Below are 72089 nucleotides of genomic sequence, written 5' to 3' on the forward strand. Positions count from 1 at the left end.
ACAACAACCTGACCCTGATTCTCCCGTCCTCTTATCTTCTCCCGTACTCCTCGTGTGATTGTCTCACTAATACATCCAACTCCTCAACTAAAATCCCGATTTTCACCTTCCTCTCTTCTCCCAGCACTCCTCTCCTCCTACTTAACTTCTGCAAAGTCGCCCTGGCACTCCTCTTCTTCTCATTGCGCTTCACATCCTTTCCTCTTCTCTTCCCGTTTTCCCCTGTCTCATTCCCTTTCTCCCTCTTCCCTCCCGCCACACTCCCCTCTCCGGCCGCTCTCTTCCCTACTCTCTGTATATTTTCCCGTTGTCCTTCAATCTTCCTATCCAGCTCTTCCCACCCTGCGGGTTACGTGACCAACTGTTTACCCATCTTTGGACAGCTGGTGGTGCACTGGTGTCCCCAACAGATGACTATCGCGCTAGTGTGCCTGTGGTGGTTCACTGGTGATTTGTTGGTCATGGGTCAGCGACGAACGTGCGAGTCACGTGATTCATCCGAGACCCACGGCGCCCTTCGGGAAGTGGCTGATTGGTCAATGCTGGTGGGCAAACAGTGACGTAATTTCTAGGGAGTTTGGGACCCACTAGCGAGCAGACTTAACAGTAACAATTCTCTGCTTTGCTGTACAGACAGACAGAAAGAGCGAAACACAGACAGACAGACAGACAGACAGACAGACAGACAGACAGACAGACAGACAGACAGACGAACCAAACTTTCGCCCTTACCTATCACCAGAAATACGGTATCTAAAGAGGGCATTGCACCCTCATAGTAGCAAGTAAATTCAAAACAGGCGAAATAAAGGTAAGCAAACGAGAACCCGCCCCCACCTCCCCCCCACCCCCCCCCCCCATATCTACGAGAGCTTTTCTCTACGGACCAAAGAAACTGCATGGTTTGGAGAGAGTGAAAAATATCCTCAACCATGGTGGATTTCCAAAAATGCTCGCCGCACTCCGCACTAGCATAGCCCGAGTTATCGGCGGCGACTGGTGACATGCGAAGCAGCCTTTGGTAATGTTCCAAAGTATTCATGAGTCAGGATTCTGTGGAGTTAAATGGCGTCAACTTTTCGGGCTGCATTCATACGCATTTGTCTGTATGTGCCTTCTGGGCTTTCAGTGGCCGCACGTCAGCAGGAGAGGGGACGACGCAAACGCCCATGCCGTCCCCTCTCTACCTGTCCCGTGTTTTCGTCTGCTCTGGCCGTCATGAGCACTGTATACAAAGTTCGGTTATGTAGGCCTATTTAAAGTACACTAGGGAGGTGGTGTTTTTATGCTTCAAACAGCGCCCAAAACCAGCTTAGAAAAACCGTGCTATGCACCTTAATTCAAATAATAACTTCCTCAATCTCTACAGAGGACCGTGGTTCTCATCATTTAATGGCTGTGTGGAAAGGGCGATGGGAAAGAGAGTGTGGATCCCCACTTTACGACGCCGGGGTGGAGGAAAACCGTCTGTGTTTATTATATACTTTACGCACAAAAATATATATATATTTTTATATATTACGGCAGTCCCACCACAGACGCCGCCACAGTGGCGCCAGAATCCCATTAGCGACACTCGGCACCAGACCCGCCGGCAGACGTTTGCGCACTTTCTCAACCGTGGAAGGACCGCCGGGTATTCGGTAACCATCGGGTATGCCCTAGTAGACAGATTTAGTTGGGCGTTCCGGGCGTTAGCGTATTGCTGGGCGTAAAGCGGAGCGTACGCTCGGCGCGACGCGCCCATGGATAGTTTTAGTACAGCGTTTTTCGTAGCGTGCGCTAACGCTTGTGGCGCCACCTGTTGAACCCAACGCGAAGTACGCAAATTTAACCTTGCGGCGCCACCTGTTGAACCCAACGCGAAGTACCCAAATTTAACTTTTTTACGTGGCTAACCAAGGGAAACTGTAGCTGGACGTTGTTTCTTTTTTTTTTTTTTCAATGCGTTAACGCTGGTTTAGATTGTAAAAATCTTGCAAGTACGATAAAAAATACCATCTTACCTTGATTCAGTATTAGGGAAAAATATGATACACCCGTCGCGATTGTTTTGCTCAACCGCGCGACGCCGAAGTTTTGAAGCAACACGCAGTGCTCGGGATACTCACTTTATTCAGCTCTGAAATATGGCAGGACCATGCGACAAATACAACTGAGCATGGCATGCGACGCTAATGCGACACGCAAAATGAAACAGCGGGTAGGCTGGCACGGCGGTTTAGTGCTACACTTCACCCGGATGTAGCAACTCAATAAGATACACGATGCGTTCCTATTACTCACTTCCTCTTATTCGTGGAGTCCAACTACAAATCCTTCACGTTTCACACGGTAGCGCAACGTTCTCAGCTCGCACCCGAGGGCGCGACGACGGCGCAGGCGAAAATTCTTGAATTCCCTAAATGGAGGCCGCCGATCTGCACCAACACTGCGCGCATTCCCCCGCCGCGACACGCACACAAACACCGCCGCCCGCTTCGGGAGCCATCCAGGTTGTCCTTGGTCGCTCATTTCTGGTCTGCATGCCTGTTGGAACTGAAACGTTGTCGCCTAACGAGAAAAACACGCGACGGTCCGCGTTTTCAGTCGGGGAAACTCCTGCCACGACCGGCCGCCGACATCGCCGAGGCAGCAGCCATTTTGAAAGAAAGGGGCCTCCCAGCAGGTCCGCAGCGCCCCGCAAGCGCCCCGGAGCATACGCTCCCAGCCGTTGCGTGCGTAGCACCGCATCGCCGGGGCGTTTACGTAGCGTACTGCGCATGCGCAGTCGCGAGCCGCCCCGTCGGGGCGTACGCTCGTCCGGAGCGCGCGCCCAACTAAATCTGTCTAGTGTCACCCTCGGAGTGTCACCGCTCCCCGCAGCCGCCCAGGGAACTACCGTAATTAGGCAACCGCGTCGTTCTCCCGTTCGCATTTACTTTACGTTTTATACTTGCCTATAACGTTTTGTGCCTCGCCTCTCATTAGGTAATGTCGTCAGCCGAAATTGTCGTGCGAGGCGAAGTACGGACGCGATTTGACAAGACCCAAAAAAATGCATTTTCATAGGGCTCTATATCAAGGAGGAAGGCACAGATACGATGGGGGGTGTGGAGTGTTACCGTATAAGAAAAGAACAAACAGTTTAACGAGGCGGCGCAATCAAATAGGCACAGCACGCTGCACGCATTCATAGACGATTACGCAACGATGTCGGCACCGGTGGGCCCTTTCTGTGGCGATTTCTCTTCCATCGCAGCAAAGTAGCCGCCTCCTATGTAATCAGCCACTCTCTTGGCCAACACCACGCGCGATCTGCAAAGGCTGGAATTAGAGGACGATACGAAACGCCTCGGCGACGCTCCATTTAGTGTTTACAAATAGGCGCCAAGCATCTACAAAGCCGAGCAAAAGCGGCCCTGGAAGCAGCCTTGGCGTGCCGAAAACTTCACGTCTTCGTGAAGGACCCCTGTTGCCCAGGGGTGTTGCATAAGCACCGCAACGCGATTATAAGCCGCCGTTCTGCGCTATCGGCTATTTGGAGCCTCCTCTCTCTTTTTCTCGTTTTTTTCTCTCTTACTGAAGCGGTTTAGGAACCCGCATTCTGGACGGCCCAGCGCCCAACGCAGTACCTCCTTCTGTGAGGTACCTTCTGTGAGGCATAGACGAACCGTTCAGGTGCTGCTTGTTCTTGCTTCCTCAGCGCCCTCGTTCAACAGAATCGGCCTCTTAAGCGTGGATTGCGTAGTACAAATATTTTACTCTTGCTGCTAACCATGTAGAGAGACATGGTATCGTTTATACATCGGGCTCCTTTGGCCCACAACGTAGTCTGCACTCGCTACGTTCTCGTGTTTTGGCTTCTTTTGACCTGCCCGTTGCAAATATTTGCGCAGAGTGAGGGAGAAATTGCAGCCCCTATTGAACACTCGCTGAATTGCCGTCGGAACTGCTTCGTATCTCCCCTCCCCCCCCTCCCCCCCCGCCCCGTGTGCCCACTAGTCAACCCTCATGTCTTCCCATTTGATGTTTGTTGCTCAACTCGCCTCTATCGCGGATAGGCTTGGAAAATATCCGCCTCTTGTATCCTCACTAATGTAGGTGTTTTGGGATGTGCATTTCCTTCCCCCTATACTAATAGGGGCAATTGCTCTTTGTATCGGAATGTAATGGTGATAAGGGAAGCATCAAGGCTTTCCGTGATTGGGTGCTTCATCTCAATATGCAATCAATGCTACATCAAAGAAACAATTTGCTGGCGTTCTCCGACAGCCTGTGCATATTCCTGGACCTGATTTGATCGTTTGTCGGCGATGCATAAAGCCAGACAGTGCGTGAAAAAGAGTAAGGCCAAGTGATTTGACAGAAGTAAGTTCTGCACTTCCTGCATGTGGATTCGGCATTGTGTTTCGTCTAGTGCGCCTTTCTAATTCTTTCTGCACGGTAAGCCCGTCCGTATCCGGGATAGAGACCTGGCGCACCTTCACTGAAGGAACCACGCGGCTCAGTCATGGTTGGTGAGTAACTGAATGTGCTTCCCTATTCAGAATAACTCTGTCTGCCCGTAAAACACCAAATACTCGACAACACAATTGTGTTTCTTCCCCCCCTCTCCCTCTTAGTGACGGTAATTGGCCTCACTAAATAATGTCAAGACGACTTACTTGCTTCCCTTCAAATTAGAATAATAACAACAAAAAAGATGGTGTTTCTGCCGCTGCTGCGACCTAGCAGCCGCATTCTTTTCTACTGCCAACACTCACGCTCTTTTCCTGCTGCTCACTCCCAACATTCATTTCCCCCCCGTCCATCTTCTCTCCTTGTTTTGCTATGTCTGACTCAAACCTAGCATCCCCCTCCTCCTTTGTTCGTGAGCTTTGTCCTGGCTCTTTTCCTATACTTCCCACCTTTTCCTCCTAACCCCCTTCGACATCTTTCCTCCTTGTGCTCTTCTCCCCTTTTCAATTCCTCTTAGTATTAACTTCCCTTTTGGTCCTGCTTTCCCTCACACAACCTTTCTCATACTCCTTCCCTCCCTTTCCTTAATCTCTCATCTCCCGCTCATATTCTATAGATCCCTTCCCTTTGGTGCTTCACTCTCCCTCTCTTATGCCTCTCGTGCTCTCCGGTTGTTTTTCCTTTTTTTCCTTTGTTGCTCCGGGGCTGAGGAGTACTTTCGTTCAAGGTGCTGCACTCTGGCTTTGCGTCGGCCTGTGTTGTATATGGGATGCATGTGACGTGGAATTGGTACCACCTTGATATTGGTCCGGATATGGGGAGGGAGGGGGTGAAGCTCGTTATGAGGGTTCGGCGTGGGGCGGCCTAATGTGAGGCGGCTTAAAAGTAGGGCGTGAACGAGACGGCAAGTGTCCTGTTCCCTCAGTCCATGTTGGTGTGTGCAGATTCGCCGGATGAGATGGATAAGTTGCGATATCGTGCCCTGCAGTTGTGGGAGGAGTGCTGCTCCAGAACCATCCACATGAAAAGGCACGCCGAGAATTCGCAGGGTTTTCACTTTCGGCACCAGTGCATCTTTGATAGTAACTTGAGGGTCTGGGGTGGTGCTCGGTGGTCGACCACGCGTTCTGGCGCGGAGGACCAAGAGAGCGGACTTTTGGGGAGCACAGGTTAGGCCGCGAGGTGCGAGATACTGGAGGGTGAGGTCGATAGCTTGTTGTAAGGCATCTTGTTGGTAGCCTGGTGAGCCTTTGTTTATCCAAAGTGTCATATCGTCCGCGTAAAAGGCGTGGCGTATATTCGGAATGGTGGAAAGTTGTTTAGGTAGTTCAAAGAGGGCCAGATTGAATAGCAAGGGGGAAATAACCGACCCTTGGGGAGTTCCTTTGGCTGGTGTGTTGAAAGTAGGGGATTTGTATGGGCCAAGGCGGATAGTTGCAGTTCGGTCAGTAAGAAAGGCGCGCACGTAGTCAAAGGTTCGAGGACCGCATTGCGTGTGAAGGAGCCCTTGTAATATGGCGTCGTGCGTCACGTTGTCAAATGCGCCCTGGACGTCTAAGGTGAGGATGGTGCTGGGGTAAGTCTTGCTGAGGTTGTCGATAATTTGTTCTTTTATTTGGATGAGCACATCTTGAGTAGACAGGTGATTTCTGAAGCCAAACATGGTATGGGGGAAGAGGTCTTTAGTTTCGAGGTAGGAAGTAAGCCGGGAATGCACCATGTGTTCGAAAAGTTTTCCCAGGCACGATGTTAGAGAAATGGGTCGCAGATCCTCAGCCCCGGATGCTCGCTATAGCGACATCGCCCAAACCCCATCACACCCCCGCTCGACCCTAGCAGTCACGGACAACGAGGGCACCGTTCTCAACGCCGCTACCTTCTTTCATCTTTCTTCGAACGCTGCTGAAGCCACCGCCATTGCCCTCGCGGCGGCCACCCACACACCCACCACCCACCTAACCATAATCACGGACTCTCAACAAGCCTGCCGATATTACCTCCAGGGAAGAGTACCCCCGGCGGCGCTCAAGCTCCTGAAAGCCATTCGCGACCTACCTACAATAACAATCGTGTGGACCCCGGGACACGCCTCACTCCCTGGGAATGAAGCAGCACATGCTGCAGCCCGCGAGCTTCACTTCCGGGCGTTCCCTACAGGGCCAGGCGGCTCGGACTCTACGACGGCCACTATCCATCCTCTTCCACCCTGCTTCACCGACATCTTATCCCACTACCGCCACACTCGCCGAAAATATCCTCCGCCCCACCCTACCCTGTCCGTCGAAGAATCACGAATCTGGCGCAGACTACAAACTGGCACATACTATAACTCCACCATCCTCTCCCACATCTCCCCCTCACGCTTCGAGTACAACTGCCCGGACTGTCAAGTTCCAGCCACCACTGCCCACCTCGTCTTCCTGTGCCCTCAACACCCTGTTCCTCTCCCTTCCCCTACCCCCGAGCAGTGGGAATGCGCGTTGACCAGCTCGGACCTGCAGGAGCAGCTCAGCCTGATCCAGCGGGCCACGCGAGCAGCGGCGGCGCGCGGCCTCCTGAACTGAGGACGCCACCCACCGTTCTTTTTTTTTTTCTCAATAAACGTTTTGCCTCCTCCTCCTCCTTTGTTGCTCCTCTTATATGATCTAGGTCATGCCGTTCCCTTCACAATGCCGATTCACCTCCATTTTGCACGTCCTCATATCCCCCCCAATCTCCCTCCACAATTCTACTTAACAATTATGTTCTAAGTCATGTCCTCCCTGTGCCCTGCTTGCCACCGTCCTCCCCAGCTACATTCCTTTTCACGTCACAAATCACCTTTTCACACACAAGCATGCGAGGTTCCACAGTAAGATATTTCTGACTGAATCGAATCCCCTATGCACACGTCTGTCTGTCTGTCTGTCTGTCTGTCTGTCTGTCATACACACGCACACACACACACACACACATTCACACGCACACACGAACACGCACTCACACACACACAAACACATCGATATGCAAAACTCATACGGATATCACTCATAAACGGAATCATGGCCGTTGTAACACTCGCCGCAAAAGTTTCTTTCATTGACCACACGTTAAAAATTTGCGCTCTCTGTAAATAAGAGCAAATTATTAAAAACGGGAACAACGCGAAACAGCAGACCTATAGCAGGTTAAAATAAAAAATAAAATAAAAAATAAAATTAGTAAAATAAAAGAAAAGGGAGTCAAGGCTCCAAAATCTTTTACCCTAACCTTTACCATTAAACATGGTCATGCACTCACCTTGCTCTGACCAACTCAGCGCTTCCCATGCCCTGCCGAACCATCTTCCACAACACTGCCAGAGGTCTTGGTAACATCTCGCTGGTCGAAGACAGTTTCCATTTTTGTTTAACAGCGGTATCTATATCGGTGTCTGATCCGCGAATGACGGCCCCTTCTCCCATGTCTCCTGTCGAAGAACTCAAAGTAATGGACACAAACGGGACAGTAGCTATAGTGCCCTCGGTGTGCGTTAGGGGGACTACAGACCTTATTCGAATAAGGTGTATGAGCAATTTGTAAGCTCTTTTGCTCGTATCGCCTCTGTCACTACTCCCCATTTTCCACCTTATTCCTTTTGCCTTTTTTCTATACAAAATCACTCAATCAATCAATCAATCAATCAATCAATCAATCAATCAATCAATCAATCAATCAATCAATCAATCAATCAATCAATCAATCAATCAAGCTGCGCGATGGATTGTCCACATCCAAGCTTTCTTTTGCTGCTTTCCAGCGCCTCCCGACCATCGCTGTCTATCACATTGCCGCGGTTACAGCAAGGCTTTCGCGCACCCGTCACAATAACCACAATTTTAGCCTAACACCTGTCGGTCACGTGAGACAAAAGCCAATATGGTACATGCGAAGCGGCCATCGGGGAGCTAAAAAACACGCTGTAAAGAATTCACGCTATACAAAACTAACCCTCTCCTAAAGCAGCGCCAACGAGATACAACAGGACTAGAAGCCACACTTCGGTAACGACTTTGCGTACATTGTAGGCTGACAGGAACGTAAAAGAAACACCGAGGAATCGGCTTTCTCGCCCTCAGCAGCAGTAGATCGGCATCTCAGAAACCCAAGCGCACTAAATCTTGATGAACGTAAGTGGCTTCGTGCATCAAGGACCATATGCTGATTCCTTGACGTCGCCGTGGCATCGCTGCTTCCTGCTGACTTGAAACAACGCTGGTGAAATGTGTACACTCCGGTTGATTTAGAAGTGCGAGAGGGATACGCTCACAAAAGAAAGCAAACCTGAATCGAAGCCCCACTTCAGTTTCCAGATGCTTAAAAGGAAACAACAAGAAAACTCCCGGCGGGGATAAACAAGCATCCACAGGAGGGTGAGGATCTGTTACATGTCGAAGTATCAGATACAACATGTTATATCCTCGCAGCATGCAAGAAACGGATTTTGTTGCCGCCTGGGGTAATTCCAACGCGGGGGCACGAAGGGCTTTTACAGGGGTGCGGCGGAGTTATTTTCGGGGTTTTGCTCGCCTTCCTGATTAAAGGAGGTTATACGGACATTGATGGTTTCGAAGGAACTGACGAGGGGGAAGCGGCGGGGTGCGGCCAAACTCTAACAATGTCAGAGTGGTACAAAAAGGAGCTTGTGGGTACGCTATTCTTGTATGTCTCTTTTGTTCGTTGTACGACATTCAGCGAAAGGTTAATTGGAGTGGCAGAGGAATGGCAGCAGGAGGGTCCCGCGTGCTTAAGTTTTTCCAGTGTAGGGAATGCGAGCTGATATGCGAGTAGTTTCTATTGGACAGATACACAAACAGCAGTTTCTTTGCATTGGGGGCTACCCGCCGCGGTGGCTCAGTGGCTAAGGTGTTGCGCTGCTGAGCACGAGGTCGCGGGTTCGATTCCCGGCCGCGGCGGCCGCTTTTCTGATAGAGGCGAAAAGCAAAAACGCCCGTGTGTACGAGATTTCGGCGCACGTTAAAGATCCCCAGGTGGTCAAAATTAATCCGGAGCCCTCCACTACGGCGCGCCTCATCGCCTGCGTTGCGTCGGCGCGTTAAACCCTACAATCAATCAGCATTGGGGGCCATGGCGAATGGGGTTTAGAAAACTGAAGCTTTCTTAGCGCACAGGAAGGGGGCATTGATCGTGGCAGTTTCCTCCACTGTGATGGGTTGGCATGCATTCTAAGGAGCTGCTCTGAGACATATTTGTATTGCTTATAACCAGCACCCACTACGTTTGTTCTGTTTCTTCCCTCATTAACTTGTTATGCGCGCCCTTCTTTTGCCTCATATATTTCTAGAGATTTGAAAGCAGATAGAATGGCTATAATAAAAGATCGTCTGGTATGAGTGATAATTATTAACAGCGGTCAGTGGCGAGTCGTCAAAGCAGACCGAGTGTAATATTTTATTTGCAATTTTTCTTTTTCTTTTACAGCCAGGACAATCTTAACGATTATGAAGAAAGTCAGTTTGACGATGTTAAAGGGACCCTGCAAAACTTTCGAGAAGCGCTTTCACTCTTTCCTTTGCGCCTGGCACCACTGTGAAAGCTATAGTTATCGCCAGCACGGAGCGGCACTGAGTGATTTGCTCGTCTCACCAGATACCCCTTCCATTTCTGCTTTGTTTTTGTGGCTTTTTTTTTCAAGTTGCTATCGAAAAGCGTTCATTGCTGCAACTGAAGCAAAACCGGCCAACAGCCGGAACATGGCCTTAGTGACGTAATTCGAGCCGTCGAAGAACGTGAAGACCAGGAAAGGGAGAAAAATATTTGGAGTGAGTTTACAAGTTATCTGACTGGCATAGAGCAGTAACATTTGGCTGAGGTACTTTGCGACCCCCAAAACTAAGTACTGAGTGTGTTGGGTGACTGCGTTCTGCAAGCATTTAAAATTTCAAAAAAAGTTCGAAAAAGTGTTGCAGGCTCCCTTTGAGGTATTTTGAACACAAGGACCACGAAAGCTTAAGGTCAAACAGGGAACGCAGAAGCTCAATCACGAAGCTGATCTAATTACCCCTGAGGTGTAATTATGATGGTTGGAGAAATATCGAACTACTCACAACCAAACTAAATTATGCAGGTAGTCAACAAGAGGAATAATACGCGCGGAATCCTTACTTATACGGACGACTGACACAACTTTCATCTGCGCCTGCTTGATATACAAAACTAATACAACGCGCAACGTGAGATTTGCATATGTGTAATGCTGTAGGTCATGCACGTTTTGTATGACTATAAACAATAATTACACTAAGATCGCAGTTCGGTATCTCACGTAGTTAACATGAAATTCACATTGTTTTAAAGCAAAGCTTTTTACCTCTACCCCCCAAGGGTTCTTTCGGGACCGTTGGTGTCACCAGAAAACTCCAGCTAACAAATAAAAGAATTTACTGGCACCGCCGGGAATCGAACCTGAAACTAATAGACTAACAAAGCGAGAGCCCGTTGTCTTACTGATTTAGCTACGAGCCCACACGATGACTGGGAAGACAGGTGGTGCACTCACCAAGCACATCTACGGGTTTACCCCCTGCATTCTCGCTGAATGCCACTTGAAAGCGTCACGGGACCACTCAAGCCCGTCTAGCGGCCCTGTGCGCACCTTGCTCATGTGCTAAGAGTTACAAAAATTAAAGGAAGCTCACACCCATGCATGGCATCTCACTTCTAGTACGCCAATGTGCTAAGCCTGTGGCCTCCAGTGTTCACGTAAACAATCACAGCTCCGCTTTGTCCGCCCTCACACCAAACCAAGGAATACATTCAAATACTCCTTGATGGCCAGGCCATCAATCCAAGCCCCAGCATCAAGATCCTGGGCCTACATCGCGAGGCTAACACCAAGAGTGACGTCTCCTTGCAGCGCCTCAAAAACAGCATTAATCAAATCATACACATGATCAGGCGAGTTGCCACCAAGAAGCGAGGCCTAAAGGAATCCGGTACCCTTCGATTAATTGAAGATTTTGTCCTCTCAAGAGTCACTTACGTCAACCCCCTGTCTTCTTCTCGACAAGGAAGACATAGAGATGCTTTATATAATGATTAGAAAGGCGGTCGGGCAGGCCATTGGTCTTCTCATGAGTGCGTCCACACAGAGGCTGCTTAGCACGGGGCTCCACAACACGGTGGAAGAGCTGATAGAAGGCCATCTTTCTAACCAGAAGGTCCGACTCAGAACTGCGATGGGTAACCGCATGCTTCACCAGATTGGCTGGGCAGCCCAGAATGTCATTCCGCTTGACGTACTTCCAGACTCTTGGCGACTAAAACTAAAAATGCTCCCTTTGCTTAGAAATATGAACCCCTCACATGACGAGGTTCAGCGAAAAGCACGGGCTCAAGCGCTAAACACCACCCTTGGTGGGGATCATGCAGTTAACTATACACACGCCTCCAAACATCGAGGGCAGCAATACGCCATCATCATGGCTACATCCAGAACCAACCTCCTTGCGTGTACCACGCTTAGGACCCAAGAAATGACGGCGGCAGAAGAGGCAGCCATCACCTTGGCTGTCGCTCAACCAGGGGTTCGGAGGGTTACTGGAATTACCAGTAGGGTTGGGTGTCCTGCCCCGCACTGCGCGTGCTAAAAAACCACTCCCAAAACGGTTCCATTCAGCCCATCTGGACACCCCCTCACGCTTCAATGGAGGGCAACAAATACGCCCTTCCAACAAGCCTGCGGTTTTACCTCCCGTGCTATGGAGCTGCACGATGACAGTCACCCGCTTGTCACGTTCAGGGAGATAACCCAGCATTATCGCCTTCTGAGACAGACCCGTGCCTTTACCTTACCCTGACCTTTCCAGAGAACAACTACCCTATGGCTCATACAATCCTGGCTCCTTCCGCCAGCCTACACGTCTTCCCTTAATGTACCCGAATCGCTACGACGCTGAATGTAAATTTTGCTCAGAAGTAGGAGCACTCCACCCTGTAATCGGGGTGTGCCACTTTATCCCTGAGCACTCTCCTCTCTTTCTGTCAACTACCCAACAAGAGCAATGGGAGATGGTGCTGTCCAGGCCCTCTCAACCTACCCAGCTTCAGCGGGTGGACAGAACACAGGCCGTGCGTACTGCATATGGGCCCCACAGAAGAAGGAATCACTCCCGAGGGCTGCACTCTGGGCCGTTCAGAAATCTGAACAGAAGTATTTCTTCCTCCTGCTCCTTCTCTGCCGCAAATCTCGTCGCCTCCGTCCGCGGCGCAGAGACGGAGAAGAAAGATCGTCTAACACCGGGTTGGAGCTTACTTTAATTTTATAAAAAAAGTGTCCACTCTTGTGCTACACCAATACAACTCAACCAAACACCGTTCATGCTTCATGCATTGCTTTAACCTTACCAAGTATACCTCTTTGAAGTAATAAATGGTGTGGTTAAGTTCATTTCAATTCTCTCTGGATTTGCTAACTGTAGAGCGATGTGAGTGAATTTAAATGACGTCGCAAGGGTAATCGTTATGGGTGCCGTTTACAGCTTTGCTTTCCAACCACATTCACGGAGTGGATTGGCGCGATTTTTTTTATTTCTTGTATAACTTGTCACTGGTGGATTATTGTCATTTGCGATTAGATGTTCTTGTAAGGGGTAAACAGTTTCTTCCTCATAATTTCATTCATGTGTTTGAGTTTATCACGCGTAAATTGCGCTTGCGAGTGCATTTCGAGTGCGGAAGCTTTGCGAGTAGGTAATACGTCGTGGTTGTGCGAAGCGCAGACTAACGTCGGGAAAACAGAAGGAAAGGGAAATGGAGATAAACTGAAGCGTGGGCACGAAGCGCTGTCACACGAGTGTCGTGAAGAGGGTTCCGTTGCCTCGTGGCAGAAGAACCTCCAGTCACGCTAGTGTACCATTGGCGTTGCGTTCCAGTCAATACTCACGTTTAGAGCGTGTCACGTTGGGTACCGTATCTGCGTGGCGCGATATCCTCTTTCCAAGTCAGTGCTGGCGAGGCACTTTCGGTGCAGTGCAGAACTTAAACTAAACATGGTGACAGGTTCCTCTACACACCTAAACCCACATAAAATATATCAAACCACCCTTATTTGCATAAAAACACGCAGGGGAGTGACCGAAGACACCCTTTTTAAGAAAAATCAGAGAAATAAAGAAACTGAGACTGTCAGAGTTATAACCTGGGACTTAGTGTAAAAAGCCGCATTTTACGATAGGCTTCATTGGTCGAACAGCAATCGCGTTTTAGCAGTTGCGCACCAAGACTGCGGCAGTGTATAGGGCAAACCAGTAGGCAGTGCTGGATGTAACCGATAGTACCCGACATGAACTGACTTGGAAACGGAACGTCCACTTCGCGAGCATTGGTCTGGGCCTGCAGCAGTATGTATGTTTTTTGTGTCATTATTTGCAATTGCACCGATATCTGAAAATCACAATGGTTTTTTTTTCTGTCTCTGAAACCTTGAACGAAGCACCAAAACTAGAATACAAATGCTGCCCTAATATTCCGGGCTCGTGCCCGATATGTTATAATCCGCCCAGGAAGGCGACAGGCCTGGAGGTCGTCCCCCAAAACTTGGTCTCCTTAGTAATCAATGCATGTGTCGTGATACAAGTGGCGACATGCTCACACAACGACAAAGTGCTCATCTAGTCTTAAATAAAACTAATCTACCTTTAGACAGCACGGTTGCCGTGATAGACGTTCTCATGTTCAAACACCAACAGTGATCTCCAAGGATTGCTTCCTTGTTACCTTCTGCGCTCGCCTGGCCGGCTTTATTGCCAACCCTGAAAGCCTGGCTTGTTATGAGGGCGGCATCGCCGAGAGAATACTTTCCTAATCCGAACACATATGTGAGAAAAATATTTAATGGTGACTCGGAGAAACATTAGGTTCAAAGTTGCTTCCCGCAATGCGTACCCAAACTTACCAGAATGTATGCGACATCTAATACTGCTGTGTGCACATCTTGAGGCCGCAATATTGCTGCTTTCCGACATCTGCCCCGGCCTTCGATTCGCACTCTTGGAAGAGCTGCTTTTTTTCTGCATCAGGCCCCGCTCTAAGAGTAATTTTGAATTCCTCTCCTGTGCTTACGCAAGAAACGCATACCATTACCTGTTGCCACTCCCCTGCCCTCCCACTTAGCCTTTCGAACGAAGGCCACAATTTAACAGAACGTCGCATATGTAGCGGAGGACGTAAGAAATCGGTCTGTTAACAGCACTCTTTATTTCCCCTCCTGCTGTGGCAACTTGGCCACATCCAGCCCTTTTTAGTTTCGTCCGAACCATGAGCATCGCTCGTTCGAAACCTCACAACCAGACAAGTAGAGAAGAAACCTCAACGTTTTCCAGGCGCACTGAGTGCCCTTTCTTGTAAACTCCGTGCGAATCAGCCCAACCACCAACTGGGGCTATTACTTGCGTGCTGTGCAGAAACAGCATTTTTTGACCGATACGTCGACATGTGCAAGAGCTTTGTTCTCCTGCGTGTGTTTGTTTAGTTTCACGGGAATTTTTTCGTTCTCTCCCTTTAAACGAGCTGGCAAGTGATGGACAGCTCCACTTTACAGTTTTTTTCTTTCCTTGAGGATCTGAACCACGCTTCTAAATCAACCGGAGGGAATACATTCACCGAGATCTATTTCAAGTAAATGGAGAACAGCAATGCGACTGGCCGATTGACAAATCAGCGTGTGGTTCTCCATACAGGAATCCACTACGTTTTCCGTGATTTGGCGTTCCTGTGCTTTTCGAATGCAAATCTCTTCTTGTGCGCCGGAAAGCGGATACCTCCATGTGCGTTTTCCGTTCTTGCCACCATTAAATGTAAAAGTCATTCGACCACTGTTGCACTGTTTGCTATGGTTTACCTTTTTTAGATGCAAAGCATCTGTTGCTCGGGGCTATGTCCGGCGTCCGTCCTTTGTCCGCACCTCTCCCCCTACACTATATCAAAAATAAATAGTTAGCGCCGCGCGGTTTCGATCCCACGACTCTCCGGCCGCAACGGGAGGTGCATGGCGCTCTTCCCACTGCGCTATAAAACCGAGACAGAAGCAAGTGCTACGAACGCGCCTTATGTCCTTGACTCATTTAAACTACGTCAAGAAGCTACCGATACAACAAAGGCTAGTGAAGCTGAACGTCAATAGAAATGATGAACTGAAAACTTTAGAGGAGGATGTTAGCGTCTCTTGCTCGGGGGGATGTCCCGCGTCCGTGCCCCGTCCGCAGCACCTCTGATAATGATTGTGGCAGGATGCCCGTATGGACTGGCCAACCAAAGAATCCATCACGAAATAGCTTCGCGTTCAACCGCCGTCGTCATCTTCCCGTAGGAGAACCGCTGAAGAAGAAGGAGAAGAAGACAAAGCTGCGAAGACGAGGGCGTCTACGTTGCTCTCAGCCGGTGCAGCAACGTCAGCAACCTTTACCTCACCAACGCTGACGGAGACGACCGATTCTACCACAGAGACGACGACATCGACAAGAACATGATGGACGAGTTTCGACGCCTCAAACACCACCGCCTACTCACCGTAAAACAACAGTACTTGCGTGCCTTTGCCACCACTGTGGACCCGGACGTGGAATTCCCTCTGGCGCTACTAAACACCAGATCACTCAACATAACGGCAACACACCAGCTGCGCGATAAGAGCGCATGCGCGTCTCCTATCTCATCTCCTCCTCTACACTCCATCTGCTCTATATAATAAACTCGGTCCGCGCACCGCTTCCTCAGTTGCTGCTTCGGTTGAGACAATCTGCACCGTCAGATGAGCTGAATGGACGCCAACTATTCTGCTTTGCATCACCACATAGTTCCCTTAGGGGAGATGGTGTAATTTTTTACGCTGTCTTACCAGTCAATTCGTTTTTCAGATGCGACACCAAATCTATTTTCCTTACGGCCTGTATTTATTCTTAACTTTGCACGCCTATGGGTTTAATGCTTTACACAAGAGCGGTATCATTTTAGGTGAAGAAAACACTTAACTCTGGGCCTTTACACATGGGAGGTAGGAAGGGGTTACGAGAGATGAATACGTCATCGGTTAATTGCGAACTATATGGTGTTCTTTCCATTTGCCAGAGTTCACGGTACAAAGGAAGTGGCTATCTTCCTTCTTAACAAGTTTTTTTACGGGCGATAATCAACATGGCTTGTCTGCCCTTTTGATTATCATGAAATATCATGAAACGAGATCATCAGTGCTGGCAGACGACACCATCGGTGCGTCGCAAGGATTTACATACTTTTGTACGAAGATTTTGTACTCAATCATGCCAACTAGCTACTTTGGCAGGGCAAAAAGTTCACATTCAACCATCACGAGCGTACGTAAATATATAGGTGCATTTGGTTTGAAACAGGAGCAGCAACAAACGTTGCACACTTATTTTATCTCCTTCTTCTCGTCCTTGATAATGACGCATGCCCGCTCTGCGGGATTGGCCAGGGATTAAGATGCGTAGAAAAACACCATATACTCCCGCGATATTTCGTTTCGAGGTAGGCACAAATCATGCACTTGCGATGCGATGCAAAACGTAAATTAAACGTGTTTACATGCAACGCACCGCATTTAAACCTTCCTAAAAGATACCAAAACACGTTTAGTTACAAAACGAGTGCACAGAATGCAGGTAAGAGAACATTTCACCATCATAGGATTGGGGTTCTAGGAAAAAATATCGGCAAGGGTGGGCATCAAACCCGGCACGTTCGTTCCGAAATGCACGTTTGTACTCCTAGGGTACCACGGCAGATGCTGGGACGTCGTTCAGAAGTTGCATAAAAGAATAGAACGATCGTTTTTAGCGGAGTATGTGGTAGGTGGTGCTGGATGCGCACAGGAAACGCTGCGCTTGTCAGCACAAGCGAAGGGGATCTCGCTCCGTAGAGGCAGTGGAAGTCAAAAGAAAGTACGGATCAGTACAGCAATCCTCCAGTGACCATGGTGAATTAATGGAGCAGGGAGGAGACATCTTTCTTTGTTTTTCCAAGGTTGCTAGCCGTGAATGAAACAAGTACGGAGATTTTAATTCAAGGCCGAGGTGCCGTAATGGGGCAGTTAGGTAAATTTTTCATTTCTCTACAAAGCGGCACCATTAAATTAGTTTGTTAGGGATTTTCTTTGTTTATAAAAGGTGAAAGCACCCCTTAAAAAGTCCACACATGTTCAAGTAAACTTCAATTTTAGGAGGCAACATCTTATGGCTGTGAGCGCCACTTCCCATTGAAAGGTACAACATTAACAGCGTTGTGTTTCTTCCAACGTTCAGGCAGCACTCGCTACCAAAGCCCTGAACGTATGTTAAGACTATGCGAATAACTGTTTTTTTTGTAGTTGTCCGATAGCGATATCACCAACGCAGCACGAAAAAAAAAGACGTCCCCCGTTGCATGCACACTTCATGGGAGATCACCGAAGATTCCACCATTGAATCGCCCTCATGGAAGAGACAGCTGCCATCGCAATCCAGGCAGACTATCTGCCGCAATGTCGCCATTACAAAGTCGCATCAGCTTCACATCCTCGAGAACTGTCCTCTGATAACTAAGTCAGCTAAGCTGAAGAGTTGGTTACGAACCCAGCGCACCACTCTGTTGCGGTGCGATTACCCGGGAACAACGGGCACAGCTTCTGGCTCCCAAGGCAGAACCTGGCCATGGTGGCTGCGCTGTTCCTGGTCCCGCCTCAACGTCCTCTTCACTTTCTCTGGCAGGGGACCGAACTCGAGCGCAGTCGTTGCTGTTGGCAGCTGACACGACTTGGACTCCTTGGCGACTTTCCGGGTGCTCAGGGTGCATGTACCCAGGGCATTCACCAGAAGTCCAGAAGGAATAAATGTTCTTTTAGTTATTTAAATTTATTTGAGTCAACTTGCGCTAGGCAGTAACAGCATAAAAGAACGAACGAGGAAGGAGCTATCAAACGGAGTGGCGTCCACATCCTACGGTTGGCGAATGGAATCCCGCTGGGTTGGGTCAGCCCGCATTATCTTACGCACCAATCATTTGTCCAGCAAACAGGACCGGTTAGGTAAGGCTAGAACAATTTATACTTTTCTAAATCAAACAAGATAGCCGGGTAATGCCCGGAGGACCACATGGACAGCCTTCCTTTCAGTTTGGCATAAGATAACCCAGCGTAGTCAGGCGCTGGCCATAAAAAACAAAACAAAACACAAATCGGAGCTCGCGACAGCGTTGTGATGAAGAAATATGACGCGTCCCGGTTAGGTTGAGCTTGTATAGGAGTTCCTCCGACTTCGACGCACTTTCCTTCGTTAGACATGGCCAAAGGCACTCCAACGCTACCATTGAACACAAGGAAAAGTCACCACTTTGCCTGGCGCTTTCTGAAGCCACGAGTCGCGTTATCCCCTGACCCCAAAACCTAAAACACGTAAACATGGCCGCTTATAGTGGAACTCTATGGAGTCGCAAGCCATGGTATATCTTTCGCCGATGTAGGACTTTTCTTTGCTTTGTTTTAATAGCGGAGCTGTTGTAAAAGCCTTGAGTTCGGGGTTGCAGGAAAAAATGCCAAGAAAATGCGGACCGCTCCTGAGCGCTTGCCTCGCAGGGATGGCCGAGCATTCCGGGCACGCCCAGTATTTTAAAAAAGGTCTAGCAAGAACCACGAAGGGTGAAGTGACGTGTAAGACGCTTGGTAAGCGGCCAATTTATAATACATGCATCGCCAAATACCCCCAACACAAAGAGAAAAAGTGGGCGTAGTTCGACTCAACCGTAAAGCTTATGGAATTGCGGAACAAGGATTCGCCAGTGTGCTCTTTGTGTTATTGTTGTGTGTACCTTGTAACTATCTTGTCTTCATTTGTGTTTTGTTTTGGTTTTATTTTGGGGGGAAGTTGGGGATTCGCTTCCCAACATTTGCATGCAGCTTGCTTATGACCGTTAACCAAATTAGGGTTAGCTTGTGTTTTCCCCTCTTTTGCTTGATCTTTCTCTAAACTTTAACCGCATAATTCGCTCTCCTTCACTGTTGTTGAGCCTTGAGTCCTGCCTGACTAGGTCTTTTCTGCTGCTTTGCTTGAGGTTTCTAAACTTTAAACGCAGGATTCGCTCTCCTTCACTGTTGTTGAGCCTCGAGTCCTGCCTGAATAGGTCTTTTCTGCGGTTTTGCTTCAGCTTTCCAAAACTTTAACCTCAGGATTCGCTCCCTTTCACTGTTGTTGAACCTTGACTCCTGCCTGACTAGGTCTTTTGTGCTGTTTTGCGTAGACTTTCTAAACTTTAACCGCAGGATTCGCTCTCCTTCACTGTTTTTGAGCCTTGATTACTGCCTGACTAGAGCTTTTCTGTTGTTTTACTTAAGCTTTCTAAACTTTAACCTCGGGATTCGCTCTTCTTCGCTGTTGTTAAGCCTTGAGTCCTGCCTGACTAGGTCTTTTCTGCTGCTTTGCTTGAGGTTTCCAAACTTTAAACGCAGGATTCGCTCTCCTTCACTGTTGTTGAGCCTTGAGTCCTGCATGACTAGGTATTTTGTGCTTTTTGCTTAAGGTTTCTAAACTTTAACCGCAGGATTCGCAGTCCTGTCACTGTTGTTCAGCCCTGACTCCTGCCTGACTAGGTCTTTTCTGATGTTTTGCTTGAGGTTTCTAAACTTAACCACAGGATTCGCTTTCCTTCACTGTTGTTGAGCCTTATTCCTGCCTAACTAGGTGTTTTCCGCTGTTTTGCTTGAGCTTTCTGACTTTTAACCGCGGGATTCGCTCTCCTTCACTGTTGTTGAGCCTTGAGTCCTGCCTGACTAGGTCTTTTCGGCGGTTAAAGTTTACAAATATCAAGCAAAACATTACTTGATGTTTCTAAACTTTAACCGCAGAATTCGCTTTCCTTTACTGTTGTTGAGCCTTGAGTCCTGCCCTACTGGGTCTTTTCTGCATTTTTGCTTAAGCTTTCTCAACTTTAACCCCAGGATTCGCTCTCCTTCACTGTTGCTGGGCCTTGAGTCCTGCCTGAGCAGATTTTTCTGCTGTTTTGTTTAAGCTTTCCAAAATTTAACCGCTCTGTTTTACTGTTGTTGATCCTTGAGTCCTGCCCTACTATGTCTTTTCTGCTATTTTGCTTTACTTTCTTAACTTTAACCGCTCTCATTCACTGCTGTTGAGGCTCGACTCCTGCCTGACTAGGTCTTTTCTGCTGTTTTGCTTAAGCTTTCTAAACTTTAACCGCAAGATTCGCTCTCCTTCACTGTTGCTGAGCCTTGAGTCCTGCCTGACTAGGTCTTTTCTGCTGTTTTGCTTAAGCTTTCTAAATTTAACTACAGGATTGGCTCTCCTTCACTGTTGATGAGCCTTTATTCCTGCCCGACTAGTCTGGGAATATTCCTTTCTTTGTCAACGGTTGGATTCTGCTTCGCGTTGTCCCACAGATGAATTGGCCATCCGGCTTCACTGTCTTTTTCTTAGAAGCTCCTGCTGTCCCTCGAACTGTACTAACTGTTCGGCGTCCATGGCGGGAAAGTCCAGCTCTTTGTTCGCAGTGTCTATTCCGTGAAGCTGTGCCGCTATCTCATGGCTAGTTTCCATATCAGGCGGGGAGGGGGGGGGGCTGTAGCAGGCACCTCCTTTTGACAAGTTTTGGTATCAACCTACGTGCTTGACTCCCAACGACATTGGCCGGAGGACATCCCGGGCGCCTGAAGTGATAAGTGATCCCCCTTAACACCGTCTGCATAAACCACTAACAAATTGATGACAAGCTCGGGCGAGTCAATTTATTATAAACATCCTTTATTGCTCGTTTATTTGCAAAATCAGCAAATCAAAATTAGAATGAGGAAAAGTTTACCTCAGTAGAAAAAATGAACAAGGATTCAATGAACTCCTCGTTGCATTGTTTTCTTGCAGCTTCTTGTAACACATAAAAGAAATTGCAGTGTACATTGCATCGCACAACCACATCAACAATATATACATCACCGGACAGGATATTTCTATGAGGGCACCAATGGCCGTTAATCCATAAATGTCCGTTTTCACATAAGGCATGAGCACTTTTCTTTCAGAAGTTCAGCGGTATCCATGGTTCGTGGCAGGGCATGTCAGCCACCACGCTTATTGCTATGTGCCCGGTTCTCAACGATGGTTTTCAGCTTGCGCACATTGTAAAACCCGCGATCATCCACTCATTCGGCGTAACCACCGCTTCATGGGGCATTTGAACAGGTCACTTGCTTCACAGGCACGCATGTATAAAACTAAAAACCGAACTTCGACACCACTCTGGAAATTTGAAAAACAAAAGCACTTTCTTTTTGTTACTCTCAAGGAAGTTAAATGGCTATCTCACTGACGGGCATTGAATACCCTCTGTCACAGTGTTGTATCTGGCCAATGCGGGTGCCTGAAAGTGCTTCCAGACTGCATGACGTTGTTAAGCTGCCAAATGCAGTGATACCGCAGTTTATATCTTTGCGAATTTATGTGCCAAAACGCACTGGCGCATTCGTCTTACATTCCTAAATGCCTGCGAGACAACACAATTTTTGTAAAAATGAAGTACCCCAAGTATTATTTTGCGCTCTGAAGCTACACCCACGTTATTAGGCGCGCCGTATGGGGAAGAGCTACGCATAAATTAAGCCACCTGTGGGCATCTATTACGTCAACTGAAACCATGGAACAGGGGCGCTCCAGTTTTTATCCTGCAACAGAAAAACCGTCTTCCAGTACCGCACCTGTGGTCGGTGTTTCGGGAACTACCTCTTCCATTGTTAAGAATATTGAACCGTAAGGCAAGGTAGGAATTATGCGTGCGAAGTACATGTGGTGAAATTGTCCATATGTGCGAACTGCCCGCGCACCTTTGAACCTGCAGACGACCGTAATACTTCGGTCACTTCGTACACTAAGATGATTCAGGTGCCCATCATTCATTCTATTATTTATTATATGTTTTGCACCGTTGTGCCTCCGTTTGAAATGCGAGAGAAATCAATCCACTTTAGCTGAATGAGTTTACTTTGATTTTGGTCCCACTCAGGCTATGCGGTGCTTTAATCTCAAAATAGGGCCTTCACGTTTGGGCAAAGTGAAAGGCATGCGCCCTCCTCTGCAGGCAGTACCCTAGCACTTTCTGTGTACAGTGTATAATGAAACTCTTACACACACCTTACACACCTTATCGGCCACATTCATTCCGTAATACAAAAAATACATACAATAAAGTGCACAACAGCCTCACTGTTTGAAACCCAGCAAATGGGATAGCAGAACGTCTTGCAAAACGTACTGAATGTCCAAGCAAAGAAGGGAGATACTCGTATAATACACGACCAGCGCGTAATTCACGAGTATGCAGGCCGTCTAGCAACTAATTCGTTGTACGAAAATCTTTAGGTTGTTCAGAAATACGGAGACCATTCCATTCAGTTATCGGTAAAGAAACTCGTTGCGGCTGCAATGCAAGTTTACGTATTCCTGAAATGCTGGCACTCAGATAATGCTGCTGTTTCGGGCATTTAGAGTAAATATGGTGATGAACATCTGAACTATGCGTTGCTGCAATCACTTAACATGGCTTTTCTGGGGCGCTGCCAGATTCGAAGTTTCCAGGCGTGGTTTGGAAAAAAAATAAAATTTAATGGAAGCAAACAAAGCTTTCAGATTTCTGAACAGGATGAGTTATATCATAGTTATAGACCGATAAAAGAGCGCGTAAATGATATCAGTCCCGAAACGTAATATCACGCTGTCGAAGACCACCATCAGCGAAATTCCACCTAGCCTGGCTATTTCGCATTAATATCTGGTTTACTTGTCGTTAACAAGTCCACAGCGTGTAAACATACTTATAGTTATTTGCACTGCTGGAAAAACCTCCTGCCATGTAATTCGCGGTCTGCCAAGACATATTAAATCGTATTTTGGTCTACCCATTATAACTGGACGTGTTTTGCAAACCGCTGCCTTCCGCAAGACTGACCCTTAAGGCTGACTAGAATGCGCTCACAACGTCTATACACTCTTCATGCCACATACGAATCATGGCACATACGAAAACCCCACTCCGCCTCTTGAGCAGTTACCGCGATGGCACAACGCCGTCTCGTTCACTGCGGATAGGTGAAGCAAAAGTTCCGGTAATTTCGCGTACGTTTTACGCGCACCAATAAGCTTTGCACTGACTGCCACTAGCTTAAAAGCAAAGCTACGAGTTTCCTGTCACTGCAAAGGTTTTTGCACCGGTAAACATGCGTACGGAAAACATTTTCTCGCGCATGCAGCACATGGCGCTCTTCGTGCACAAATCATTCTCCAAATTACATAACTTAATCTATCGTTGGGATAAGTACCAAACGTGCTCCAGAAGAAGCCGCTTCTCAAGACGAAGAGTCTCTCCGACGCAATGTCTTCCATTCTACAACGTGGTTTGAAAGTAGGCCAGCGATGTTGGGAATGAACCAAGGCACAAAGTACTGCCGCCCAACCTCAACCGCAGAAGTGCTTACAACACTTTAGGAGACGGCGCTTGTATTAACGACTCGTTTTGTTCCTTTGGCAACCTTGCGCCAGAGCCCAGAGACCACAGGCCAGCATCGCGGAGGCCGCGGTATCAGGTTGCAGCTCGTAGGGAAGTTAAAGGTGTGTACTCGTTCCGGCTTCGCCCGGCTTGTACCAGGCTCACGGCGTGCAAGCGTCGCTGAACTGAAGGCTATCACCGTCGGAATCAAGAATCATACCGACCAGGTCGGAAGGCATCAGAAGAGGGTCATCTCCAAAGTCCAGGCTAGATTCCAATGAGTCGATGCTCTGTACCGAGTCCACTTCGGACTCATTTTCTTCTCGCTCGTCGGCTTCCCTCAACACTTGCGTCAACGCAGATATATAGGTGAGTGCGAGCCTTAGAGTGGTAATTTTTGTAAGCTTGCTCGTGTCGCCAGGTTTCTCGGCCTCGACGACAGTTCCTGGAAGGGCCGGCACGGCCACCCGCAGTTTTTCGAACGCCCGGTTGATGTCTTGCATGCGGCACCGCTCGCGGGCGTTAGCCGTTTTCCTCCGGTACTTCGACAACGGCGGAGGCTTGGGCTTGGGCTTGGGCTCCTTCCTTGAACTCTGATGCTGCTGCTGTTGCCTTCGTCGCTGCTCCGTCTCTATGCGCGCTTGGACGGACCTTGGCCTCAAGTTGTAGTCAGGGTTAAGTCGGCAGGACCGCTGCATACGGCCGCTAGAAGGCCGTGCGACTTGTGAGGTATGCGCGCCGGATGTTGCTGTGCTTGATACTGCGCCTGTAATGTTTACAACAGCGGCTTTCGACGTGGCCTGGAGCTGCGGCATCGTGTTGGAATCAAGAGGGACATTCGTCTGCTGGAACTGGGTGAGTGTGGTAGTCCGCAGTGCTGGTTCTACTGCGTTGAACGTAGGATAGTCGATGGGCGCGGAGAGGTTGAGGTCGTAGGGAAAGTTGAGCTCCAGGAAGGACTCGAGCGCCACATTGTCGACCTCCATGACTGGAACTGGCTTGGGGAGGGTCAGCTCGTCCGGAAGGAACAGGTCTGGACATTCCGAATCTGTGACAGGGGAAGATAAAGGGCGTCAATGTTATCGTTAAATTTATCCCCCTGGTGCTCTATAAAAATCAAAGTGCCAAATTCTCATCATTCTAATAAAATATCTTTACTTCCAAATTCGAGCTACGCATTGCAAATGGCCATTGTAATGATTGCAAAAAGAGGTACTCCTGCTATGCAATTTCCAAATCGGCCCTTCCCATGTGTTTGGAAGGGCATACACTTAGGCGACTGCCAAAAATTGGTTATTGCTCTATCAGTTCCAACACCAATCTTGAAGCAAACATGACAGACATTTTTATCTGTTTACTTTTATTTCTCTCACCACCTTCCTAATTCTAATGTATTTCGTCGAGCGCGCACATGTGCCTGTAGGCGTAGGGGTTCGGTGTACACTACGGATGTCGAAAAGACCACAGCCCAGGTGCTGGGCCAACAAAACCGGGCTGTGAGGAGACATGTCACTGCCGCTTGTAGCCCAAGTCAGCCACATCACCACCGCCTGGGATTGCAATTCCCACCCGCCCTGCCTCATCTCCTCGCGAGACCTTTTGTGTGGAAATTCTCTACCACGTAATTCGTACTTTCCCGCCACGTCTGATGTGCTTCAATTTGTCTCTTTTGACCAATCGTAGGGGTGTGGGATGTCCTTTACCTTCTGACCCACCACGTGTTTCGATCTTCTAACGACTTCCGAGGGTGGATAGCGCACATAATGGTTCAATCTCGCCCTTTTAGGTCGCGTAATGCGGGTGTCCAGCCTTTTCAAGCACTAAATTAAATGACTGCTTGTGGTTAAGCTTTGAACAGAGTTGAGCTCAAATCGTGGCATTTGGAGGCAATTCTAGAAAAAAGACGCGACTGAATTATCATCTAGTATTATGGATGCTGTGGTGGAGAGCTCTGCAACACTTTACAGCGGAGCCTGGAACAAAATTGTCGTTTCTTAGGATTCGAGATTGGCGGGCGCATGCTCCGGCCCTATTGTCGCCTTTCTAATTCTGTCAGTACTCTGACCATCACGTATGGCATGAGACCCTTTTTTCAAATGTACAGTTGTTTATTTTATACGTGTTAAAATGCAACAGTCTCTTTTGCGTGGGTCGAAAAGTGTCCAATAGTCTGTGCGTGTTTTTTCTTCTTTCTAGCAATAGGGATCACGCTCGCTTGGTATCTACTTCCAACTACTTCCACTATTCGTATTGTTATTGACCCTTCATCTAGCACCTGAATATTTCAAACTTGCCAATGTGTCAGAATATTTAACCGAGTCGACAACCCGAAAAAATGAATCCCTGCAAGAGGGAGATGTGCTTCTGCCATTTACGCGAGAAGCACATTGTTGCTGAGATGACGTGGCCGCCATTTCATGGAACTTGGCACCGACCATTTCTTTCCATCTTACGCGCTCTGTCAAGTCTCAGGTCAAGCACGCGGTAGCTACCCTAAAAAAGGCGTAGGATAGACATCATTTCCTCTCTCGCCCCTCTGTCATCTCAGCGTGCAGTAATCATCATAATCCTCAACAGGCTATCTAGGTTCACTGGAGGACGAAGGCCTTTCCCATTGACCTCGAACCACTCCTGTGCTGCGCTGCTCGAATACATTCTTTGCCCCGAATTTCCTTATTCCGTCCCTGCATCGGGCTGCTGACCTTCCCTTTCTTCTTGACTTGTAGCTCGCAATACACTCTGGTAGCATGGTGGTTCACCTAATGTCGATTCGTCTAACTACGTGGGCAGCCCAAGTGCATCTCTTTTTCTTTACTTCAACTATAATTTAACTACTCGAGTTTGCTCTCTGATCAAGGAAGCTCATTTGCTGTCTCTAAGGGTTACTCTAACACGGAGGGCGGGTCGAGCTTTTATATTTCGTATTCTTCATGTGACCTGAGGGCGTGCTCAGTGTTTGCTGGTAAAGGAGAGAACTTTCTTATCGTCTCATGTGTCCTCGTTTCTTCCTTAGTACTTTCCTGTTCCCGTCCTGGGGTGTCCCTTTTGCTGTTGGAAATGTCGCTGTTTGGTGTTTTTAGGGCTTGTTCATCCTTGGTTGTATGTTCTCGATTTCGCAGTACATCGATTTCTCCTGACGCTATATGGGAGTATTTTATACCAGAAAATGAGCCCTGAATTTCAACTTTGTTCTTGATAAATACCTCATATCTGCCGCTAACGACTTCAAGTGAATTTCATCGAACTAACCAACTGAATAACTTATGTTACTTATAACATTGGAAGAAAACGCAAACATGGATGAAAGCCATGTTGACTTCAACATTTCTGGACCTTGTTACATGGGTAGACCTAGGCATGGCGCAGGGACGAACGAGTATTTAATGAACACATTTCCAGCAGTAATTAGTGCATTAGCTGCATGCGTAACGTTCCAGCCGAGCCACCAGTATCAATACATGCCGGCTAAGTCGTGGCTCTTAAGTGCGGCTGGGTGTGCTGGCTGGAACGTTAACCCCCCGTAGGGGCACGCAGAAGCACCATGTGGTTCAACGTGGCGCTATAATAGCTTAATTCTTAGTTCCCCTCTACAAAGAGCCGTCGAGACCCTGTGGAGTTTATCACTAAACCTGGCACTATCACTGCTGCACAGCTAAAGCAGGGATGTTCCGTGCAGGGGGGCGAAATTCCTATTTCTAGGTTCAGAAACTCCCTCTTTTAAGCCCCTTCCCCCCCCCCCCTTATATCAAGAATTACCTTCGAATTTCCCTGCATACAGGTTTTTGCAGCTGATGCATTTTTACGTGGACTCCGGTTCGGATTTGATGATGATGATGATGACGATGATGATGCTTAGTGGCTTCCCCTTTGTAACGGGGTGGCGTTGCACAGCGGCCTTAGTCGCAACGCTACTGTACAATCACTTCGCCAAAAAAAAATACAAACAGAATAAATAAAAAATAATGTCAAAATAAAAAGCAAATACTTTTACGAAATTTTTGTGCTAGTCTGACTTTTTTGTTCGCATGTCTTCCCAGATTTTTCTCTGCTCTTTTCCCACCAACATTCTAACCTTCTTTTACTAACCTCTACTGCTGTCCAGTTCACTTTTCCGCTAACCTTAAAGCCAAGGGCTTCCGGAAGTTGGATGGCTCCATCACTGAGGCCTGGACGGATACTTTTGCACTCCGTTACAATATGTCGCATGGTTTCTGGCTCATTTCCGCAGCCTGCGCATAGCTCTTCCTGTACCGGCTCGGGGATAAGCGTTTTTGTCCGCAAGCAACCCGCTCGGGCTTCGCCAGCAGCGCCACCTATGTCTACTTTGTGTAGCGTTCCGGACGCACACGCCGTCCCGAGAATCAGAGTTTCAGCGTACAATAAATTCTACTACATCTGCCGCCCAGAAGTATTTTACTAGGAATCGCACAAACTGCCCCTCTGACCAGGCATTCGTTTCAAGCGTGCGTCCTTTTTTTCTTTTGCATTGCACTATTCAAGAGTCTATCTTTATTGAAACCGCAGTTTTGAACCAAGTGAGTTTATTGGGAGCAATGCGATGCAGACCAGCTTTCCTTTTTTTTAGCCTCCGGCAGGCTGAGCCAAGAACGATGGTAATAAGCCAGTTCATGCCAACAGCGAATGAGTACTGCACATGCACTTTTTCTCGCAGCGAATAGCCCTAAGCCATTGCCAAAGTGCAGCCGACATTCTTTTTTTCTTCTCTTTTAATCACGGCAATAAACCTACGTCGTGCACTGTATACAACACATCAACAAGACAAATTGCGATATAAGACCGGCTTAACACATTCGGGACCCCGTATACGTGTTGCGTGGTTGCTACTATTTGTGCTGTTTTACTGAGCGTATATCCCCCAACTCACGCAGTTAAGAGCACAAGTCTACAGGCAAATAGTGTCATGCATCTTAATTGAAAGAAGAGACTAACGAACTGATATATACATGGGTTTGAACTTCAAGAGATCTCCTCCGGCTCTTGTACTATAACATGCAGGCTGATCATCTGCCCGTTAACAGAATTTTGTTTTTAAAAAGCCCACCATTCATCTTCCGTTATAATTTGAGTAAGTCTTCAATCCACACGGTATCTTGCCAGGAGGTACCGAATGCAAGAAAAACTAGATATTTTTACGCAGACAATATGTAATAATGTATGTGGTAAAATGTTAAAATAACCATTAAGTTCAGTGTCTATGCGAACTGCCTCTGGGACGTGTTTTTTGAAACTTCAACGGGCAACATACTTATTTTTTAACTTTTGGAGTACCCTGTAAACGTTTAATTGCTCAAGCAAATCGCGCACTTACCAGCCACCCAGCTGTTGGACTGCCACCATGGTGGAGGCTGACGTGCGCTTCCGCCGTCGCCAGTCGCTCCCAATTCCTGCTTTGATCCAGGCCGTCAAGTCCTTCTTCACCACTTCAGTAAACAGTCTTCTACAGCACGTTCACCCTGTCCCCTTATAAACAGCGAAGTCCTCCGGTTGACAACTCCTTGATGTGCGCCGATTATATCCGTCCGAAGGTGCTAGTGGGGGAAGCAGTCGCTCCAGAAGGGGACTACGCGCGTGCGCTTCTCGCGAGCGTTTCCGTGTTTGGGACGTTCGGAGAAGCGAATGCAGCGCTCCCTTACGCGCCCCGTGGCGATGTGGCGCAACGACTCGAACGCACAGCCCCTCCAGGGCAACCACGCGGCGGCGACCGCAACAGGTCTGGGCGACGGACGGCCGTGGCGCGTGCCGCCCGCCTTTCCGCTACGTCATCAGAAGAGGCGGGACGCCAAGTGGGGGGCTGGAACAAAAACGGGGGAGGCAAAGGGCGAGGGGAGAAGAAATGGTGGAACAAGGAAAGAAGAATACGGAGCGCGTCTCGGACTTGCTCGCCTTTTAACCATCGTTTGGTTCTCTCCTTTTTAATATCTTCCCTTTCTTTATTGATCGCTGCCGCCGCCGCCGGCTCCGCTAAAGCTGGTGGGTTCGGAGTTGTAATTTCTTTTTTTTCCCTCGCCACCCTTGATCTTTTTGCGTCTTACCCTTTCCGTGGATGCGAGCGTAACGTCCAGGTGAGTTTAGGTGAGCAGAGCGTTGTGCTTTGGACGTATGCGGCGTGCAGTCGCTCGAACGTTATAGGACGGCTACTGCGCCAGATGAAGGTGGCATCGGCGCTGCTAAGTTATATTTCGAAAGGTTTAATGCGGATAACGGCACTTCTTTTTCGGGATTCGGTTAGACTGGAAGACTAGATGGAATTCCAAAGAGCTTAGAACAGTCCTTGCTTCCGGTAACATGTCTAGCGATCTAAAACTGCTCGCTAAAGGGAAACCTGAGGGTAAATAGTGCGCATATCAGAGCCTATATTGCAAATGGTCATTTATACGTGGTATTCATTGAAAAGTTTAGCTGTCAATTTCTTCGCTTGGCAACACTGAAATGGCCACGGACATGGCCGAAGCGCCACAGTCATGGCGCGGTTTATGCCACTGCGGCAGCACGCCGAAGAATAAAAATAACGCGCGCGTGCGTCGCCTTCTACGTTTCAACCCGATTCTCAACGGTGGTGCCAACAGAGTTGTTATTAACCGCACTCACATTGGATTCAAGGCATTACTTCGCGTTCAGCGTGGTAGAGCTTCTAATGTACAACCACGGCCTTCGCGATCGGCGGAGGCCGTGGTCCAACTCATATCGTGCGCTTAGCACGGACAAGTACCGCCACCCCGCGGAGCCCGACGTAACCAGTGACGGCGCATTCACATGGTTGCCTGGATGCGTGCCTTGCTATTGAATACAGGCTATAGGCATTTGTACATATTTAGGTACAAACGCTAAAATTGGCATCTTTAGACACTGTAAAAACACCATAAAGGCCCTTCTCAACATCCAGTTCATGGTCATGTATCATATTGTAGCGCTAGGAGCGTAAGAAACAAAATAGGAATGTGCCTAAGATATCGTCTATAATGATGCCGTTTGCAACAATTATTTGAAGCCGACAACAGATGTCGCCTTGATTCCTTGTAAACATGCCTCGGAGCTGAGCGGCCGCCTTCAGCCGACACTCTCCATGCGTTCTGTAATATCTGCCCAACACGGAACAGTCGCTGGGAGCAGCGGAATAAACAATACACAGTCAATGTCAGAATTCGTGAGGCGCTGAAATCAAGGAGAGAGCTCAAAGTTAAGAGCTACGACTGGAGTCCGCGGTTGAGAAGAAGTTCAAAAGGCGGAGGCGATAGGCTCTACACGACACAGGCATATGGGGAGTGGGCGCGGTCCGCCTTTCGCTTTTCCGGCGTGGACGCTTGAGGCAGCCGGCGGCAAGCTGCCGTCCCTCCCAAAGAGATAATGTCGGTGACCCGAGCTGAACTGACCCGCGATTGAGATGCGCCACTTGACGCCTCACTGCCTTCCTTGTGGCCCGCTGGTGGCAATAGTCGGGCCTGCTCCATATTTTGTTTCTGTTTTTCGAACGTGTGCTTTTACCTTTGTCGGCTTCTCCCTCGGCACTGAAGCGCGAGAGGCAAAGGTGGAGGCGAGCCGCATCTTCGTATAAGCTCTCACGCGTCCGCGCATTCATTCCCCGCAGGTTTTGTATGCCGTGCTTGAGCGATTACGTCGAACTGCGGACGGTTGGGCCCGGTCTTCGGGTATTTTATTATACCAGAGATGGGAAACTAGTAATTAGACATGAAAAATTCGCAAGCGGTCATTTAAAAGTTGCAGTTACCAAAGAGGATAAACATTTTTGACGAGCATTTCAGGGCTGCTCAAGTAAGCGCAATCGTGATACTGTCAGCTTCGACTTGAGAAAAACATCAGTAAAGTATTTTCCCACGTCATCGCGTGCTAAAGAAAAGGTTACATGAACTGAGCTGAAACTGTTTGCTATTCTTGGTAGGTCATTTCTAAATTTCCATGCGCGCAAAACATCGTTGTTCGGCGCCATTCTTTTCCATAAATCTTCATTTTTATTCTCACCTATTCTTCCGAGAAGTATTTTCTTAAATGGCGCGTGTCCTTGGGGTACCAAGATTAGGATTTCGGATTATCCAGCTGCCACATTAATTCAAGTGCTTGCGAGACACATGTGCATGGTGTGGTATTTGAGAACAAAATCTTCATCCCCATGCGCCTCAATCTCTCTCTTTGTCCCCCCAAAACGTTTCCCCTTGATCAATCGGATTTCTGCAGAGCTTCGCTAGTTTCTCGAAATCGTGAGACGTACGACGCCGGAACAGAGCCCCTCAAAAAAGGCACGCCGTGATACTGAGCGCGACTTCTATAGGAGGCAAACGGCACCAATTAAGCGGCCGCCACAAACGCGGATTCATTAACACGTCACCTTAGGTGCTGTCGAATCGACTAATCCACGAGTCACGCGAGGGTGCTCCTCAGCTGCTCCAAAAGTGGAGAGAACGCAGCCCCAAGCAATTCACGTCGGGAAGGTACAAAGTCAACAGAAAATGCAAAGACTAAAAAACAAGGCAAGACAGAAACGAATAGTTGTTATGTGACCCCCGCTCTGAAGAGCTGCCGCATTCGTAGCTACTTTCCCGTGTAGTCGTGCAACGGAGCTTGCAACCTTTCACGCTGGGATGGAGCGTGAGTGCTTCCACACCTATAGCGTGCGAACCCGCTCGACGACAAGTTGATTCCGACTTCCGGATCGCTGTCCGATTGTGGCTAGGGTCGCTTTCTCGGATCTGAAAGTCTGATAGAAACGGGAAAATTCGTGAAGTTGAAGTGGAGGTTTCTGGTCGGAAAGGTTTGTGGTCAAAGGAACGCATTGGTTTGTATATATACACTCTTAATAAAAAAAGTCGTAAAAAGGTACCGTATAAACCGGAATATAGGTCGAGTTTTTTTCCAAAAATATTCGCACAAAAGTCACCTCTCGTCTTATATAGCGGTCATTGGCAGAATGTAAATCGTTGTCTGGCAACAATGTGAAAGCGTAGTCCGTCGCCATTGCCATTCGTGTCGGACAGCTCTCTCGCACTATCAGGCCTTTATTTGATTTCGCTTTTGTCAAGTTTTTCATCTTTTACTCGTCTATTGGGTGTGCGTGCCTGCGTACATTTCTGTACGTCTCTGTTCCGAGATTAGTGGCGGCAGTCGACGCCATTTCACCGCGGCGTTTTAGCTGACGGCGATTGCGTCACCGAGCAGAATGGGAATATGGCGGTGCAACGCCAGTTAGGCGTTTCGGAGAAAAGTGTGCGGTACTGGCGGAGCCAGAAAGCTAAGCTGTGCGCGTGCAACCCCCGAAACCGATCGTTCTGTGGACGTCAAGTGGTGTACCCCGAGTTGGAGAACGAAGTGGCGGACTTCGTCCGGGAACTTCATCCAGGAACTTCGCTCACGGTCGCTCCGGAGGCCATGCGCGGACCGGCTCCGTGAACTGTACAGTGAGTGGATAGCCGGCGACAGCAAAAAGACATACGGGCGGGTTGCGACCGTGTCAAGCTTGGTGTCCTTCTCTGGGCAGTCGCTTCCAGACGACATGGGTACACTAGCGTTCAGGAAGTGCTCCATCAGCAATGCGCCTGATGGCATGGAAGATGACAGTGCGAAGCAGTCATCCTCGGAAGACTCTGAGAGCTCGGACGGGTGACTTCGGCAGGCATACTTAGTGGCAGTGACGGAGGGACGTCGAAAATTATTATAGACATTGTGAGTGCGCTTCTGTGCCGAATTATTTGTTTTGTCAACTTTTCCCACCTCAAGGTAGGGGTTCGACCTATATACCGCGTCGACCTATAATCCGGTTTATACGGTAGTAACGGCCGTATCTACCAACTCCTTACGAACCTTACTACCCCGTGGTTTTGTACGTAGGCTCTGCCACTAACAACTGCATGATTAGTAAATTAACTGAGTGTATGAAGTAGTGTGCACTAGATTAAGGTCGTGCTGATGAGTAGGTTATGCATGGCCAGTTAGTAAACGCGTGTAGCTCAGAAGAGTGCTATCCCTAGGACTTTACTAGTGGAGGTAGTGGTGCTTACTGCCTGCTTCAGTTAGTAACCCTGACCAGTGCTAAATTTACTAGCTCCAGTTACTAAGTACCTAGTGTATACTGGGACTAGTAACTTGTTAGTATTCCATTAGTGAATGCCCTGACCTTTTTTTTAAGAGTGAGGTTTCTGGAAGGGGGAGTGGTGGGATCATTTTCGGTATCGGTATGTGAATTTGGGTGAGAATGTGCCCCTTGAAGACATTATGGGCAGTCAGAATGCACTTCACCCCATAAGTTTCCGAAGGCGGACCGAGCGCTTTGTGACATGGCTTGCAACCAGGAGAGAGAGAGAAATAGGCTTTATTTTGAAACTGGGAGCTTCATTCGCATTTGGACACACCCCGGCTCCCGGCGTCCGTCTAACCAACACTCGGCGACAATTGGTGGATTGGGGCGATTGGTGAAGCCAGCATGGTGGTGCTGGCACAATGAGTGTTACTTATCAAGTAAAATACTAGCAAAAACGCGTCACGTTCACAGTGACATGTTCGTTTCCTTGTGAATTTTACGGGCAAGATGCCAGATATTTACACATCCTTAATATTGTGATGATGACGATGCAGGAAAATTTAGGGTTCCGTCACATATCCAAACGTGATATCCCATGCACATTGCATCTAACTGTAGCCTTCACAAGAGGAACACCACAGCCTATAGCTGCACCGTAACTGCAGCCGTAGTAGCCATGTTTACGGCGTAGCTTTGACGGTTCTGTAAATTCAAGCACTCGTCGAGGTGCCTTCGTTTCGGGCGTACAGTTTTCTTTCGGTATTAGGTGTTAACCTTATTGTTTGGAAGCTAAAGAACGCATGCACGCATAGTTACCACTAAATACTGTTGGACGCCATAGCAACGATGTCCCGAAGAGGAGCATTTTCGCTTCGGAGGCCGGAAACCTGCAATCGGTACACCGTCGCCTCCAAACGACGCACGCCATATCCTCATTCGGTGCAGTGCAGACACCTATGTCTAAAACAAGGCAATATTACAATTTTTTTCTCGTTTTTGCCTACGTTGTTTTTTAACGTTTGCACAACAAACGGCTCGACTTCCGGTTGCGCCTTCGTTTAAGCTTACTGGCGCATCACAGTTGACGTTATGCGTACCCATGGCGTTAAACACGTTCCTCAGTCGTGCAGCATTAGTGTACTCCGTGCAAGCGAAAACCCGTCTTTCGCTCTCACTTGAAAAAAGGTTGGCAACAAAATGTGGGACGTTCAACTGACTTCATTGCTCGGATTCGTTGTTACAACGCTGCGGGGCTAACGAATCTGAGCCAAGGCCGGGCGAAGGGTGAATTGGTAAATGGATCAGGCCCTGCGATTCCTAAACGGCTCCGAAATGTCCCGCCGAGAGGGAGGACGCCGCCAGAGACTTTACACCTAGCAGGCACCTGGCGTACTCATCGCACTTGAAATTATTGGCATCCCCTGTAAAAAAAAAGCTAAAATTCTAAAAAGAGGAGTCCTAGAGGGAATGCTTCAAGGCTCATTATGCGCTCCGGACTGGCAGGAATTATTCCAATTAATATTTGCTGTAATTTCGCGTCCGCTCTCACGGTAGCGCTTGCTAAGCTGTACAAAGAATGTTAAATAAGTGCTTGCATTCAGCGAGGACACACCCCGGGTGACGATGGGAAACTGAGATACGAAGAGGGTTCAAGCGACCATTTAGCCTTCCCTATGGCACGTCGTCGAGCGTTCCCACGGCGGGGACATCTTTATCGCGTCAAGCTCTACCGCTGAGATATCGCGATACGTAGGACACTAATTGTCGTTGGCGCTTGGTCAGGGCATTTCATTCCTGGACTGCTCAATTATTGACTTTGCAAGCTGCCAGAGGTGACATCCTACAACAGGTCTACAAGTAAGCCCTCGGCGTGTCGAGACGAGGCAACACATGCTAAGACAAGAATAGGGGCTTTCTAGGCCGCGACGTTGCCCTTTATGTTCGGGGTAGGGTCATTGTCGGTTGTATCTTTGCCTTTCTGACGGGGGGGGTATTGGCGAATCTTTTGTAAACACGAATGTAGGCTAGCGCAGCTCGCATTGTTACAGGTACTACGGTACTGAAGTACACAGAAGCAATCAGTGCAACAACAGGATACTTATTTGGAAATCAAGATCTAAATGAAGGTCGGCCACAACAAATCTCTGCCAATGCACACAGGGGAAATGTACCAACCCATATTGCATGCGTGGGTATAGGGCATCGATTCATAACCAGGGTTCCACGCCTATTTCATACGAAATGTAGTGCTTGGCGCGTCTATGCTGTATTTTTGACCGCGTCCATACTTCGGCAAAAAATGTGCATTTGCAAAGGCCTCTGTCAGGCATCCATTAATAAAGAAAAATCAGAACGCCTGCGATAGCATAACTCACACGCAGGTCCTTCACTGTCATAGACCAGAAGGGCGCTGCCAGGCTAGAGATTTTGTGTTCAGATTGTGAGAAACTCGACTACTTGCAGCAGCAATCGATGGCATCCTTCTGCACGTGATCTCCACAATGCGTCCGGAGCAATGCTATCCGAAAAAGTGGTCGTTAAAGATCCCCGTCTGGGATTTGAAACCCTTCCAAGCGTGTACGCATCCCGTCCATCCACTTCGTGGGCCCATGTGCCTTCTGATTATCTCCCCGATTCCGGTGAGCCACGTAGCTCGCTTGGCTCTCTTAGAAGGCTACTCAGAATATGGCTATTGCGTGAGCAATAGAAGGAGCCTTTAGTGAAAGTTTTCGCCTTCGATCCGTCAGTAGAGGGCAACAGAATTGATTGATTGATTGATTGATTGATTGATTGTAGGGTTTAACGCGCCGACGCAGCGCAGGCGATGAGGCGCGCCGTAGTGGAGGGCTCCGGATTAATTTTGACCACCTGGGGATCTTTAACGTGCGCCGAAATCTCGTACACACGGGCGTTTTTGCTTTTCGCCTCCATCAGAAAAGCGGCCGCCGCGGCCGGGAATCGAACCCGCGACCTTGTGCTCAGCAGCGCAACGCCTTAGCCACTGAGCCACCGCGGCGGGTGGAGGGCAACAGAAGACCAGAGAACTAGAGATACAGGTTGGCAACAAAAGAAGTGGCAGTCCACCAATGCCACTGATGAAGGGATAAAACATGACCACTGACATGCGTGCAGCGGAAAGCAAGTATTGCACGGTGTACGAGGGGCTTTTCGAACATGTAAAGCCGGAACAAGCCGTGCACACGGCGTCAAGTATCAAGCTCAGGGCAAGAAACGAGAGCTCACGCACTGGAAAGGACTGACTAATCGATCTCCCAGGAATTCCTTTGTTTCAATTTTTGTTGTTTTAGTTATTAAATGTAACAATGTCGGATTGCAGTCAGCTGCAAGACTGAAATATGGGAACTTTTCAGAATGCACGTTATAATACCCTCATTAAATGGTGGTAGTGGAATTTCCCCTTCCAATATCACAGAAACACCTTTAAAAAATACGCATTGCATTACACAACGCCCGCGCAGAAAGTCAAGAATGTGGCCTTATTTATCACGTCACGTACGTGCATGTGAATGCATTACGCCTTTCTTGCTTAAACTGCTGCATGTCTGCGCCTGCGCTTTCGTCCGTGGAATGTCGACGGAGATCCCTGCAGCAGCTGAGGCAGACGCCGCACGCGCCTAACAGGTCCGCTCTCGTTCGAGCTTGGCACTATGCCCCAGAAACTCATTTGCCCTGTGGACATTTATAATGGCAGCTTGGAAAACTAGCTCTTCCCACCCAATCATTGCCATAGTTGTGCCTGGCAGGCGGGAATAGGCTACATTTGGGAACAGGTCTACAGGAGGCCGCAGCGAACTTCTTCAGATTTCTGATGGAAGCATGTTAATTATACGTAAAATTTAACGCCTGGAATTTATTTTAACATCTGGAGGTTACTAGAACCGCAAAGTTTTGCCTCTCAGACCCTCATTTGTTGAGGTAAATATGGGATAAACATTATTGTGCAGCCCACTCGAGAATCTGACACTATAGAGAGTTTTATATCGTAATTTTGTGCTCGTAACAAACTGTCGTGTCCCCTCATATGATGTAAGACCACATTTAAAGGTTGCAAGCCCTAAATGCGTCACGGCAGCATTCCTAGAGACAATGCCCACGTATAAGTAGTAGATACTGTCACATGCTCGCTGTTGATATAGGCAGGCACTGTTAGTGTTCTGGCGTATCACACAGATAACCGCGCTAAACACTGAAGTATTGAATTCTCATTGAGCGAGTGAATAGATAATTGGAATATTGCCTCAGTAGATAAAGCGTTGTGCTGCTGGCCCAAGGACACGGGTTCGATTCCCGGTCGCCGCGGCCGCCTTTTGAATGGTCGCGAAAACCAAAACGCCCGGTGTGTCGAGATTCCGACGGAGTCCTTGAAGATTCCCAGGTGGTTCAGAGTAAGGCGGTGCTTTTCACTGTGGCGATACCCACAGCTCAGGTGTAGCTTTGGTGCGCGAAACCCCCCAATTTGAGTTTTAGGAGCGAAGCACCTTAGGTCCTCGCTTTGCCCGTGGCTTGTCCCTTGGCGTCTGTGTACACAGTGTTGCGCATGCGGGAGGAGCATTGGATTGGATTAAAGTGGATCAGATTGGATTGAATAGGATTGGGATTGGATTGGATTTGGACTGGATTATATCGGATTGGATTGGATTGGAATTGGATGGACTTTACACACGCGTTGTCACTCATTTAAACCTCCCTCGTAAATTAACTCCATTTGAAACGGGGTAACTAGTGTAAGAACAAGTTTATTTTAGTCCGTCGAAATATCTCGGCTAGTTAATTGGCAGACTCAAAATTTTTGTGGGTGTCGAAAATAATATTACCAGGAATTCGGGCAGAATAAATGCATCAAGGAAACAATTTCTACTTAATATCGCAAGAAAGACGCATTCCAATATCCGCACATCAAACATCAAACCACCCTTTCCACAAAATCTCAATTACTTAGAAATCCACGCCATTTATTCTTTTGCTTCAGTCCGGCAATACCAAAAGAAAGTGCACGAGCAAAACACGCTTTTATTCTTGTTGGACGGTGTAGCATGTTTTTGGATTTGATGTTAATGGAGACGTATAATCCCCAAAACGTAACAACTAATTTGTGTTTCGAAACAAAGAATGCCGATAAAATAAAAAAAATAAAAATTACGGGCATTAGCCTTGACTGAAATTACACGTACTTAAAGGAGGCACAGCGACTGATACCAAATACCTTGCGAATGCTGCGGCTGCCGGAAGGCGTGGGCAGCTTCGTTTTCGACGGTGGCTCCGGAAGACGCCTTTGGGAACGTGGGCGACCCGGCCACAATTAAGCCTAAACACAACCGACTGTCTGCAACCGTGCCAGCTACGCGGGATCTCGGCGTGCAGGAAGAAAAATTGAAGGAAAACATCAGACGCGGCTTGGGTCACGCCGAGGTATGCTCTTATCCATGGCAAACCTCAACGCCACCCCTCTCTTAACCACTGCACAACAGAGTATTCGGCAGGATCATTAAAAACAGCTAGAGCTTCCTTCTCGGCTAATTTGTACATTATTTCTTGCAAAAAAACACTACGATGCAGACTTACGAAAGAGCAACTATCAACTAGCCTTTATTTTCCGACCCTATCGGAAAACATTGGATACATAAACATAGAAACAGAAATGTTCAAAACCCCGCACAAAACCCTATCTGTGTTAAGTTCTTGATAGTTGTTATCGTCACTTCTTTTTTGCGCGGTCTCACTCACAGCTGGCCACGTGCGCTCGGCGTGCCCTCTCTCTGGCTCACTGACACACGGGAAACATCTTTCCGCAGAAGGTGAATTCCCTTGTTTTTTAGAATCGCCGATGGCTGGCTGACGCATGCGCCTTCGCTCTCCGATGCCATACTAAAGGCTTCAATAACCTCCCTGGTCGTCCTTCTGTGGGAGCGTGTCAATACTGTTGTTTAATTGAACAGGGGTTCGCATTTGCATTTTTTCCGTGTGCTTCATAAGCCGTTGTAGTGTGAGGTGCTGAGAAACCGTGTGAGATTCCCAGCCCCACTTCCCGAACCTGCGATCTTCCATTTCATCGTCAGAGGATTTACTGCGTGACTTGATGTGTTCGATTTTTTTATTTTTATCGACACATTACGGTGTGCTCGACGCCTGAGCGAACATGTTTCGTATACTCAAGGCCACGCCCTATGACTCAAGGCCACGCACCCGTTGGAAAGTAGACGAAACGTAATAGCGCCACCCGGCCACCCCTAGCATGATTATCAGGTGGACCGGGCCGCCACGTGCGGAACGGAGGTCGGCGAAGACGCTGGGCACCTGGGTTGTGTGAGAGACGCCAGGCAGCGAGCAACGTTCTTTGCACAGTGTCACGTCACTGCTCCTCGCGCATGCGTAGCACGGCTCTCCAGGAGCTACGTGGGACTGCTGAACCTCGGCCAGTGTAGCTCACGCGACAAAAACGCATTACTAAGGTAGGCTGCCTAGTTCTATTTTAACAAAATAGGGAGATGGCAAGCACTCCACATGTTAGAGACAAAAAAACGTGTTTAGATCCATCTCTTATTTAGGTTTAGGAATTATTAGCTTGCTCCATGCATGTTTGTGGGTATTATCTACTAGTGCTTTTCGCCGACTATAAACGTACTGCGAATGCGGCAAGGGGTGTTCGGAGGCCGAAATTGCGAAGCAAGTACACACCAAAGACGTGCCTTCTTCCTTCATTTGCCTATATTACGGGAAACAGAACCAGAAATGGGTGATGCTTAACACTTGGAAACCTATTTATCATGAGTGAGAAGTCTGTTTTGCGTGGTTTTGCAATGACTATGCCTACAGCGTTTCTTTGAGGTTCCATCACACCGGCCACGCTTGCGCTTTAGCGGAGGAGCGCGCTACAATGCGAGAATGAGCTACCAAGCGCCGGCAAAGCAGCAGTTAATTCCTCTCATGGGAGTGGTACCACAGCGGCGAGGCTACGGTCGAGGGCGCGACGACGCTCGGGAGTGGATCCGGTGCGTGACGTGACTCTTGCCACACTTCCGCACCGACGGCTCAAGGTCATTGCAACGTCACGAATGACCTTGTAAGACATGGCGTAGTAGAGCTTGCGCTCTAAAAAGGACACGTATACTCTACCCGCCGCAAAGGACGCCAATGTGGCGCCACTATCCAGTTAACAGCCAGCGCCTGTTGTCAACACCAGGTTCTCGTCGTTCTAGCGCTTTTTCAACCGCGTAAGGACCGTCCATTCGCTAACCATCGCGGACACCCCGAAGGTGTCACCATTCTGGACAGACACAAAGAATCCCATAATTATTATGTGACTCTACACCAATGTTCGTTGATTCTTTTATTTCTTTAGTTTACGATTTAAATAGCGTTTCGCCTCCAATCCGGTAAAGTTGCGAGTCGACTTTTGTCTAGCGCTCGATAACTGCCTATACATATGACAGGACATCAAGAGAACTCAAGAAGTGGAGATTTGGCGTAGAAGCAAATATTCGGTCTAACGACACGGATAGATAAAATATGGGTTTATAGTCTCGGCGCGAATTGCGAACGAATAGCCAACGATGGGGATCCCGCTCAGGCAATTTGCTTACCCGTTTGAAGTGGTCTGCCGCTCTGTAATCAGCAGCCCCCTCGATCAACGCCACCCGAGCGCTGTAAGAGGTTGCAATTAGGGGAGGATACGAAACGCCTCGGGAAGATACATTTAGCGTGTGCAAATAGTCGTAAGGGCAGCTCGAAAGGCGAAAAAAGTAGCTGATGCAACGTGACGAAAGCGTCACGTTTTTTCGAGAGGGCAGCTCGAAAGGCGAAAAAAGTAGCTGATGCAGCGTGACGAAAGCGTCACGTTTTTTCGAGAGACCCGTCACCAGGGGTGCTGCATAGTCTCCGCAGCGCGATTATCGGGCGCCGTTCTCTCTTCTCAGCTTTTTGGTGCCTCTTCCCTGCCCATTGTAGCTTACTCCCCCTCCCCCCCCCTCTCTCTATCTCTCCACCACTTCAGGAGGCTGCTATCACAGCGGTTTAGCTCCCCACGCCGAACCTTCTAGCGGCAGGCATGAACAGTGCGTTCAGAAGCTGTTCTTCTTACCGCCTCTCGGCAACCCTTGAAGAGGTGCTTTTAATGCCTTGTACTCCGGCTCAATGGTTCTTTCGCGAGCTAACGACGTGGAAAGACGTTTAGGACGAACGAAATCATTTCTAGTCCGCCGCTTCGTTTGTTTTTAACTTGTTCCTGGAGGCTATACCATACCTCACTTCTTCCGCTGTAAATATTTTTTGAGCAAGAAGTGGGATCGGATATTTCGTTGCTGATGTGGTAGTTTGTAATCCGAGATGCCTTTCATCCTTCCCCGATGCCCGCCATAGTTAAATCTCCGTTCTTACCATTTAAGACCCGCCCCTTAGTTTCCTTCTCCCGCTTCTCCTCTTGTAGACTAAACGAAATGTTTGCTTGCATTTGTCCTTGCCGCCATGCTAATAGGACATAATTGCGCTCCCGGCCGGACTATAATGGTGATGGGCAAGTAATTAAAAGTGTACATGATTGGTCACTTGATTGGTCGCTTGAGGAAACAATTTGTTGTGATCGCTCATGGCCTCTGTGTACTGATCGGCATCATTTTGTGGTGTTGATTGATGCACGAATGCCTGTAGCGCGAAATGGAGCAAGTGGTTTGGACGGTGCTCTCGCAGGTTGGCCAGGAGGTGGTGTTTATTCTGGCACGGTTCAGTCACGCGTGATGCGTGGCTTCCCAAAGTCGTGCTTGTCCGTGGTGAATATAGCCAGGGGTGGCTGCCGTAAACAACTTCTGCGAACTCGTCGTTGTTGAGTTATCGAGAATGTTTCCTCCCTTATGCCTACAAGGCCTGTCGCGATCGCCTCAATTATTCTCAGAGGTAATTGCGGTCAATGGTCATTGCTCCTTCTCACTGGCATACATTGGCTGCATCCGAAATTATCTGAAGAATTTGGAGTGCAGCATGCCGACCTTTTACCATCATTTATTACATTGCTTTTTAAAAAGCTGATAGCAGAAAACATGATGAAGGCTCAGATTTACTTGTAACCAGCATGGAACGGGGCCAGGAATCGGGAGCATACGTAAAACTCCACTTTCTCGAATCCCCATATTAAATAATGGTAAATGATGATGATAAATTATTTTATTAGGAAGGGGAGGACCGAAGGTCGCTGGAGGGGGAAGAGGGGTAATAGGGAGGGAGGAAAACGCCCACTGAATCACGCTCGCCAGGCCACTGTCAACGCCAAACTAGGCTAGGGTCACCAGGTGTTGAGAATTTTCGAGAATGTCCCTATGTAATGCTTCTATATCTGAATTTTGAAAAACAACCGCGAGATATTAGAAAGCATCACCCCTCCACAAATCTTTAAGGATTTACCCCTCAGCCGACCACAAGAAATATTTATTAACAAAGTACTTGCCAACACGGCCACTACACCTCATGTCATCCATAAATTGCAGACAATTGCTGCCCGGAAGAAGGGCATTGGCACCGCTGCTCCCTGCACATGTAACTTTTGTCACACTGTGTGTGAAGCAAACATGGACCACCTTGTTCTGCACTGCTCCGCTTTTGATATTCATAGAATAATGGTAAATGAAACCGGTACACTGTTCACCACTGCAACGTTTAACGATGATGTGCGTTTTTTGGGAGCCAGAAAAAGCAGAAAAAAATTTTGAAACCTAACCGCAACGCAGGCGCGCGATTTTAAATTACCGCCACAACCCGGGGAAGAAAACGCAGCTTGGGCGTGTTATATGACACCCTGCTGACCGTAATAACAGAATCAGGAGAAGTCGTGGAAGGAGGAGGGTCGGAAAAAGACACGTGAAGAGCATCTGAGAATATAAAGAACTGAGTGGAAAACACTGGAATATGAAAGCGTCAGGAGTGTTTGATTGAATAGAATGAGCAGAGCTGCTGCCGCAATTGATTACCAGAATCAAAGTTAGTGTTATTCGTACCTACAACACGGCAAATGCAACAGAAAGGTTAAAGAAATAAGGAAGCTTAAGAGCGACTGCCCAGAAACTAGCTACTCGCAAAGACACCGATGCTGCGAACATCAGGGATGAGACAAAACCTTAGTTGAGGATGTATTGGTTGGTTCTCACCTTTAAGGAGTGATGCGTGCAACCCATACGAGTGAGCACTTCCAGAGAGCCGCCAAGTGAGGCGCTGCAATTGACAGTTTTATTAATTCCGTGGTATAATAAGAGGGCGCATGCTGATTTGTCTCTACTACCATACATCAGCAGATAACCCATTTAGTCTTGTGATAACAAAACTCCGCGGGATTCGTCACGGATCAGATTCGTTGCAACATGTTTAATTACGGCGAGGCAATCGCTGCTCGAAACATTGAAAAGTGGTATATCAATGTTCAGCTCTCCGGCTAATGGCCAGTAGTGAGAGCTTTGACCACCACGTGCCGCATGCAGTTTATTTTTTGATATTCCAGGTTTCCGCGTCAGCGTTTGTTTAACAAGCATAAGTGTGAAAAGAAAACCGCCGACGTCTTCCTGGCAACGTTGACGCCCGTTCCCTCATCTGCCGACTACGAATGATAGGACAGTGCATGACTGGCGGACAATAGCTTTTATGCTGAGTTTTGATGCCGAGGTGTGGGTAGACATGAATTGTTGGACGCACAAATAAAATTGACTTGGCGATCGAAGGTTTTGCTTTTTTTTCACAAATTGAAGCATTAAGGTGAACGGGAGCTAGGGACGCTAAGAAAGTGCATAGGAACGCCAAGCAGCCCCAGCTTCTCTGGTATTGGGTTGAGCCTAGTTGAATAGGAATGAACTCTCTTCCTCTCGAAGGGCAGAGCTTGATGTTTGGCACTTTGAGAGCAAAAGGATTTTTATAGACGATAGTCTTTCTTGGGCTAGTTGAAAGCGAAAATTTAATTTGTATGCATGTCTGTCTGTCTGTCTGTCTGCTTGCCTGTCTGTCTCTGTCTGTCTGTCTCACTCGATTCCGCAGTCTGCCCAAAGTGAAAACAGAATCTTCGCAATAGGTTTAAATACCCACCGCCAAAGCTAAACGACAAAGTCCGATGGCAACGTTCATATTTGTCAACATTGTTCAGCCAAAAAAATATTACGCTTACGTGGGGGAGGAGATCAATACATAAGTGATATTCACAGTGTTTTTTATACAGAAATACACGGATGGTTGATTGAATAAAAAGTACTTCCGAAAAATACAACACCGGTCCTCGCGGTTTCCCTAGCAGAATTTTAAGAAATATAACGGCAACAGTAACGAACGGTTGTACTAGATAGTTTTGACGTTCCGCTTGGAACACAAGTGGAGTAGGATGCCTCGATTCACAATCGCCTCTGCCGTACGGCAGCGCTGGTGTCGAGGCGCCCGCCTTTCAGCAGTGGGACGCGGTAACTTTAAATTGACATTAGCAAACCTCTTGCGTGTTATCTTGGGACGAAGAATACGGGAGAGGAAGAGCATGAGAGGTGAGCGGGAAAGTTAAGGCAGGCATTTACTTGCCAGGGCCGCCAGTTTACTATCGTCTTTCGTCAAAATTTGCAACGATTAGAGCGGATACGCGACCATTTTTTTACTAAGTATGTACAAACCAGTAGCCTGACCTGTGAAGCGATTTCCCTTTGGCATAATTCGCAGGGAGCTCCGTTGACAACCTCGGCTATGTTCTAAACTTCCTGTGTGGTCTTGTGCGTCTCTTAAAAAAATGAAGGCAACTGTGCTCAAGGATCCGCCTAGGCAAGGCTAAGTACAAAATGTTCGTACAAAAGTATGCCCATCCTGGCGACGCACAGATGATGTCTTCTGCCTGCACTGATGATCTCGTCTGATGATTATCAAAAGGGCATAAAAGCCCTGTTGATTATCGTCTGGAAAAAAAATTATTAAGAAGAAAAATAGCCACTTCCTTCGTACCGTGAACTCTGGCAAATATAAGGAACACCGTATAGTACGCAAATATGACTTATTAACCTCTAGTAATTCCTTCCTGCCTCCCATGTGTCAATGCCCAGAGTTAAATGTTTCCTGCAGCAAAACTGATACAGCTCCAGTGCAAAGCATTACCCCATAGGCGTGCAAACATAAGAATAAATACAGGGCGTAAGAAAAATGGATTCGGTGTCTCACCTAAAAAAACGAATTGACTGGTAAGAGTGCGGAAACAATGTAGAGCATAGCAAGCAGTGCAAGTGTGGTCAAATGAGTTTTACATTTAATGGTGGCAAGAATGTAGAACACACATGGAGGTATCCGCGTCCCCGCGTGCAACAACAGATTCGCATTCGGAAAGCCCAAGAACGCCGAATCACAGAAAACGTAAGTGGATTCGTGTATCGAGGACCACACGCTGACTTCTCGGTCTGCCGGTGGCATCGCTGTTCTCCGTTTACTTGAAATAGAGCTCGTTGAATGGACTCCCTCCGGTTGATTTAGAAGTGCGGTTCATGTCCTTAAAGAAAGAAAAAAACCGTAAAGTGGATCTCTGCATCACTTGCCAGTTCGTTTAAGGGGAGAGAACGAAAAAATTCACCCTTAAGAGAAACAAACACACGCAGGAGAGCAAAGCTCTTGGAGAAGCCGACGTGTCGGTTACAACATGCCGTTTCTTCACAGCACGCAAGTAATAGCCTCAGTTGGTGGTTGGGCTAATTCGAACGGAGCTTACAGGAAGGAGCACTCAGCGCGCCAGGAAAACGCGTAGTTTTCTTTCTTTTTGTCTGGCTGGGGTGTTTCGAACGAGCGACGCTCATGGTTCGGACGAATCTGAAGAGCGCTGGATGTGGCCAAATTGCCAGAGTGGGAGGGGAAATAAAGAATGCTGTGCGTACTCCGCTAGATAGGCGACGTTCTGTTAAGTTGTGGCCTTCGTTTGAGAGGTTAAGTGGGAGGGCAGAGGAGTGGCAACAGGTAATGGTATGCGTTTCTTGCGTAAGCAGAAAAAAGTAATTGAAAATGAATTTCGCGCAGTGTCTAATGAAGGAAAGAAGCAGCTCTTTAATGAGTGCGAATTGAAAGCAGCGGCGGATATCAGAAAGCATGAAATATTGCGGCCGGAAGATGTGAATAAAATGATGTTGGCTGTTGCATACATTCTGGTAAGTTTGAGTACCCATTGCGGGAAGCAAGTTGGAACCTAGTGTGTTTGTGAGTCAACATTAAATATATTTCTCACTGATGTGTTCGGATTAGGAAAGTATTTTCTCGGCGATGCCGCCCTCATCAACTTGCAGGCGCGCAAGAAGAGCGCCGAGAGCTCAGAGGGTCAGGTACAAAAGGTTCACTTCTACCACATGTGCGTCAGCTTCCCCAGCGCCGCAGACCAGCCCCGCGACCCAAGCGAAACCATCGGGCGCCCGCAAAACAGCCAAAACAAGGGAACGGGGAAAAAAGAAAAAATCGACGTTGCATGAAGTCGCGCACATAGAGGAAGTGACGTCACGGTGCTGCGTCGCTGCTTTGGGGGGAGAGGTAGGGGGGGTAGGCCTGGGCCCCTACGGGATATGGTTTGGGAATACGCAGCCGGGCTGGCGGGCAGGCATGTTAGGGTTAGGTAGAGCCCAAAAGAGGCTGTCCTTCTTAAAATTCGCAAAAGTGAAGCTGCTAGCGGGTGGAAACCTGTCCACATCATAAATGTTTGTGTGTGCGAGTATGTGTGAGGGTGTGTGTGTGAGAGAGAGAGGGAGAGACAGAGAGATGCGTACGTGCGTGCGTGTGTGTGCGTGTGTTCATGCGTGCGTGCGTGCGTGCGTGCGTGCGCGCGCGCGCGCGTGTGTGTGTGTGTGTGTGTGTGTGTGTGTGTGTGTGCGTGCGTGTGTGTGTGTGTGTGCGTGCGTGCGTGCGTGCGTGCGTGCGTGCGTGCGTGCGTGCGTGTGTGTTTTCGGCATCGGATATATTAATCTGGCCCCTCGCTAATTGCCCTTTGGGACGACTTTCGAGGTGTGTTTTGTCTATAGGACTTCTGTAAAAGGGCGGGGTTTTCGTGTTTTTGACTTACCCCTCAACGCGAAGACCCAAAATGACTTTTTACTACAGGGCAGCGGTTATTACCTTATAAATTTGCTCTACCGCCTCGAAGTTCCTTATATAAGAGCCTGGTTTTTATAACAACTCAATAGTCATATTGACTGAAATAGAACGGGCTGATGAACAGCACCTAGATGCTTATTTTAAAAATGCCGGTGATTGTTGTTGCTGTCACCTGGCTCAGTGCCAAGAATGTTTAATGGTCAAGGGGAGCGTTATTTTTCATGTAGACATCATGTAGCCCTTTCGGTTGACATATCAGCATTACTCTTCGGAGCATTACAGAGTAATTAGGGCGGAGTATTATCACGTGGAAACGTATTAAGCGGCATTTCAGATGCGCCATTGACATACGACAGCTGGAGCCTTCCCTAGTCATTGCGACACCGTGAAATGGCTGTCACGGGACCTGGTAGAGAACTGCGAGTAAGTGGGGGGGAGAGCGAGGGAGAAGCAAAACTTTAACTTGGAAATTTTCTTTTCCTACTGTACCGGAGCAGAATGCCAACTTTGCTATCTATTGTCGGCCGTAGTTCCTACCTGTATTTAAACTTCCGGCCTCCTCAGCTTCGATAGTCCTCCACATTCACAAGGTGGAAAGGCTCATTAGTTTATTTTTTAATTTTACCAATCGTGAGCTTGTAGTACATATATTGTTGAGGCTTGCTTGACCATGTAGTGTTCATTGTTCACTTATGATCAGGCTGTTGATTTTGAAAATGTACTGAACGACGTTCACATTTCCTTTTCGATCCGTTGTTTGACTATAATGAAAGTTGGCAGCCCCATACAACCCTCTGCACCATATCGCTTTCCCAAGGGGGCATTGCATGCTGGGTAAAGAGGCATCGCGCCTTATTTTTAGACTCTCTCGTGAGACAGAACTGGCGGGCTCATGATGAGGTGGCCATATTGTTTGAAAAGACACATGTGCTAAACAGATATCAGGAGCGGAGCACCACACAAATCTTCGAGGCACACGTTATCCATGCAGGATATGACAATTCCGTCAGCTTGGCATCAATTGAAATGCATAAAAAAGCGCACGATTGATCGTACAGATTTAAATTGATCGTAGAGGTGTAGGGATTGATCGAAAGGGCGATCGTAGTCTCCTAGAATGAGCATCATTTTATAGACAAAAGCTTTTGCCTTCGCACTTTTGTGATTTTTGTGTTATTCTTGTTTATTGAGTTTCTCAGGTTACGTATTAAGCTGCGGTAAAATAAACTTTTATTTTAAGACAGCGCCCAATCTCGCATTACGTTTTGTTTGTACCATCTTAGCGCTATCATTGATCTTAACGCCATATTCTTGAGTCAATATGTGACGCTTGGACGGAGCATTCGCCAGTCCACCTTGCTCCAGTCTGACACCGTCTGATCCAACAAAATAACCAACCAACAACCTTTTCTAAACCTTCTCTTCACAGCTTTTACCGTTTATTATCTCTTTGTATAATGTCTATGTAGAAACAATTAGGAGTCCCAAAGTTCGACGGTTATACTGATATGAAGAATGCGGAGATGGGAAACAGGCTATCACACAACAGATAATTTACTTATGCTGCAATCGGTTTGTTTACCAGACATAGGAGTTAGAGTAGAGGGGCTGCTTAAGTCCTCTTAAGGATATCAGTTTGTCCTTGAACCTCTCAAGATTTTCCTTCGGTAATTGTTTTAAAGAATTGGCTAATTAAAATAGATGACAAAAAAGTGGGTTCCCTTGCTAATCTATTAGGCCTTACGTGAATGGTAGAACCCTCCGTGGGTTCCTAATTTATGCCCTCGAACGCACAAAGCAGGAATCCCTGCTTCGTAGGTTCCCACGAAAGATCCCCCGGTTTCGCAACACCTTCCAACAGGGCGATCTTGCGCAGGCTGCAGCAGATAAGAAGAAACACTGTATCTTTTCTGGCCCTTCCTTCCTTTCCTCTTTATAGCTTAATTCATAGCGCATATGTCCAATAAACAATAACGGGTGATTGCTGGCGCGTTCTGTATCACCGATTCCTAGCTGGACTACAAGATTCCTCTTACGTTCTGGGGCCAGTTCGGAAAGAACCGTATCTCTCCTTCCTAGCGAGCATGGCTGCCGAAGACGGTTAATGTCACTCAATGCGTAGAGCCCCGTCTATCGTGATGCGTCATCAGAGGCACTCTCCTCTCCCCTTTATCCTCCCTCCAGGTTCCTTGTTGATCTCCCGTTTGTGATTTTGCCAGGGCATTCCCTACGACGCGCTCACAGGCTGTCCTGATTGTTTGAACCCATCTTAGTGGGGATGTAAGTGCAACTTTCCAAACTAGGATATGGACGGCAGCACGTTGCATGTAATTTTCACTCTGGTCTTGTCCTGAAACTCGGCACCGACCCTGGACTCAGAATGAGACTACCAGAGCGGATTCCACGTAAGCTTGAAACCCTTTACCACCGGTTGCGTCTCAACACAGCGCTCACGAAATCTTACCGCAATCGCCTCGGTCTAACTGCAAACCCCTATTGGTATAATTGTGGACTGCCCGAAACAGTAGGGCACGTCCTTCTAGAGTGTCCGGCATACATCCAAGAAAGAAATCACCTCGCAGAAAAGATTGAGTGCCTCAAAAAGGCATCTATATCTTTGAAAGGTCTCCTTGTACCCTGGCCCTCTCCATCGTCCCAGAGAAAAGTGTTGGTTGCTTTATTTGACTATTTACACCGAATCGGCCTCGCAGAGACAATTTAGAACTTTACGTGTGAGATCGTGTGGACTTTTAAGTCACCATGCAAAGCCTCGTGTTCAGTGTTCTTTTAATCTCTTCTTTTCCCCTCTTTCTTCTGCCCTACTTCTTTTAGGGCCTTTACTCCCTTCTCCCCAACCCCGCAGAGTAGCATGTAGGCGGGAACATGCCGACATATCTCTCTGCTTTCATCTAATAAAGAGCTCTCTCTCTCTCTCAGTAGGTTTGGCTTTGTTACAAGTATGAGCCCAAATGTTTTGTATATTACTAGATATGTCTTATACATGGTTATATGTTTTTATACATTTCATATGTGTTATATACGTTTTATGCAACATTCTGATCATTGTGTTTTTATAGCAGCGGCTTTCCCTCCGTCAGTTGTAGAATTCGCATATGCTCTTATCAAAAAGAAAGAAATGAAGATTCATTCGCTTTTCTAATGGTTCCCAGGGAGTGAAGCAGAGAAAATTAAAATCCCTTGAGGTAACAAAACCATAAACCACAATTGGGGGTTATTACTTGGCTAAGCCTTTAAGACAGCATAGCAATGAGTGCGCTCAATTGTTGTGGCATGTTTTAACTCAGTTGGCATGCACGTAACCTTGCAACAGATGAATTCGCTTGCTTTATCATGTTCTAATATGGAGAAGGTTCTAACGTCTACAAATCGTTGCTAACTAGACTTTCCTTGAGCAGAAGTACCTGTGGGTACCTACTAATTGGTGCAATGTTGGTTATGCTGCTTAAAATAAAACAACACTAAAAACAATGGGAATTTTATGTTAACTACTTGAGATATCGAACGGCGCTCTTCTTGTAAATATATTGTATAGTTATACAAAACTTCCATGACCTACTGCTTTACACATATGCATATCTCACGTTGCCCGTTGTATTCATCTTGTATATCAGCGCAGCGAAATAGGCGGCGCAGGTCAAAATTGTGACAGTTGTCCGTATAAGTAAGGATCCCTGCGTACTATTCCGCTTGTTGACTACCGGCACAATTAAGTTTGGTTCTATCTCGATACTTATCAAACCATAATAATTACACCTTAGGGGTAATTAGATGAGCTTCGCGATTTAGCTTTTGCGTTCCCTCTTTGACCTGACGCTTTCGAAGTCCTTGTGTTCAGAATACCATAACATTTTCGGAGTGTTTTTCTTCATAATTGTAAAAATTGCCCTGGCTGTAGTAACAGAAAAAAAATTGCGAATAAAATATTGTACTGTGTCTGCCTTGCCGACCCGACACTGATCGCTGTTAGTAATTGTTACTCATCCCAGACGATCTGTTAGTATAGACATTTTATCAGCTTTCAAATCTCTAGAAAAGCATGGTGAAAAGAAGAACGCGCATATAAAGTAATGATAATATAAAGTAAGAAACAGAGAAAAAACGTTGTAGGTGCTGGTTATAAGAAATTTAAATAAGTCTCAGAGCTTACAATACATGCAAACTTATCGCAGTGGAGGAAACTGCCAAGATCAATGCCACCTTCTTGAGCGCTAAGAAAGCTTCAGTGTTCTAAACCACACCCGCCGTAACCCCCAATGCCAAGAAACTGCTGTTTGTGTATCTGTCGAATAGAAACTACTCGCATATCAGCTCGCATTCCCTGCACTGGAAAAAAAAACTTAAGCGCACAGGAACCTCCGGCTGCCATTCCTCTCACACTCCAATTAACCTTTCGCTGAATGTCGTACAACGAATAAAAGAGGCAAGCAAGAATAGCGTGCCCACAAACTTCCTTTTCTACCTCTGTGACAGTGTGAGAGTTTGGCCGCACCCCGCACCTCCCCCCTCGTCAGTTCCTTCGAAACCATCAATGCCCGTGTAGCCTCCTTTAATCAGGCAGGCCAGCAAAACCCCGAAACGAACTCCACCACACACCTGTAAAAGCCCTTCGTGTCCCCGCGTTTGAATTACCCCAGGCGGCAACAAAGGCCATTTCTTGCATGCTGGAGGAAATAACTTGTTTTAACCGATACTTCGACATGTAACAGATCCTCGCTCTCCCGTGTGTGCTCGTTTATCCCCAGCGGGAGGTTTCTTGTTGTTTCCTTTTAAGCAAGCTGGAAACTGAAGTGGCGCTCCTATTCACCGTTTCTTTCTTTTGTGAGCGTATCATTCTCGCACTTCTAAATCAACCGGAGTGGACACATTTCACAAGCGTTGTTTCAAGTAAGCAGGAAGCCGGGATGCCATGGCGAGGTTAAGGAATCAGCGTGTGGTCCTTGATGACGAAGCCACTTACGTTCATTCAGATTTAGAGCGCTTGGGTTTCGGAGATACCGATCTGCTGCTGCTGCGGGCGAGAAAGCCGATCCCTCAGTGTTTCTTCTACGTTCCTCACGTTACAATGTACTCGAAGTCGTTACCGAAGTGTGGCTTCTAGTCCTGTTGTATTCGTTCACGCTGCCTTACGAGAGGATTAGTTTTGCATAGCGTGAATTGTTTACAGCGTGTTTCCTAGCTCCCCGTTGGCCGCTTCGCATTTACCATTATGACTTGTGTCTGATGTGACCGAACGGAGTTAGGCTAAAATCGTTGTTGTAACGGGTGCACTGAAGCCTTGCTGTAACCGCGGCAACGTGATGGACAGCTATGGTCGGGGGGTGCTGGAAAGCAGTAAAAGGAAGCTTGGGTGTGGACAATCCATTGCACTGCAGTTGCGTTAGACAGGATTGATTGATTGATTGATTGATTGATTGATTAATTGATTGATTTGGTTTAGCAAAAAGGCGAAAGAAATAAGGTGGAAAATTGTGAGAACGGAATGATGTGTACGAACAAAAGAGCTTACAAATTGTTTATACGTCTTCTTTGAATAAGATCTGTAGTGCGCCTAGGGCACACCGAGGACACTATAGCTACTCTCCCGTTAGTGCCCATTACTTCGAGTTCTTCGACAAACGACATCGAAGAAAGGGCCGTTATTCGGAGATCAGACACCCATATAGAACCAAGTTAAATAAAATATAAACTTTCTTCTATCAGCGAGATGTCACCAAGACTTCTGCCAGTGTTGTTGAGATGGTTCGGCCGGGCATGCGAAGCGATGAGTTGATCAGAGGAAGATGAGTGCATGGCCATGCTTAATGGTAAAGGATAGGGGAAAAGATTTTGGAACCTTGGCTCCCTTTTCTTTTATTTTACTAATTGGCTTTAACCTGCTATAGCTCTGCTGAGGTGGGTTGTTCTCGTTTTATTAACTTTGCTCTTATTTTCAGAGAACGCAAATTATTGAACGGGTGGTGAATGAAAGAAACGTCTGCGGGGAGTGTTACAATGGCCATTATTCCGTTTATGAGTGATATCCGTGTGAGTTTGGTATATCGATGTGTGTGTGTGTGTGTGTGTGAGACAGACAGACAGACCGACAGACAGACAGACAGACGTGTGCATAGGTCATTTGATTCAGTAAGAAATATCTTACTGCGGAACGTCGTGTGCTTGTGTGTGAAAAGGTGCTTAGTGACGGGAAAAGGAAAGTAGCTGGGAAGAAGGGTTGCAAGGACGGCACAGGGAGGACCTTACTCCGAAGAGAATTGTTAAGTAGAATTGTGGAGGGAGATTGGGGGGGGGGGGGGATATAGGGACTTGAAAACGGGAGGTGAATCGGCATTCTCATGGGAACGGCATGACGTAGATCATATAATAGGAGCAAGAAAGGGAAAAAGGAAAGACAACCGGAGAGTGCGAGATAATTAACAGAGGGAGAGTGAACCACCAAGGGGAAGGGATCTAGAGAATATGAGCGGGAGAGGAGAGATTGAGAAAGAGGAGGGAAGGAGTACTAGAAAGTTGTTGTGAGGGGACGCAGGACCAAAAGGGAAGTTAATACGAAGGGGAAGAGAGAAGAGGAGGATAGCGCAACGAGGAAAAACGTCGAAAGGGATGAGGGGGGAACAGGTTGGAAAGCATAGGAAAAGAGCCAGGAAAAAGCTGAGTGAGGAACCATGGAGAAGGTGGATGGTATGATTGAGTCAGAGATAACAAAACAAGGAGAGAAGATGGACGGAGGGAAATGAATGTTGGGAGTGAGCAGGAGGAAAAGAGCGTGAGGGGTGCCAGGATAAAAGAACGCGGCTGCTAGGTTGCAGGAGTGGCTGAAACTCCATCGTTTTTTTTGTTGTTGTTGTCATTCTAATTTGAAGGGAAGCAACTAAATCGTCTTGACATTATTTAGTGAGGCCAATTACAGTCACTAAGAGGGAGAGGGAGGGTAGGAACACAAATGCGTCTTCGAATATTTTGTGTTTTACGGATAGACAGAGTTATTATTAAGAGGGTAAGCACAGTCAGTTAATCCCAAACCATGACTGCGCCGCATGGCTGCTTCAGCGGAGCTGCGCCAGGTCCCTATCCTGGAAAAAGACGGGCTTATTGTGTTATCGTGCAGAAAAAATAAGAAAGGCGCACTAGACGAAACACAAGGCTCAAACCACACGCAGGAAGCGGAGAATGCATAGCAGTCAACTCACTTGGCCTCCCCCTGTTTTACGCACTGGCTATCCTATGCATCGCTGTCAAACCATCAAATCGGTCCAAGGAATACGCGCAGGTTATCCGGGAGCGCAAGAAAATTGTTTCTTTCATGCAGTATCGATTACATATTGAGATGAAGCGCCCAATCATGTAAAGCCTTGATGCTTCCCTTATCACCATTACATACCGGTCCAAAGAGCAATTGCCCCTATTAGTATAGGGGGAAGAAAATGCGTACGCCAACGCGCCTCTATTAGTGAGGGTACAAGAGCCGGATATTTTCCAAGCCTATCTGCGATAGAGGCGAGTTGGGCAACAAACATCAAATGGGAAGAGATGAGGGGTGACTAGTGGGCCCACGGGGCGGGGGGGAGGTGGGGGGGAATACGAAGCAGTTCCGACGGCAATTCAGCGAGTAATCAAAAGGGGCTGCAATTTCTCCCTCGCTCTGCGCAAATATGTGCAACGTGCAGGTCAGAAGAAGCCAAAACCCAAGAACGTATCCAGTGCAGACGACGTTGTGGGCCAAAGGAGCCCGATGTAGAAACGATATCATGTCTCTCTGCATCGTTAGGAACAAGAGTAAAATATTTATACTACCCAATCCACACTTATAAAGGCCAATTCCGTACAACGAGGGCGTTAAAGAAGCAAGAACAAGCAGCACCTGAACGGCTGGTCTATGCCCGACAGAAGGAGGTACTGCGTTGGGCGCTGCACCGTCCAGACCGCGGATTCCTAAACCGCTGAGGAGAGAGAGGGAAATAAAGAAACGAGCGAAGGCGGAGAGGAGGCCCCAATTATCCGAGAGCACAAAACGGCGCCTGATAATCGCGTTGCGGTCCCTCTGCAACACCCCTGGGCAACACGGGTCCTTTTAGAGGACGTGAAGTTTTCAGCACGCCGAGGCTGCTTCCAGAGCCGCTTTTTCTCAGCTTTGGAGATGCCTCGCGCGTATTTGTAAACGCTAAGTGGAGCGTCGCCGAGGCGTTTCGTATCCTCCCATTATTCTAGCCTTTGCAGGGCGCGCGCGGTGTTGGCGAAGCGAGTGGCTGATTACATAGGAGCCAGCGACTTTGCTGCGATGGAAGAGAAATCGCTACGGCGAGGGCCCGGTGGTGCCGACATCGTTGCGTAATCGTCTACGCATGCGTGCTGCGTGCTGTGCCTATACGCCGCCTATTTGATTGCACCGCCTCGTTAAACTGTTTGTTCTCTTCTTATACGTTAAGACTCCCCCCCCCTTCCCCATCGTATCTGTGCCTCCCTCCTTGATATAGTGGCCTATGAACGTGCATTTCCTGGGTCTCGTCAAAATCACGTCGCATACTTTGCCTGGCACGACGATTTCGGCTCACCACTTTACCAAATGAGAGGCGAGGCACAAAACATGTTATAAACAAGTTTGAAACGTAAAGTAAACGCAAAGAGGAGAACGACGCGGCTGCCTAATTACGGTAGTTCCTTGGGCGGCTGCCGGCAAGCGGTGACACTCCGAGGGTGACACAAGGGCATACCCGATGGTTACCGAATAGGCGGCTTTCTTTCCGCGGTTGAGAAAGTGCGCAAACGTTGACCGCGCGTCGGGCACCAAGTGTCGCTAATGGGGTGCTGGCGCCACTGTGGCGGCGCCTGCGGTAGGACTGCCGTAGTTTTTTTCATGCGTAAGGTACATAGTAAAGAAAGACGGTTTTTTTTCTCTTGGCTGGATTCGTAACGTGGGACCCTACGCCCTTTCCCTCCGCCTTTTCTACGCAGCCATTGGGTGACGAGAATCACGGTCCTTGGCAGAGATGATTTTGTTTATTGAGGAAGTTATTATTGGAATTAAGGAGCATATCACAGTTTCTAAGCTGGGTTTGGGGGGGGGGATATTTCAATCAACGAAACACCACCGTCCTAGTTTACAATAAACAGTTCTACATAACCGAACTTTGCATAGGGTACTTAAATTGGTCAGCGCAAACGAAAATACAGGACAGGAATAGAGGGGGCAACACGAGCGCTGGTATTGTCCCCTCTCTTCTTGTCCCGGGTTTTTATCTGTTCTAGTCATCATGAGTATCTTCAGCACGCCGAATTTGCTACCCTACTTTGTATACGGTGGTTTCATTTCCTCAGGCCTGTCTGAAACGGTTAGAACTGAGCTGCAGGAATGCAATACTGGTTGAGACGACCATTTCGCCGCTTTATTAGTGTTAAATTCCTCAGTCCCTTTATTTTCATCCTATTTCAAACATGATAAAAAAGACCCAATAAAAGGCGGTACAACATATACTACAGAATAAAAAAAGGTTTCACGGAAATAAAATCAAAGAAACTTCATTCGCCCGGGCACGCATGTTCTATGCCAGGCGGCTACTTCAATTTTAAGAGAGCGTGGGCTGCGCCATCGTGTGCTAGCGGAACGGTTCTCGAGATCTCGTTTGCTCCGAAGAAGTTGTCGCACACGCATACAGAGCGGCCAGCGGACAGGGGCGATGACGAGTGGATAACGTTTTCGTGATAGCCATCTTAAGCGCGCCACCCTTTCCTGCTCCCCAGCCATTTCTCTACACGCGGCTCCTGTTTTGAAGGCGGCGTGGTCACTCGCTCGCAAAGAAAAGCCACGGGCTACATTATGTACATATAAGCCGCGTGTTGTATTTGCATTCGAAAACGTGACCAGAACGTCTGTGCTTCACAGGATACGCGAGAACTGAAACACGCTCTTCAGTTTGGAGGTGACTACGTGTACAGGCTTGGTTCGTAAACCGCTACACTCTTCAAGAGCGTGACGCAAACTGCCGCGTTGCGCCCTCTAAAGCCTCCTTTCGCCGCGTACACGTCGAATGCGGCACCGCTCTCGGTTCTGATTCCAGTTTATTGATGGTTCCTCCGGCCAACAGTAACCCGAGCATGGATTCCGCATATCTAGATCCGCATATCTGTCTCTCTAAATCTCCATTATGTCGTTCTGGAACTTTAGCCTTGTAGGGTTGATAAATGAGACGCTGGATACACACCTATAGTTAAGAACGGTCGTTGAGAGCTCATTCGCTCACAAGACGATGGCGTGGCTCTGATGAAGTCTGTGTATTTCGTATTGCGTGATTGCGGGTTCGAGCGGCCGCTGGACCTCTGAAATGTTACACGCTATGTCTGCCGTCCGTACTTGTCACGGTGCTGCATTGCCCAATGAAGATAAATGAATCTTTTAAGAAAAAAGGCTAGGCAGAGGCATTTGGAAGCAATCTTGGCACTAATGGCGATAGCATTCGCAGTTGTACCTAGACTCGCCTTTCAGATAAGCTGCGCTGTTTTTCCCTACCCCTTATTTTGTTCCTCCACTGCTCTCCTGCCCCACCCCTGTGGGTTTTCAATAGAAATCCTACTTCGGTACTAATGGTCAATTTATATGTATTGAGAACCGCGTGTGCATTGACGATCCCATTAAACGCACAGTTAAATAACGTGGTTGTGCAAGAACGAACGGTATAGCAAGCGAACTATTTACTATTTCGGAACTCTACCTGGTGCAAGCCGCCATTTGGTAACGTGGGTTCTGAAGTATTGATATGTCTGCCACCCCTCCCCCCCCCCCCCCTTATCGGATGTAAAGACGTAGGGGAGGTCCAAATGGGTGGTAGAATGCGGACAGGATACGCACGTTGAAACAGAATGTTGCTTGCCTGTCGCTGTTGTAGATTCGCGGTTTCCTTGCGTTAGAAAGTATTTCGGATATTTGTGACGTTCTATGCTCCGATTAGTCGGAAGCTAGGAGCTATTCCCATAACAAAACGACAGAAAATTAACAAACTCATGTACGAACACGAGCAGCGTACCACTAGCCGAAGGTTGGTATGAACATCAGATTACAGAACGGATTGAAGACAAGGAAATTCGTGTGCATATTTATTTGCTGCCAGAAGTATGCGGCAGAACGCCTGATTGGCCTTATCACGCTTTGGTACAGGAACTGAGTTTGGTAATCACCCTTCTGACATTGCTTTTCCTAAAGGAGGTACTGACTGTTTCCCCGACTTTCAGCAGCAACCTGCTTTTTGAAAGCCCGTCATGGTATTATACCCTGCACTTGGCACGAAGGAAATTTATAAAAAGAGTCTGACAGAACTGCGGTAGAACGAAAAGCCTTACCTCGTTTTAGCGAAATCACGTCTGAATTTTCAATGGGTTTTTGTACAAGTATAGACGTTCAAAGCGAAAAATCAATGAGCGGGGTTGTTTGTGTCGATTGACAGAATAGTACCAAACTGTGGCAAAGCGTCCCTCGCGATCTCCGCATCATCTTCTGCCTGCTCCGCTGCAGTGATTGGTGGTGGGTTGGTGTGGAAGTACACCCGTTTCGAAGTCACTTTGCTGTCCCCACACCTCCCTGGGGTGCATTCCAGTTTCTGTAGCGGTTCTCTTTATTGGCGCCAACCGCTGCTCAAAACGCCAAGTTTCCTGTCGTATCATAAAGATATATTGCCTTCACATTTAAAAAACCCTGTAGCGGTTTGCTTGGATGTGCCAAATGTCGTTCTAGGCGGCGGTGTATTTTTGTTGCTTTTTCTTTCTATGGATAATCGCATGTACAGTGCAGTCGCCGGAATGCGGAAGGTCAGTTCATGCGTTACGGTAAGCGTGTAAGCCCTCAGTACGCCTGCTTTACCTGTGTCCAAGCGGGCCCTGTTTCCAAAGTTTCTTTGCGAAGGGAAAATTTGTCCTCTTTACGGGATGACTGGTTAGTTCGAAGAGGGGCGTGGTACTATCCGAATTCACACGCGGGATTCATGCTGTGCACGTACTGAAACAGTGAAGCAGGAGACCTTTCCCTTATCACCCTTCCAGTAGTCAGAATTTCCAAGTGCCGCTAACAAGCTGGGTTTACAGTTCTCTATCAATACCGCACTCAGCATTCTTTAACCCATATTCGCACCATAATTAAACAGAGACACACTAGCAGTGGCGCTGCCAAGAAGGAGAAGCTCGTGATCTGATGGAGTCAACAATCGGTCGTGACAAGACGCGAAAGCACTAAGGGTGCCGCAGCAGCTTCAATCCTGACGTGGGTACAAGGCAAGTATCACGCCACGCTCGTACTCCCATACATCTCTCGCGGATGCTGTCAATCAGGCCGGTGACGTCAAGATCGTGATCAGTGTGTATGCAGCGTCTCAATTACCGATAGCAGTTTCTGATACAATAACCTCCTCAATCAAGCCTAGAGCCATGCTCATTGCTACGATTTCCAGCCTTAGCTGGAAAAGAGATGCCGCTTGGCCGAGAAGAGATAGATCGTGTTGTGTTGAATAGGTGTGTGAGAGGACCCCGCAAATGTCTCTCGCTTATCCCCATTGCCTGAAAAGTTCACGGGTCATTGCACGGCCCGAGCTGGCTACAACGCCACCCACACTTCTAGGTGGCGAGGTTCGTGAAAGCGTGCTAATGAGATCGCAATATATTTCGAAATGATTTGCAGAAAAATCTAGGCCGTCACCTGCACCTTTATCTAAATCCGTACAGTATTTCAGCTGCCACTCTTGTTGTGGAGAGGGATCACCACGTGTACTAGATAGGATCGGGGTGTTAAGTACGGAAGAATGTACACGCTAAATATAAAAATACCAGCCGGAGCTGAAAGTTTATTGACGCTCTGGGAGAATGAGAGTTGTTGCTAATGAACTGTCGCACTTTGCTCGCCGGGAGTGCCAGAAAGTGTTCCAACCCAGCAGCGCATTTTTAAAAATCATCATCATCAACAACAAAGGCCTACTCAGGTCCACTGCAGGAGGAAAGCATTTTCATTGACTTCCAACAGCTCCTGTCATGCGGTGCTCGTGACCATTCTTTGCCCCCAGATCTCGTCACTTCATCCCTTCATCGTGTTATGGGCCTTCCCCCTCTTTCAGACCCGTCTCTTAGTATCCATAATCTGATCCTCGTGATCCACCGGCTGTCATTTCTTCTCACTACATGGCCAGCCAAGTCCATTTCTTTTTCTCTATTTGAACTCGACCTTGTTCCCTGATCAAGGAAGCTCGTTTCCTTCCCCTGAGTGTTACTACTATCGTTATCTTTGGCCTATCATAAAAGGTCTCAGGGGCCTGTGTCCGCCAATAAGTGGAGGACCAGGCGCAAGGTGTCCCGCCTAGTGATCTACAGCGCGTTTACGAAAAGAGCGTCCTCCAACGATACATGCAGAACGTATCTCCTCCGAAATTGTTTGACCAACTTGACCGCTCCATCGCATGTTTTGAAACGACTTGTCACACGGTGCCCTAAGAAATGTGTGGTGTCACATGGTACGCCACACGTTGGACACCGGGAGGTCAAGGTTCACCAAATAAAGTCACATCAGAGTCCGTGCCTAGTTCATCTGGAGATGGTATAGCAATGACGTATGTGGCCGAATTTTCATTGCAAGTGTACTGCATGGGAGGAAGCGCGGGGGAGAAAGGCACCTAATACGTCCGGCGATGGTCTGCTTTAGAATGCGGCGTTCGTCTGATACCACGTAAAACAACTGAGGGCATGAAATCGCTTTACCAACCAACTTGTCAATGGCTTCTTTCTCTAGCACCCTTACGTTTGCACGGAGTCGCTGAAAATGAACACGACGGCAATTTTTCTGGGGCTTCGGGACGAGACGAAAGGAACGCTGAATATTTTCAAATGCATCGCTGTAATGCCAATTTGGGGTAATTGCAGACATCGCGTAAATTTTCTGCAGAGTACGAAAAAGGACAACGCCCTGTGTATAGCCGCAACGCAAAAGTATCTTCTCGATTTGTGGGTTAGGTAATCACCAACCTCCACAATAGACACAATGTTGCGATAGCACAAGCCCCACCCTGGACCACTTGTCGGGCGCGTGCCTTAAAATAGGATGTTGTTCATTGCATTAGCAACAGAATCTTAAGGATCGCTACAGGAAGAATGTTGCGACGCCGTATTATGAACATAAGGGAAAGGGTGAAAGAGCGCGGGAGAAGAGGAGGACGGCAAAACCCTACATATGCAGCGGCGAGTGACGTATTCCTGCCAGAGATATTCAGCCACGCTAAAAGATGGGGAACATGGTAACTCCTCCCGCATGCGCAGCCAGTACCTATGAAGCCATCGAGTGCCTTCATAGCTGCAACTGAAAGAAAGCCGGCCAATAGTGGCTACATCGCTGTAATGACGCAATTCCAGCGGTCGAAGATCCCCAAGACCGGGTAAGAGATATAACTTTTTAAACAAGTTTCTAAGTTACCTGATGTGAATAGAGAGCAGTCATTTTTGGCTTAGGTACTTTGCAATCCCTTAATCTAAGTACTGGATGTCTTGGTTAACTACGTTGTGCAAGCATTTGAAATTTCGAAAAGAAGTTGAAAAAGAGTTGCAGGCTCTCTTTAAATTGAAAACACAAATTGCCGACATCTTCGGAAAATATTGAAAGTACAACTGAACGAGCAATATAAAGTACAGCTCATGTTTTTTCTAAGGAATAACATTTTTAACCCTTGAAAAACCACACCAGATTTCTACTCGACCCTCAAATCAAACCAACAAAAAGGGTAGCAGATACTTAGAGAAGATGCAAACGAGGATTTATTTTTTGCCTCATCACATAAACTATGTTAATAGATACATCGTAATGGCTTCAATTATTATATACATCAAAAAATAACATCGCCCATTGAGTTCAGCTCACGCTTAAAGTCAGAGCCCTCCTTTGTTGACATCTTCCAATGTTTAAAGCCACGCTTTACCAATCTCGTCGAGCGGTTTCGTCGTCGCGTTAAATTTGACCTTTGTCGACCGCAACTGCGCAGCATCCTTGGCAACGCACCACGTGACTCGCCGGGCTGAGCGCCCCTGGCGGCCGCATTCACCGCTTTCGCCTCCGCTACCGCCTTGGCGCATGCCCTCACCGCATTTGGTACGCGCCTGACGATGTGGTTGACCGCGCGCACATGAACTTGGCCATAAATGAGAGCGAGGCCGGTTCATCTTCTCTAAACGTTGCGCGGATTCTGGAGGCTTTGAGCTGTCGTCAGCAAGCGGCTTCTGACCACCCCCGTGGATATCACCCGGCGACCCGTTGGTCTCTGAAAACGCTGGAAGCCCGACCACAAGTCTAGACAAAGAAAGGCTTTGGATGAATTGTATAATAATTACAGCTAAATCAAGGGTTAAACAAGTGAAACCAAGACTTAAGCAGGCTAAGCCTAGCTTTCGCTTTGCATATTTAGGGTTAACTAAGCTAAGCCGCAGCCACGTTTTGCGCTTCCCGTCACTATATGTCGCAAGGGAAATAACGATGTCTCCATTTATGACGAACCACAAAAAACTCACGCGCCATTTCACTCTGTGAGGGTGGACGACCAGGGAAGCTTTGTATCACACGTTATAGTGGTGAAACGGAGCTCTGAACACGAGTAAAAATTCATTTACTGCGACATAACCAATCATGACAACTGAATTAAACTCTAAGTAATCATAGAGCGGTCCTTGCGGCCAATTGTCATATAGTTCGTGCTGGAAAAGTTTTGTTAAAACAAGTCTTACGGCTGTTTTCTGCTGCAGCATCCCAATAAAGTTGGCTTGGCTGCAAGGTTAGCCGCCCACAAACCAAATGCACAGATCCCTAGCCGGATACACACGGAGTTCTTCTATGAAACCTCCTTTCAGGGCGGACCAGACGATAACATGCGCTCCAATTATGATAAGCGCTCCTTACATGACGCAGTTAATCTACCCACGGTGTTAAAAAGAACCTCAGCACAATATTGACAAAGAGACTATCGCATAACATGCCCTCACACACAGCCTGAGTACGAATTGCCCCGAACGTGAGCAAACTTCTAATGCGGCGGTATCCGGGATGTCTTGATTGCAGGGGTGTGGCTGGGGAGGCATGCGGACAAAGCTTCTGCGATGATCAAAGTGGCCGAGGGCAAATTTAATTAGAACGTCTTCAGGACCTCTTTTGCTGCGTGTCTTCAATTCCTGTTACTGCCTCCTATTAGGCTGAATATATGTGAAGGTGAGAAATGGGAGGTCTTCAAGAGCGTTTGTTCTTCCTCGCCTGCACGGAAGATCCTGTGAGGTGTGTTCTGTAATAAGCGCAAAGTATGCTACTGGAGCCGCTGCATTGCTTTAGCATACGGGCCGCCACCTACACCCCCCCCCCCCCTCGGCGCGATGGTTGCTACGTCTCTGGACTTAAGCACGTCATGTATTCAATGAACGATTCTTGTTTACTTAAACCTTCTTTTTGCATTGGTTCTTCTCATTAATGTAGAAATTAGACACCGCCTATTGTGCATTTCCCTCACGCCGTTGGTTGGTGTGTTTGGAAATTTCTTTAATTGGGTGCCGAACTGGCCAGTTGGTATAGCTTCAGGGTGTAAGTAAAGTGCAATAAATAGAAGAAAGGAAAGAAAAAAGCACAATACGAATGCTGTTTGTTTTGTTCTTGTGTTTTTTTCTTCTGGTCCTGTCTATGGTGCAGCACTCCTAGACTCCAAATCTCTGTTGCACTCCTACCATGTACTGAAGACTGTGCTGCGGTACACATTCTTGTTCATTGGCGGAAAGCGAAAAGCGAATTGTAATGTTAAAGCTAAATAGCTTGAAACAACCAAAATTAATGCCTTGTGGTGGCACCTAATTGCTTTATTATGCACAAAAATCTCCACTTTGCTGATGGAACCAAGGAGCAGAGAGCATGCAATGAGAGCATTATGTATAGCGCTGCGCATGTGCACGCAGGGGTACGCAGGTGCACGCTTCGGAGCTTTCACCGATCTGCCATTAGTTTCTGAAATAGTGTACACACGGTAACTTGTTGTGCTGACTGGCACCACGGGGGCTATAAGCCAGTTGCATAGTATATCTCTACATGCTGACGATAAGGTGGCCATCTGGGCCCCACCTGAAAGTTTCATAAGCGTAACCCCTCGCAAATACATTTGGTAGCCCGCTTGGGTATATAGCTCAAACATCTTTGCAAGAGCTGTCGCACTACTTGCCAGTGCTGCACTTTGTTAGGCGTAAGAAACGTAGATGTGCTCATCTTCCGCAGTTTCTAAGAATATCGATTGAGCGTACTCGTTAAATGCTTGTGAAATACAAGTTGATCCCGTTTAATTTTGTACCTTGCTTTGACCTCATGAGCTTTGTACTCTAAGACAGCACCTGATCTTTCGATGAGGAATTTGTATAAATAATGTTTGTGTGTTGGTAAAATTTTTGCTTATGGCATGTGTTTTCGCTTATCTGTAAGTACGGCTTAAGCTCCGTAATCCATGTAGTATGCATGTTTTGTGCCGGGTTCCAATGAGTTTGCTTTTATAATTTTTAGTTTACATGCACTATCATAAATCAATAGTAACCCAGATGGACACCACCTGAGCCACCAATTACCTTGTTTTATTTGTTTCTTTTTGAATCATTTGTTTTATCGATGGTGCGCATAAAGCTCGGAAGAGAGTATTGGCGGTGAGCACGACGTCGCCTGCTTCATGCGGATTCTTTTTCCCTATTGTTTCTTTGCTCTCGGTTGGCGTCTGATGATTGTCCGCGACAGATTTTGCGTGTGCGTAACTTTTTCTCACAATAAAAGACTTAAAATCGCATCCACTAGCTCAAGGCGTGAGTTAAAGAATAGTTCAGGATACCACTACGGAAGAAACATTGCCGGCATCGCCCCATTTTTTGCGAAGGCACTCCTGTGTGGAGCACGAAGAGTCGGAGCTAGGCATCAGCTTATGTATTGAGCAATCTTTCGAACAAAGCGAACATCCAGCTGCTAGTAACCGACAACAGCGAAAACACAAGACCAAAACAAATTCCAGGCCTCTGGGGCGGTCAGCTTTGGCGGAAGGCGCTACGATACCCGGTAATCATATGTAAATACAATAATTTTTGCAACCTTACTCAATGCTCGAAACTATTGTATCACATCACTTTACATTTCCATGACATGAAAGTACGCTGACATGCACTATTGGCTGCGAAAACCGTACGTTGAGTTCCAAATAACCTACTGTGTGTATAGGCACGTGCTGGTTGTACATCAGGCTTCGAACCAGTGCGGAGGTTTATTGAGCAAAGCGAGTCACGCCTACGGTAAAAATACAGGAACACTATGTTTCTTCAGACCTGGAGCGATATTTCGGTACATTTCCCACAGCCATATCTTCCCAAAATTCAGATATACGTCATAGGAAAACTGTACTCAGGAGCAGGAGGAAAAGGAAGAGAACACTAAAATTGAGCTGATTAGTGGGCCAGGTCCTCAGCCCAGGACAAGATAGTAATAGTAATTGTCTTTAATTCATAGAACCCCATCCCGAGTAGACCAGGATTTGTTCACTACGCCTGGAAGGGTTGGAAAACAATAAAGAGCTGCTTCTATATATTCATCGCTGTCGATTCATGTAATATATGCACGTATACTATTTATTGCGTTCGTTAGCGAGTATATCAAGCCATCCACACCGTAATAATGTCGTAATTGCTCGGGATGAGAGTCAATACGTTATAACAATGGTTACAATAAAAATTGGGAGCACAAAATCCGCCCTCGAGTACTGTGGACAACGTTAATTGTCTGAGGTGCGATCGCGGTGGCGTAGCACAAACCTTCTCGTCATATTTACATGGGAAAAATTACCCGCCTTCCCGCGAGGGGAACCCTGTGGAGATGCCACGCATCTTGGGGGTTCACTTGGTGTTTCCGTTGGGTTGATTCTCTAATTGGGTGAAACGTGTGAGGAATGCGTATGATGTACTCTTTATTTAACACGCGGCGTAACGTTAACGATGACGGCCTTGTGGTCTGAAGTGTACGGGTAGTGGATGGTGAAGTAACGGGACCACCGTGCAATTTGCAGCGAAGGTCAAGTCTATGCACGTGCCCGAAATCGGAACGCCGGTGCTGGAACGACCGCGGCTATGACGCAACGTGGCACGGCTATGACGCAACACAATCCAACACAATCCACTTTAATCCAATCCAATCCAAATCCAAGCCAAGCCAAGCCCAGCCAAATCCAATTCAATTCAGTCCAATCCAAGCTAAGCCAAGCCAAGCCAAGCCAAGCTAAGCCAAGCCAACCCAATCGAATCCAATCCAACGCCCCTCGCGAGAGAGTGTTCACTATCGGAGAGGAGAGGGGGTGAGCGGCGAAGAGCGCAGCTCGCGCGGCGAGGAGAATGGGGGAGGGGTGTGGACGGAAAACAACAACGCCGTATGGAGGGACAAGTCGAGTAAATGAGATTCAGTCGCATCTAAAACTACGCATGCTGCGGATATGCGCCTTCTTGCACAGAGCCATAACGAAAGTCAATTTGTGAAAAGGAATGTATGCTATACAGCCTGAGGAAAATATCTACGCGATCTTTCTGTGCCTTCAAAACATCCCCAAATCTACTAATCAGACGTTTGTGAAAAAGCAGAAAAATTAATGCGTTTGGCACAGAATAAAAACAACATTCATCTGATACGAGTCAACAGCAACGGAATAAATAGAAGACAGCCGCATGCTGTGCGATGCGCCAGTAGGGGCCCGCTTCTGAGTAGGTAGCATTAGACTGTTGAGACTTCATAAGGGCATCTCAAAAATACCTTAGGGAAGCCTACGCCTTTTGAATACTTATCGAGGAGCTCTGAGCGCTGAACCTCGCGAATAAGCTGGAAAGGACTAGTTACACATGATATTCTGACCGATGGTCTGAAGAAAGTTTTTCTCTCTCTCCTGCTGTGTAGCACACAGCGTCAAATTATTCAGATGTGTTAGAAGCTGTCAAAAATAACTGGATTACTAGAAATACGCTTTTAAATGCACTAAACCATCAAAGAGGGCGATTTCTAGCACAGACACTGCTGCCCCTCACAAGCGGAGTGTAGCAGACGACAGCGGCGCGAGTCCCTAAGCCTACGTCAAGGCAAGGGGGCGCCTCTCGAACATCTCACCGCCAATAGAGTAAGTACCAGTGCCGCGCTTTCTCCCAAGGAACCATGCCAATTGCTGTAAGTCTAAATATTGATTTACATAACCAGTCTCGCATGTGCTCTTTTGGCACGACAACCGGAACTCCACCAGAGTTATTCGTGAGCGTTTCGTAGAAATGAGCACTTGCTTTTCTTCGCGCATTTTGAATGAGCATCACGGCGGGGAAAAAAACTAAAAGTACGCATATGGCACCGTTTCGCCCAGTGCTTTGCCGTGCCTAGCGTATTCCTCGCGAAGCGAGAAGGGGAATTCCGATGTGTACACACACCACCGCTAAACCTTAACTATTGCAAAAAGATCGCAAAGTCGAGCACTGGCTCGCGTGGCGTCCATTTGGGTTACTATTGATTGATGGTACTTACAAAGGGCACTTAGCGGTGCTCCCCACCAGTTCAAACGCCCATTGATGTTCAATTCAATTAAATTCAATTCAAGTTTATTTTTCCCAGAATCAACTGGACGACTTCCTGGCTAAAAGCTGCTTGAACAGCTTGACAAAGGCCAGGAAGCCGTTACAAGGCACAGCAGCCTGTATTAAGGCGCTAAGACACGACACAAATGCTAGGCCACAGAGGCCGAGCAGCAAGCTCGTTCCAGCAGTTCATCGAGAAGATTGCAAAAGTGTTCAAGGCTAACCGGTAGACTGCGCTACGTGTAATAGGAAGCACCCGGCCTGCGATGACTTGAAAATGGAATGTCGCTAAACCTCCACCTACGGATGCTATCTGAAAGAGACTAACAGTGGCCTAAGTAGGTATGGGAAGCTATGAGCACACCCGCATCAGGACCATGTATGGCCGGGAGGTGCTACGGCGCGTGAACAGGAGATATCCATATCATGCATGCTTACGGGCGCACAGCCGACAGAAATTCAGCTTAACGCTTTGCCGCAGCAAGACCATGCATTCCTCCATGTAAGCCTTCTCTGACAAGTGGCGCCACTGCGGAGCCCATTGTAAGATTTGCTTTATGACTGCCGCTCATGAATGCGTTCGGGACCCACCGGGCATTTGCATTCAACGGAATGACTAGCATGCTAGAATGGACGAGTCGCATATGCATTTTAAGGGCAAGAGACACGCTACCACACTCGTCACGTCTCCAAGTGCAAATAAGGCACCAGCCATACTATCTCACTGACACTCTTAGCCTCCGGCTCCTCAATTAACCTCAAGGGTAAGGCAACCAAGTCGGCAAAAGAAACAAGGGTGCTAGGTGAAAAGGAATGAGTTAAATGGCTGTCACGGAAATGGTAGCAAGCTGTCATCACGTGTGCCGCTAGCTTGGAGGTGCTGCTGTCTGTGCTTGCGCGATGGCGCGCTTATCTCCAGAAGCATAAGATCATTTACGTTGTACAGTGACAGAATGGTACGGCGTGAGCACTCGCAGGACTTTGAGCCCGTGTGTGTAGCATAGCAATGAGGAGAATGGTTCTTTTCGTTAGGTTTCCTGTTTGCGCTTCCATCTTGAAGTCGCTGCATGAAACGGTGCAGCTCCACCTTGTCTATCTGGGGTCCTGCAGTCCAGCAGTGCTCCCACCATCACAAACTCTGTTGCATAAGCTGTGCCACTGAAAGGGAAGGACGTATCCCCTGCCATTACTCCCCCTATCCCCGTTTTCCTTTTTTTATCTTTGCAATACGGTTTTATTCCACTTTGCATGACATCTGAAAGCCTTTCTGAGGACGCACTTTGGGGCTGGAGTTCACGGGCAATATAAGTGCTTACAATGCTGTTCCAAATCAGCCGTCATGGCATTTGAAACGACATTTAGATACTTTTTACACCAAAAAGAGCAATGACAGTAGCAGAAGCGAAGAGTACCCAGAAAATAGACAAAAGATGGACAAAACAACCACGGAATATTGGGCGAACATTCACATGAAAATCATTGGGAATTTGGGAGACGTTTATAATTAACGATGAAAAAATAGTAGCTGTTTTGGATGTCCGCTGCGGAGATAAAAGTGATGTTGTAGTCTTCCCCACTAAGAGAAACCCAAATTGGGTAAGAAAAGAAACTGGGCTTTCGTTGAAGTTTTCATGCGATTGTTATTCTTGGGTATTTCCTCCGGTCCTTGCTCTGTTTGTATCCATACAGTCATTTTCCCGCCCTAGTTCTCAATTGGTTCCTAAGTGACTTGGGCGCCATGAGGGAACCATAAAGGTTTCTTGCTTTTTTTTTGGGAGCTTGCAAGCCCCTACTTCACTTCTACGGGACGACAGATGGGCACCTGAGTATTTTATTATTAGTCGTGTGGAGAACGAAGAAAGGCGGAATTTCTTGATCTTAATAATAAGCAGCGTGTTAATTAGCCACTCTCGAAACGGCCACCACAAGACAGAAATATACATGACACTTCACTCTCCTTGGGCAAAGGTGGCCAGCCGCACCAACGGAGCTTTGCGCTGAAGACCGCGTCCACCTACATGCTCTCTACAGTTATCAGCCATTCAGTCTCTCTCTCTCTCTCTCTCTCTCTCTCTCTCTCTCTATATATATATATATATATATATATATATATATATATATATATATATATATATATATATATATATATATATATATATATACACAAAGTAGAAGTACGCTCTTCGGAGACTTTATTTCCAACGTTTCGACCTGAGACAGGTCTTCCTCGACCTGTCTCAGGTCGAAACGTTGGAAATAAAGTCTCCGAAGAGCGTACTTCTACTTTGTGCGTATTCCTGCAGCAACTAAGGACTCCACTTCACGACTATGTATATATATATATATATATATATATATATATATATATATATCTTTCTCTCTCTCTATCTCTCTTTTTCCCTCTCTCTCGCTCGCTCTCTCTCTCTCTCTCTCTCTGGCACAGCGCCGTGTTAACGCTGTGGTTAGGGCACCTGGCTGCTGCTCTTGCGACCCGGGCTCAAATCCCACATGGAGCAATGTAATTTTTCTTTACAGCGGCGGCCAATTTTGGTACCGTTCGTGCTGACACCGATGACGACGATGACTACGGTCACTTTTCGCCTTTGATGTGACAACTAAGGCTTTCGCAGCAATAAACAGAACTTTTAACATTGCGAAGGAAGGCATAGCTGAACTGATGGGAAGAAGGACGTGTAGAGACTGTAAGAACCTGGTAATATGCCGGTGCCCTTTCTTCCATTCTCGGACCTGCTCGAGCCCTTCAGCGTACGTCTGCTTGGGCCGCGGAATGGCATGTTGCAATCTTTGAAGACTGCACTTCGGGTGACGGTGTGCATACAAAAGCGGTGGCGGCACCGCCTTTGTGGTTGTCGGATGCCTCGCGGGAGAGTGGATATAAGTGAAGAAGGGGCCCGCCAACTGGACACGTAGAGACACTTATGCACACTACCCTTCTTACAGAGTCACGGTGAAGCCGTGGGGAGACGCCTTCTTGCGTGAAGAAGAATGAAGCGCCATCTCATTGCATTCATGTCGCGTGCGCCTTCAAACTTGCGGACCCTGCGTCGACGACGCGCCGCTAATTCCAGAATGTCTTTCTGTGTAATACGGTGGTTGTGATTCTTCATGTTCTCCGGAAACCGGCGGCGATGTGGCGAGGGAAGGAAGAAGTAAGCGAACGTTTTTTCCCGTTTAGATCACGCATTCGAAGTACAGCCGATATTCGCACGTACCAAGCTATATTTCTTCTCGCCACTGTTACTTGCTATTCGTCACTGGAATCAGCTCCCGGGTGACATCGTCACTCTCATTAACCGCGATTCATTTATCAAAGAGATACAGTTACACCCAGTGTTGTACGGAACGGCGTTCAAAGGAGCGGCGTTCCTGGAACTAGTTT

General features: G+C 47.6%; 1 protein-coding gene across 1 annotated transcript; it reads right to left on the minus strand.

The window, feature by feature from the left end:
* Positions 1 to 24084: 24084 nt before the first annotated feature.
* Positions 24085 to 29387, minus strand: LOC144149565 (uncharacterized). Its single transcript, XM_077681200.1, has 2 exons — positions 29282 to 29387; positions 24085 to 25000 (listed from the first exon to the last, which is right to left on the minus strand). The coding sequence occupies exon 2, from the start codon at positions 24936 to 24938 to the stop codon at positions 24114 to 24116; it is 825 nt and encodes a 274-aa protein (XP_077537326.1). The 5' UTR covers positions 24939 to 25000; positions 29282 to 29387; the 3' UTR covers positions 24085 to 24113.
* Positions 29388 to 72089: the final 42702 nt, after the last annotated feature.

This window comes from Haemaphysalis longicornis, unplaced genomic scaffold (assembly GCF_048455015.1).
Source record: "Haemaphysalis longicornis isolate Haplotype H1 unplaced genomic scaffold, Haemaphysalis longicornis Haplotype H1 scaffold_8, whole genome shotgun sequence".
In the NCBI taxonomy this organism is placed as follows: domain Eukaryota; kingdom Metazoa; phylum Arthropoda; class Arachnida; order Ixodida; family Ixodidae; genus Haemaphysalis; species Haemaphysalis longicornis.

Bases quoted from the DNA above. Each gene is read 5' to 3' on its own strand.
- LOC144149565 (XM_077681200.1), bottom strand. From the start codon at position 24,938: ATGGAGGTCGACAATGTGGCGCTCGAGTCCTTCCTGGAGCTCAACTTT.